The sequence below is a fragment of the Sander lucioperca genome, chromosome 24, assembly GCF_008315115.2.
Source record: "Sander lucioperca isolate FBNREF2018 chromosome 24, SLUC_FBN_1.2, whole genome shotgun sequence".
Classification (NCBI taxonomy): Eukaryota; Metazoa; Chordata; class Actinopteri; order Perciformes; family Percidae; genus Sander; species Sander lucioperca.
Window position 1 is genome coordinate 368330 of NC_050196.1, and position 72089 is coordinate 440418.

The 72089-nt window shown below is 38.0% G+C and overlaps 3 protein-coding genes and 1 long non-coding RNA gene across 16 annotated transcripts; 3 read left to right on the plus strand and 1 right to left on the minus strand.

The window, feature by feature from the left end:
* Nucleotides 1-1422: 1422 nt before the first annotated feature.
* On the plus strand, nt 1423-3279 carry LOC116053684 (oleosin-B3-like). Of its 6 annotated transcripts, none has more exons than XM_031304773.2 (4): nt 1423-1577; nt 1736-1967; nt 2025-2191; nt 3162-3279. In XM_031304773.2, exons 2-4 carry the CDS (start codon nt 1838-1840, stop codon nt 3252-3254), a joined length of 390 nt encoding a protein of 129 aa, XP_031160633.1. In that variant the 5' UTR covers nt 1423-1577; nt 1736-1837; the 3' UTR covers nt 3255-3279. The 6 variants fall into 6 exon arrangements, with proteins under 6 accessions (XP_031160633.1, XP_031160632.1, XP_031160634.1 ...); XM_031304772.2 differs by having other exon boundaries at nt 1447-1577; nt 2025-2201; XM_031304774.2 differs by having other exon boundaries at nt 1449-1577; nt 1736-1828; nt 1913-2201.
* Nucleotides 3280-4253: 974 nt separating this feature from the next.
* On the plus strand, nt 4254-14335 carry LOC116053702 (growth/differentiation factor 8-like). The gene is made up of 4 exons (XM_031304808.2): nt 4254-4541; nt 6915-7105; nt 10647-11017; nt 12659-14335. Exons 1-4 carry the CDS (start codon nt 4405-4407, stop codon nt 13037-13039), a joined length of 1080 nt encoding a protein of 359 aa, XP_031160668.1. The 5' UTR covers nt 4254-4404; the 3' UTR covers nt 13040-14335.
* Nucleotides 14336-14886: 551 nt separating this feature from the next.
* LOC116053703 lies at nt 14887-15317 on the minus strand. The gene is made up of 2 exons (XR_004105910.2): nt 15278-15317; nt 14887-15231 (listed from the first exon to the last, which is right to left on the minus strand). It is a non-coding gene; the product is annotated as an uncharacterized LOC116053703 (long non-coding RNA).
* A 6654-nt stretch (nt 15318-21971) lies between these two features.
* stat1a (signal transducer and activator of transcription 1a) lies at nt 21972-55072 on the plus strand. 8 transcript variants are annotated; one of them, XM_031304787.2, is made up of 25 exons: nt 21972-22100; nt 24413-24543; nt 25708-25852; nt 27091-27186; nt 28420-28503; nt 30038-30116; nt 30273-30364; nt 33815-33966; nt 35774-35932; nt 37274-37366; nt 38160-38219; nt 38303-38323; nt 40807-40897; nt 41257-41298; nt 42740-42829; nt 44086-44184; nt 46369-46504; nt 47348-47403; nt 48809-48906; nt 49727-49866; nt 50048-50236; nt 51062-51140; nt 52358-52454; nt 52949-52990; nt 54429-55072. In XM_031304787.2, exons 2-25 carry the CDS (start codon nt 24416-24418, stop codon nt 54456-54458), a joined length of 2298 nt encoding a protein of 765 aa, XP_031160647.1. In that variant the 5' UTR covers nt 21972-22100; nt 24413-24415; the 3' UTR covers nt 54459-55072. The 8 variants fall into 8 exon arrangements, with proteins under 8 accessions (XP_031160647.1, XP_031160641.1, XP_031160642.1 ...); XM_031304781.1 differs by having other exon boundaries at nt 28417-28503; nt 54429-54458; XM_031304782.1 differs by having other exon boundaries at nt 24416-24543; nt 28417-28503; nt 54429-54458.
* Nucleotides 55073-72089: the final 17017 nt, after the last annotated feature.

Below are 72089 nucleotides of genomic sequence, written 5' to 3' on the forward strand. Positions count from 1 at the left end.
AGAAAGTCCCAGTTAGCCATAGGTTTGTCGTAGTACCAATTAGTTTTGTGTGAAACCGCTCAGTGAACTACATCTCTCGTCTCACACAATTTACGTCACCTAGCTTGATGCTCAACTTGCTCGCTAGCTAGCTTAGCTCTGTTCCACAACACATGTAATGTGAACTTACCTGATGTGTTTTATCCAGTGAAGTCTTTTCAGCAGATAAGCAAAAGAACAAGCAGGATCCTCTGCTCATTTGAGTAACGTTACATCCCCGGTACGATACACAGAAACATCGTAGCTTCAGCGAGAAGTCATCTATGAGACTTTGAAGTATGTAGTCTTTCTAATTACATATTTTTACAGTCTTATACTTCAACAGTTTAACAACAAACCAAGACTTTCTTCGGTTGAAAAATTATCTTCTAAATTGACGGACATCATATTTGTATTCCATGGCTCAATTCAGACGGGATAAAAAAAACAATAATTATCTCTCCATTGACTCTCATTCATATTTTTTCGAAAGATAGGTCCCATTGGCCGGAAGTAGAAGGGCGTGACTTCGGCTCTCTATAGAAAAAACTGTCGAAACTGGAGCATTCAGAACAATTGGAAATCTGAACATTTTAGCTCACAGGATTTTGTCTAAAATACGTTTACCTCATTATTTGAAAATCCTACATCATAACATTGTATATATGACAGAAAATACGGAAAAGCACAGTATGTCCAAACTATATAAAAATAGCGTTCTTTTCACTGTTGGCTTCGTTTGCTGTTAAAGGTCATTTATGATCATCAGATTTAAATCAAAATTAAACTGTTTCAGAAACATTTATAAGTGGACTCCCGTTAACTCATTGATCATCCTGCCTGTAAATGTAAATAAATACATTTGGAATTTTAGCAAAATCAGCTCTTGACCTCCAAAGAAAGACAAAACATTTATAAATATGACAGAGGTAGGTGTGATTTCAGCCTAACCCAAACGCCTCGCTCCACCTCTTACAAGTAACGTGATGGGACAGGAATGCAGCTGTGAGAGACAGCTGCATCGTCATCTGTCACCTCACAAAAAGCATTTAAATGCAGGTTTTGCATTGGGAATGAGGCATTCATCTAAAACTTTTTGAGTAAGTATTTTGCAGAACTTGAGAGCTAATTAATAAAAAAGAGGTTTAAGTTTCCTGTCAAGGCACTGGCAGTTGTTGATAATGTGAAAATAAATTTGAAATACTGTCCACTGAATTTTAGTTGCTGCTTAGGAAGTGATCCGCTGAACACAATAGAAAACGCTACTTCCTCTCAAAGTCTGAACCTGGAACAAAGTTTTGTATTTTAGCGTAAACTCAGGCAAAGAAGCCAACCAGTATTGCTTAAAGTTAGCTGAAAACCAGTTTTCACCTGACTAAACTGTTTGTTTTTCTTAACGCAGTGTCGTTTGCCAGGCCTGTAATTTTACCAGTCAAACTGGTTTAACTTAAACGTGAACGGACACCTCCCTGTTTTCTTTTATTTAGTACTGTGCCATCAGGAAATCGTCTGCCACAAAGACGAACACCGTTGACAGAACATGTTCGGTGGAAATCAAGGTAAGATACACGGTACATCTCTTCTTGTGTTCATCCTTTGTTGTAAAGACTCGAGCACAAGTTGCTCGTTTAGTCTTGTGTCATGTTTTATAGAAATAGCTAGCTTTTATTCTTGAAAACAAAATCTCTTTATTTGATTCTGATCGTTGCTCCAACAGACAAACACCCCTCGGAGGCCTACGGCCTAAAGCCCAACACAGGGGACAAGGACTGCCGCGGCGGAAACGATCCACAAAAAGACAGAAAGGATCGTGACAAAGATGCCCCTCAGGGTGGAGACCGCCGAGGAGGGGACCGCGACAGAGACGCTCCTCAGGGTGGCGACCGCCGAGGAGGGGACCGCGACAAAGACGCTCCTCAGGGTGGAGACCGCCATGGAAGGGATCGCCAGGGAGGGGATCCCGAGGGCAGCCAGAAGAGACGCAGCCCCGATCGCAAAGAGGGCCGTGGACGTGAGCATAGCCCTCGTCGTCATGGAAGTGGTGGTCGTGACCACAGTGGCGACAGCGGCAGCGACAGTGAACATCACAAACACGGTCACGGTCACGGTCATGGTCATGGACGTGGGGGTGGGGGTGGGCGTGGGCGCGGACGAGGAGGACACTGTTAGAAAGGTGAATACAGGTGAGATACAAAGTTAATAAAAGCTCGCTGCACTCTAAAATCAAACGCTATTGGACATGTTTTATTCTATTTTTTTTTTGGGATTCGATTTGAAAGACACTTTATGTGGACAATGTTGGTTCAAATCAAACGCACAACTAGGCGTTTAGAGCTTTGAACAGCTTTTTCCATGTCTTGTAAAAGCTTATTCGGTAACACTTTACTTGAAGGTATCGACATAATGGTGACATGACACTGTCATAACTATGACATGACACTGTCATAAACGTGTCATGACACTGTCATAAACGTGTCATAAACGTTATAAACCAGTCATAAACGTTTATGACTTCTGTCATTAAGTGTCATTCGGTTTTTGTCATGACAACTTGACATTGTTTGGGTTGTCTCGATTATGACAACTTGACATTAATCAAAGTGACATTACCAGAAGTTGTCTTGGTCATGACAACTTGACATTAACCAGGATGACATTACCAGAAGATGTATTTGTCATGACAACTTGACATAAAATTTCTTTGGAGTGTCCTTATTAAGACAACTTGACATTAAACAGGATGACATTATGTCAAGTTGTCATGACAAATACATCTTCTGGTAATGTCATCCTGGTTAATGTCAAGTTGTCATTACAAAGACATCCCAAACAAATTTAATGTCAACTTGTCATGACCAAGATAACTTCTGGTAATGTCACTTTGATTAATGTCAAGTTGTCATAATCAAGACAACCCAAACAATGTCAACTTGTCATGACAAAAACCGAATGACACTTAATGACAGAAGTCATAAACGTTTATGACTGGTTTATAACGTTTATGACACGTTTATGACAGTGTCATGTCATAGTTATGACAGTGTCATGTCACCATTATGTCGATACCTTCAAGTAAAGTGTTACCGCTTATTCTCTCGCTGCTGAACTGTATAATAAAAACTTGGTCTGGTTTTGTCTTTCAGGCAATAGACACACTGACCCCCATGCGTCCTGTGAAACTCTACCTGCCACTGTGCGATGAAAATGGAAAATGCTACATTTCTGCATTGATATGAAATAAAAACACTTTGAAGACAAACTGAAAAATAGTCTGCGTGTATTTTCAAGCAGCTATGCGGGAGGTTTGAAGCGTGACAGACGACAACTTCCCTGTTTTTGTAACCAAAGCACAATTGGCTGCAAGTTTCTGCTCCAGGTGGCATTTTTAATGCATAATAATGGAGAATAAAGGGCACTTAAAATAATGTTATTATCTTGGGCTTTGGGAAACACCACCAATAACGCCATATTTCATAATTTTTTTTGACATTTTACAGACCGCAACAATGGAAGGGAAAGCCCTGCTGAGTAACTAAAGCGCCCCAAGTAGTACAAAGAGTCCTGTTGGCTTTTTCCTTTCAGACCACACTTGGCACACAATGATAGCATGCAGTCTGGAGATGCAGCCAACACCTCTGGGTGGAATGGCGCTGTCAGTTAAGGTGACAGGTATAACAGGTGTAGCTCTGCCTCATGCGCTCCAGGCAACAGGGTGGACAAAAGTAAGTGTGTGAGTCACTTGAGCTATTGTCAGATACTGGTGATGATAACAGAAGCAAAACATAGGAAACATTTTCAATGTTTTTTTTTTTTTTTCATGACTTCAGATTAAAAATAAAGATGCCGGAGAACATTTTTATCAGGGAGGTCATACATAGTTCAACATTCAAAAGACACATGTTCAAACATTAGATCAGATGTGCCAAGTGCCAATTTCCAGTACTGTACCTACTGTATTTGTATATGAGTACATCATTTATATTGTCTGTTTGACAATAAAACATAAGATTCCACTTGGATGTTCTGTTTTTAATATGTGAAGAGTTTAAAGTTATAGCCTCAATCAAGGCCATCTTATTTATATCACAAATCTTAAAAGTACAGGTAAAAAACAACAACATTTAAGACAACATTTTTAATTTTAAAAGTCAAAGTACTCCATGGAGAAAAATCCTCACATTTTAGAAAAAAAAGCACCAAATAAAATAAATTTCATTTTTCAATTTTGACCTGGAAGGACAACAAGTTCATGGTCGTCGGAGGGGGGGGAAGACAACCCAAGGGTTAAAAGAAGACCCCTCCTATCAGCCAATCATAAAGCCATGAGGCCCGAGGACAGGCTCACACCGGACAGCGCCGCAGCACTGGCCTCTCCATCTCTCCAGGATGCTCCTCTTCCTCAGCCTGGCCGCCCTCTTCTCCGCGAGCGTCCCCACGGAGACGAACCAGACCTCCAGGCCGCCGGCCGAGAGCGGAGAGCAGTGCATGGCCTGCGACTTCCGGGAGCACAGCAAGCAGATGAGGCTTGTAGAAGACAATTACTTATAGCAGATTTTGTATCTCATTTCATCCTGATATCCTCTTTTCTGTTCACTGATTAACCCTTGTGTTGTCCTCCCGGGTCAAAATTAACACTCTTTTAGACACTGTCTTTACGTTTATTTCAACGTTTTTGGCACTTTTTTTCCATTAACACCAGTATATTCACCACTGGACCTATTTATTCGCACTAGTTTTACACTTATGTTTTGGAATTCATGGTCAATAAACCTCATTTATATGAAATTTTCTAATTCTAAAATCTGATTTTTAGAAAAAAGCAGAAATTATGGATGATTTTGACTAATGTGTTAAGATCAGAGGAATGAAGGTAATGGATCATCACAGATCTGGCAAAGTTTAGTCAGGATAATGCTATAAAATTGAATACAACACCCCAAAATTCTATGAAAATAAGAGATCTGATCCTTAATTTCCTTTGTGAAGAGCGTCTTATGGAATCTCCCGTGTTATTTTGGGGCAATTTGGTTAAAAGAAACCCAAATTTATGATATAGAAACTTTGAAAACGGGTCAAATTTGACCCGAGGACGAGGGATAAGTTCCTATTTTTGTTTTTCTGATCAACAAACTTTTAGTGTCTCCTGTGTTAATTAAGACCTAATAAAGACCTTTTTTGTTTAGAGCCTAAGCCGGCTCCAGGGGTGTTCACAACCTCGTTTTAAACAAAGGACCGGGTTTTTTTTCAATAGTTTGAGGAGACAGTATCGGCCTCATGTCTTTTTTTTGTGAATGTCTTCTCAGCTTTTGTTATTCTGTTGCTTCCTGTAACACTGGCCAGATAACCCGTTCTGGTCAGAGAGAATCCTACAGCTTCTTGTTAGCTTCTGTCTCCACTGCACAGTGAATAACCCTAACCCTTAAAGCTTGATTTATACTTCTGCGTCAAATCTACGCCGTTGCTACGTACGTAGGTACGTGGAGACACGAACCTACGCCGGACCCTACGCCGTAGCCTGACGTGCCCCTTTCGAAAAATGTAACTTAAAGGACAATTCCGGCGCAAAACGAACCTAGGGGTTGTTAACAGATGTGTACCCACTCTGTCGTTCTCTGGGACATGTTTTCATGCTAATCGAATGTGTTTGTAGCTTGAAACAAGCTAGCGCGGACCGCTGATTAGCTTATAACACTAGTATTTGGGGCACAGGGAAAGTAAAAACAAATAGATAGATTAAGAAGACAGTCGCGTTCTCGTATACAGGCGGCCGCCGTCTTGCGAGCTACTGTCTTTCTAAACTTTTTAATAAACTGTCTGTACACTTACAATGTTCTCAATGCTTCGGTTAACATTTAGGGATCCTCATTACGCTACTGTTGAAGTATGGTGATATTTTGAGCCTTTTTAGTGGTATAAATAGCGATTTGTTTTTACTTTCCCTGTGCCCCGAATACTAGCATTGTAAGCTAATCAGCGGTCCACGCTAGCTTGTTTCAAGCTACAAACACATTAGATTAGCATGAAAACATGTCCCAGAGAGCGGTCGAGTGGGTACACATCTGTTATTAACCCCTAGGTTCGTTTTGCGCCGGAATTGTCCTTTAAGGCTGTTTTGTGCTTCTGCGTCAACTCCACGCCGTAGCTACACCATAGCTACACCGTAGCTACACCGTCACTCCTACGGCATCGTGACCCTTTCGGAGTTCTGCGTCGGGGTTGTTTTGCATCGCGGTGCATTTCACCGCCATAACGCTAGGGGGTGATAAGTCTGAGGTTATTTGCGAAGTGTCTGCCAGCCAACTTTAGCACAACTGTCCACAAAGTACTGCTTGCTGGCGAAGTGCTAATTTAAAAACGGTACTGACATATAGACACTTTACTAACGGACAACCCCGTCATTGTAACCAAAATATGTCTGAGTTTATTTGCAAAGCTTATGTCAGTGAACTAGCATGTTGCTACTCCCCACAGTAGGCTGCTTGGAACACCGACCATCAACACACAGGACGAGTTGACCGATCACAGTCCTTGCGGTCTGCGTCGCCTCGACGCAAAGTTACACATTTTTGGAGACGCGCGTCGAGCCACGGCGGAGGGCTCGGAGAGAGGTTTGCGGCAACGCAGAGGGTTGTGCGGGGGTACGTCGTCGATTCCACGCAGAAGCATAAAACAGCCTTAAGAGTCGCTACTCGCTCCGGAGCGAATCGCCATCACTCTCTCACTTTCTCCCTCGCTCTCACCCACTCCCCACACACACACACACACACACATGCCGGCTCGACACACACACCGACGCACAAGTATTAAACATCAGGCCACTCAGGTAGGCTTCGGCAAAAGCTCTGCGTGGAGCCTCTCCGCAGGACCATGAATCACGCTTAACCCTTCTTCCACAGGCTCCACAGCATCAAGTCACAGATCCTCAGCATCCTGCGGCTCCAGCAGGCTCCCAACATCAGCCGGGACATGATCCGCCAGCTGCTCCCCAAAGCGCCTCCTCTGACGCAGCTCCTGGACCAGTACGACCCGCGGGTGGAGGACGAGGACCACGCCACGACAGAGACCATCATCACCATGGCCACCAAGCGTAACTAAAACCAAACCCCAAAAGTCTTTCTTTGCAATTTCTTTTTTCCTTTTGTGTGTGTGTTGCTATAGCCATGTTTCCATCCACACGTTTTTTTGCGAATTAAGTAATATCGAATGAAAAAATGCCTCATGGAAACAATAAAATACGACTGAATTCCATGAATGTCAACACAAAGTTTGTACGTTCCGTCTCATCAGATTTTCTCTTAATCGATAAACGGCTTGTACGATAAACACTGACGGAAACGTCGTCTTGCAGAATAAATAATGAATTGCGATTGCTTTTATGTCAGCAGGAAAACGAAGACGTAATTCCGCTTTCTTTGCAGACCCGGCGGAGGTCAACAAAGACAGATATAAGTGGACGAACGAGGAGACGAGAGACTTTTAAAATGTAATTTACGAGCGAAATACAACGGCTATTTTAGATCACAAAATATCATTGTTGTCCAGCATTTACGTGTGTCTGCATAATCATAGCGATGTTTTGATAGCACCGTCGTTATGCTAAATGGAAACACCTTAAAATGTTTCAAATCGTTTTGATACACCAATTTGATCAGAACATAGCGTATGTTTCCATTCATTTTCACACTGAATCGCACAACATTCAAGCTAACATTTGCAAACAAAGTTTGCTCGCCAAAATGGATCGCGCCGTCTACCTAAAAATGATTAAAGATGCAGTAGGTAAGACTTATAAAACTAACTTTCTGTCATATTTGCTGAAACTGACCCTATGTTTGTGTAGAACTACATGAAGCAGGTCATTTAAAAAAAGAATCCGGCTCCTCTGGCACCACCTACAGCCTGTAGTGCGATGAAATCCATTGCAAAAATCCACAGCTCCCTGTTCAGATGCACCAATCAGGGTCAGGGGGGGGTCTAACTGCATGTCAATCACTGCTCATGCACACGCATTCATTCTCCCTTGTGGGGGGAGGGGCTTAGGAGACCGTTTTAGGCTTTAGCAGAAAGGGGGGAGGGACTGAGAAGTTGTCGATGTTCGAATTTTTTGGCTAAGTCCTGGATCTTCACAATCCTACCTATGGCACCTTTAATGTTGCACACATTGTAATAGTGCTTTTGTGCCAGCTGATGGCGACATATCAAGCTATAATAACAATGATTTTTGACGCTGTCAAAACATTGATATGGTGATACAGATAAATTATGGCAGTTCTTATATTTTTTTCTATCTAAAATAGCTGTTATATTTCGCTCGTAAATTAAGTCCAAAAAGTCTCTCGTCTCCTCGTTCGTGCACTTTTATCTGTCTTTGTTGACACCTTATGTCTGCGAAAAAAGCTGAAATGACCTAAACCTTCTTAGCCTGGTCTCACAGAATTCCGTGAAATGAACATGAACTGTTAACAGCGCATTACGTTGTGGTGGCACGGAATGTGTGAAAATTCCGTGTGGCCACCACGGAAAACAATGCCAAAGTAAAGTCAATGAGAAGATGACGTAGCATCGCTATTATTATGCAGATGCACATAAACACTGGACAACAATGATTTTTTTTTGCAATCTAAAATAGCCGTTGTATTTCGCTCGTAAATTAAATTTTAAAAGTCTCTCGTCTCCTCGTTCGTCCACTTATATCTGTCTTTGTTGACCCCCGCTGGGCCTGCAAAGAAAGCGGAATTACGTCTTTGTTTTAGTAAGGTAGTGAGTAGGAATTCTGTGAGATCAGGTTGACCTTCTTCATTTTAAAATGTGTTGCAACCATGAAATGACCTAAAACGTAACTGCAATTAATTATTTATTCGGCAAATAACGTTTCCATCAGCGTTTATCGCATAAGCCGATGAGATCGAACGTACAAACTTTGTGTCGATATTCATGGAATTCAATTGAATTTTACTTTTTCCATAAGGCATTTTTTTTTTTTCCACATTACTTAATTTGCATAAAAACGTGTGGATGGAAACATGGCTTTGTGTGTGTTCTGTACCTCTCCTGAACATCGTGCGTAAAAAGAGATGCGTGTGTAAATTGTACGCATAAAGTTTGTTTACCATGTAGCCGTGCAGGAAACAGGAGACGGTTTAGGCGGAAATGAACATGTGTTATTTATATTCCGCTGAACAACAAATATAATCGCTTTTCAAAGTGTAATGTTGGGCTTTAATCCGAAATACGGACAGCATTTGGATTTTGGAGGGATGTTAAAATCCAAGTAGTGTTTGGAAAAACAAATCTTTCTGCAAATTCAATAAATGAGTAAGTAGTAAAACCATTTCACTTGGTACAGAAGAGGATTAGTGCCACATGTTTAAAGTCAGCATTCCATAGAAATAAAATGGATTATGAAAGAAAGGATGAAAGGCAGCATTCTGACTTTAAATTCTGAGAACGATTCGATTGGAGGTTTGGCTTGATTGACAGGTCTCTCAGCTTATCCCTTTCCCTTTTTGCGCTTGGTCGTCAACTCGCTATGTATTTATTATATTAAGACAGAGCAGCCATCTCAGAGTGAGAACATTGCTGACTTTCTGTGACACTCTCGAGAACAAATCACAGCAAGGAGTTTGCAAACAAGCTTTTGGGGACGGGGCGACCTGTCAGCTCGGAGGCATTTAGGGTTCATGTTTTTCAAAATAAAGGCCCACATGGAAGACGCCCTGCAGGGTTTGTTCTGGTCAAGGCTCAAATCAGGACACGTTTTCATAAGGCGGGAGGACAGAAAGCGGCAGGAGTTAGTTGATCCTTCAGAAAAACACATCTCTCGTTTTTTATAATGGTTGGTCTGATATTTGTAAAAAAGCATAAAGTACGAAACTTAAAACAACTTCAGGAGTCCTGTCCTTGCATCTCTTTCATAGACGCGATGTAGCTGGGTCTAAGTTTAGATTAGTGACAAAATAGAGAATCGTTTGCATCACTTTTGCTGAAAACAATCCTTTGTCCTGCAGATGCCGGGGTCCACCAAAATCTAATGTGCAGATTGCCAGAAAATTTACAGAGCATTTTATACAATCCATGAGTTTTTATTTTGCACCAACCTCAGGATAAAAATGTCAACTTTTCACACAAGATAACTGGGTTTTGTGGTTATGTGGTCGGTGCAAAATAAAAACTAACAAATTGTGCAAAATGCATTGTAAATTGTCCAGCAATCTGCACATTGGATTGTGATTTTTCTTGTGCACACGTGAATTTCGATATTCACTTTATTGTAATTTCACTGAGTACTCGCATACACAGAAGAAACGAAAGAGTTTGCAATTAATAAAAACAGAAATATACAAATACAAGTTCAAAATGATCATATCTGAAGTAGAGCTAGAGCAAACATTCAGACAGAACAATCAATCCATAACATTGGGACAATTACAATTTCATTTTGTGGCCCGATGGCGGTGCTAGAGTAAAGAAAGGTTAGGGATTCAATCATGAATATTTACAACCAATTTTATGGAATCAGTTCAGTAGATTTGAAATATCTTGCCCTTGACTAAAGTGTTGGACAAACGGTCTCAGTCTGTTTGTATGAAACAAAAGATTATTTTTACATTTTTTATGGTTTCTTCCAGTTGATCCGACCGCCCAGGAAGAGTTGTCCTCCTGTTGTGTTTTCAGCCTCAGTCCGAAGATCCAACCCAAAAACATCCTGCGCGCTCAGCTTTGGGTGCACCTGCGGCCAGCCGACGTGGTCACCACCGTCTTCTTGCAGATCTCTCGCCTCAGACCCGGGAAGGAGGGAAACGGCACCCGAGTCCGAGTACGCTCCCTGAAGATTGACGCCGATGCCGGCGCTGGGTCCTGGCAGAGCATTGACATCAAGTCTCTGCTGCAGGCTTGGCTGCGTCAACCGGAGGCCAACTACGGGATCGAGATCAACGCCTACGACTCCAATGGAGGAGATCTGGCTGTCACCTCGGCAGAGCCTGGAGAGGAAGGACTGGTGAGTGTGCCACAAAAACACAACGCATTCTCATGATATCGTATGAAAACGTATGCACGCCAAAACGTAAAATATGGTACGAAACTAGGAGACCGCAGGCTGGTCACGTGACGCTCTCTGTATGTTTCCGTTGTCAAACTCTGTTCGTTAGGGAAACAACTAACTTCGAGCTAGCAAGCTACACGCTGAAAATGGTGAGTTTTGAAGAAAATTTGGAAGGTGCAACAGGGCAGGGCTAAGAGTATGTTTAGGGCGTTTCCTCTCTAACTGGGACGTTTTGGGACCGATTGGTGGGATTGCTGTGGACGAAGTCCACACCAAGATACACTGGTAAGAGCCAATGAGTTTTAACCATGGATCAGCTAATTTAAATAGCTCACGTTACTGTATTGTGTCAACAGTAAACTTCATTTACTATCGTATGTGGCGTTTTCTTTTGCGGGGTGCAAATGTTCCACCAAAACAAGTTCCTTCCCGAGATTTTGCAGACCCACCGTCGCTGCGTCCAGAACTTAGCACCGCCCAAGACAATTGGGATTGGTTTAAAGAAATGCAAACAACCCAGAGCTTTTTTTCCCTCCTATTAGGGCTGAATGATTAATTGCATTTGCGATAATATCGCGATATGTTAAAACGCAATTTCCTAATCGCAAAGGCTGCAATTTGGTCACGTGACTCGCGAGAGCAAATCAGTCTGCACTCCGCAGAGAAAGCATCAACTAGCACGCTAACGCTACGCCGTACCTTGAGCTGATTTCTGTCATTCAAACAACTCTGAGTTGTAGTTTAAAACTTTTACAGCCATTTTAATAAAATTAAGGGTTTTATTCGGGCTTGAGTCTATACATGCAGTTAATGGATACAGGCACACAGAACTCAAGGCTCGGTTGGCAACGATTAGCTCTGATTAGCGGTTAGCTCCGGTTAGCGGCTAGCTCCGTTATAAAGATATGGAGTGGAGGAGCTGCCACTGAGAGGGGTAACAACCAGACTCTGATAAATGACGTTCGGGGAGCTTTCACAGCAGCGTGGCCGCGGGGTTTCAACAGTTTTATTAGTACAGTTAATCCCACGGCAAGAACACCAGCAACTAGCTAACGTAACGATAGCCTCTCTGAACAAGTGCACACACGGCAGCACGCAACTTCACGAGGGGGAGGGGCTGGAGGCAGCTCCTCTCTGTGCACTGTAAAAAATGACACTGTTGTGTGTGTGTGTGTGTGTGTGTGTGTGTGTGTGTGTGTGTGTGTATATAGATATATACTATATACTATATTTTTACTTATTTAACTGTCTAGTGTGTAATTGTGTGTTCATACTATACATTATTATATTATTCTTTGTTGAATAATACAGAAGACAAAGAGCTTAAAAAAATAATCGAATCGCAATATTTGGGAAAAAAATCGCAATTAGATTATTTTCAAAAATCGTTCAGCCCTACCTCCTATCCCAGAATGCATCTGTGGTGTAACGTCTGGCTACACCAAAGAGCTGTGGAGATAGGTCTGGCAACGCCAGACTAAAAGAAAACCAACCTGAAGCTAACCTCAGTACAGTCGAAACCAGACAGAACTGCAACAGGTTGTTTGCATACAGTCTGTCTTTTGCATTGTGAGTACATTGTCATTTCCTTTCCAGCAACCGTTCATCGAAGTGAAGATCCTCGACACGCCCAAGAGATTCCGCCGCGACTCGGGCCTCAACTGCGACGAGGAGTCCGCAGAGACCCGCTGCTGCCGCTACCCGCTCACCGTTGACTTCGAGGAGTTCGGCTGGGACTGGATCATCGCGCCCAAACGCTACCGGGCCAACTACTGCTCGGGGGAGTGCGAGTACTTGCACCTGCAGCAGTACCCACACGCGCACCTGGTGAACAAGGCCAACCCGCGGGGCACAGCAGGGCCCTGCTGCACTCCTACCAAGATGTCGCCCATCAACATGCTCTACTTCAACCGCAAGGAGCAGATCATCTACGGGAAGATCCCGTCCATGGTGGTGGACCACTGCGGCTGCTCCTGAGGAAACCCAGGCGTCTGCAGGACAAAGGCTCGATCATAGAAGCTTTGTTTTTCAGCAAAAGTGATGCAAACGATTCTCTATTTTGTTACTAAACTTAGACCCAGCAACATCCCGTCTATCAAAGAAATGCAAGGACAGGACTCCTGAAGTTGTTTTAAGTTTCGTACTTTATGCTTTTTTTTGCCAATTTCAGACCAAACGCTCTGAAACGAGTGATGTTCTTTTCTGAAGGATCGACTAACTCCTGCCGCTTTCTGTCCTCCCGCCTTATGAAAACGTGTCCCGATTTGAGCCTTGACCAGAACAAACCCTGCAGGGCGTCTTCCATGTGTGCCTTCGTTTTGAAAAACACGAAACCCTAAATGCCTCCGAGCTGACAGGTCGCCCCGTCCCCAAAAGCTTGTTTGCAAACTCCTCGCTGTGATTTGTTCTCGAGAGCGTCGCAGAAAGTCAGCAATGTTCTTACTGACTGAGATGGCTGCCCCGTATTAATATAATAAATACATGGCGAGTTGACGACCAGCACAAAGGGAAAGGGATAGGCTGAGAGACCTGTCAATCAAGCTAAACTTCTAATCGAATGTTAATGGTACCCCTGTGAGTATAGAATGCCGTTTCTTTTTCCAATATTAATTAAATAAATGAATATGCCAATAAAATAAACTTTTAGTTTTATTTATTCCCGGGGACTTTTATTTGGATGTATTTCATAGGCATGTTTATTATTTATGTGTTTTATTCATTTATTTAATTTTGAATAAAATGGCATTCCATATGTAAGGTTTTTAATCAAACACAAGTTCACTGTGTCATGTCCTAGGGGTCTAAAGGTTACAGCATCAGAAGACTTTTTCCTCAAACAATTTTTACAGATTCATTTTTGAAACAAATACACAACTTATAGTGTCTGCATAATGTAGAAAAGATACCAGAGAAAATGTCAGCCCATTCCCTTATCCCTGCCCCTAACCCTCCTCCGGGTACTTCAAATCACTTTAATTTGACAAATTAGTCTAGGAATTAAAAAAAATAAATAAAAAAAAGTGCTTGAAGTCAGGTTAAAGAAAAATGTAATAAACAACAGAATGTACATGTAAATACCTAGATGAATAATGCTGCGTTCCAGGCAACCCGTAACTCGTGTTTTCACAACCTTCTACCAGTGAAAGTGCCCTGGAACGGCAGTCAAACCCATAACCTACTACTTGTGAACTGGTACCAGATCATTGTACTCCCAGTTACAGTTTTTGACGTCACACACACACAAACAACAATGTCAACCCCTGTTGATGCTGTACAGATGCCGGATTAACAGTGAGAAATAGAAATAAATAGACATAAATAGGCGACGTAAAGTAATTCCGCACATTGTAATCAAAACAATACACATACGATTGTGTACTACTACAGGTTATGTTTATTAAATGAAGCCCAAAATATGTCGCCGTCTAGAAATCGCTAGTAAGAGCTAGCGTTAGCTAACGTCAACGTTAGGTAGCAGCTAGCTAACAATAGCTAGAAGGGTTTGTCGTGACTTTGCCTGGAACGCTACCAAGTCGCGAGTCGTGACTTTAAGTCGTAACTTACAGGCTAAACATTGTGTCTGGAACGCAGCATTAGTAACTGAAAACAGGGAGAGAAGCAGAGTGCCAGCAGCGCCTCTAATAGTCTGCATCAACGGAAGCACATTTCCAGGATAAAGCCTGGCATCCAGGAGCGTGATGTCAGGCTTCGCCCCACACCTTCCGCTCTCTGTGTGTTCTTTTTCAAAATCCCTTTGCTACGGGGAAACAACAACAACACACCGTGAGCTAGCGAGCTACGCGCTGAAAATGTCACGTTTTTTCAAGAAAATTTGGATTGTGCAACAAGGCCGGCCTGCTTGGTTCTTACGGTGAATGACTGTAAAGATTTACAACGTTAACCTTATGAATGTATCTTGAAAACAAAAAGAAACGGAGAGATGAGTGTTTTTCAAGGTTTACTTGATAACTTGTGCGTCTCGCCAAACAGTGTGTGTCCGTGTGACACTATAGTCAGACTGTAGTTCCCTTTACACAACATGTTCCCTCTTAGTAAGAATCTCCTGACATCTGTCAACAGCCCTCAGAGGCAATACTATAATACTATTGGCATATTCTTAGTCTCACTGGCGGTTCTACATTGAATTACGCCCTGGGCAAGACCCCCTTCTTATATAGCCTTAACCTCTAATCGATTAGTAGTTTTTTTAAAGACAGAAAGTACAGATTACTTTGTTGCTGCATTATGACATCACAATCACTATATTTGACTACAATATCCCTAAAAGCACGTTTCGGGTGTATTTATATCAATATGGGGGATAATACTCAGGCGTCCACTTGTATATAAATGATGTGAAAATGTACCCCAGAACATACAGTAATGCTATGCGATGCCAACGTCTCAAACTGGACACATCTGAGAGTAACTTTTTTCATGTAAAATGTGAATATTTCAATGCATGTTCCAAATATATTTAAGACTTAGCCTATAATTAACTATGTGTGGGGCTAATTCTCTGCTTTGGTAGGACAGGCGCTCGATGGTGTTTTAAGCCCCCAAGGTTGACTTCAAGGCAGCGCTGCGACCGTCGACTTCAAGGCACCTAACCCTAACCCTAACCCTAACCTTTGCCTAAGCCTAGTGCGACGTTGGGGGCTCAAAACACCAAACAAAGGCTAGTCCACAAAACATTCCTGGGTAGGAGAATAAACGGTCAGGGAGTAGAAGAAGGATTCAGATCCTTTACTTAAGTAAAAATACTAATACCAATACACTGTTACAAGTGAAAGTCCTGCATTGAAAATGTTACTTAAGTAAAAGTATGTAAGTAGCGCCAGGAAAAATGTACTTAAAGTATTAAAAGTAAAATTACTCGATGCAGAAAAATCCTCCTATTTTAAAAAAAAAAACTGGAAACGATCCAAACAGTTGTGTGTTTAATGGTCTAATCATTTCACCTGGACTTGTAGGCTGTTATATTGTTGGCTAGTTTACTTTAGAATAAAACATCAACACGTATTTTACAAACTACATGTGTTTTGTGTGCAGAAGTAGAAAGTGGCACGAAAAGAAAAGACTCCAGTAAAGTACAAGTACTGCAAACAACCCATAGCGGGGTTCCCCACCCCCCCCCCCCCCCCCCCCCCCCTCCCCCCCCCTCCACCCACCCTCCTATCCCAGAATGTATCTCTGGTGTAGCCAGACTACAAACAAGATGAGGACCTCGTATTGATCGTTGGTTTTCCCTTGGTGATAGTGAGAGCGGAGCAGCATCTGGTGGACATTAGAAGCACTGCAACACTTCCTTTAGCATTCAGCTGTGCTTGTGTGCTGTTTGTTGGTCACACTGTTTATAAATAAATATTATTTCTGTGCCGTTGGGAAGCCATATGATTTGCGGGGCTCCACAACAAAACCAGACCTCTGAACACTTTAACTTTAACCCTAAACTTTGGCAAGCCATATCCACAATGTCATTCTTCCTATCCGGAATGGACATTCTGGATACCTGCAATAGAATTCTGACCAGTCCAAATTTTATTTTCAGATATCCAAAATGGACAATTTTATTTTAGTAATAGTATCAAATCATTACAAGAGTTATCTCAGGACACTTTACAGAGTATTATTTATTATTATTATTATTTTCGGGGGCATTTTAGGCCTTTATTTTTATAGGACAGCTGAAGGCGTGAAGGGGGAGAGACGGGGGAGTGACATTACAGTGTGGTGTTAGTACTTTTACTTAAGCAAAGGATCTGAAATAGTTCTTCCAGCGCTGCCATCAGCCAATTGCAATGTGAGGACAGGAAGTGTGATCTCAGAGGGAGGGGTTTGATCCCCGTTTGAAGCCGAGTGCAGATGTCCCGACTTGTTGTTGTGCTTCCCCGGGTGGTTTCTGACCCAAGAGGCTTTTACTCTGCTGTTGGAACAGAACGTCCATGAGTGACACAGTTTCACATGTGGGATTCTGCAAGCTTTCAAATCAGATTTAGACCACTTCCATATATGGTCCTGAATCAGACCCAGGTCGGATTTTTTTTCCAATGCGGCCGCAGTGTGAACAACCAAAGCCGATTTGAATGCGACTTTTACGTCAGTCTACATCGACATTTGTCACAATTATGCGCCGGCGGGAGTTAGCCCTTAGACATCCACACAGACCTCTGTAGTGAATATGCGGCCATAACCCAGCAAAAGGCCAAAATAGCCAATTTAACTCTCTATCACTTAATTATGCTTGCTAAATGCTTGCTCTTGGGGGAATTACTGGAATTGTTGGGCCTTTGTAAATTATAGAGTGTGGTCTAGATCTGTAAAGTGTCTTGAGATAACTCTTGTTATGATTTGATACTATAAATGCAATTGAATTGAATTGAATTGAATTGAAATTCTTCTCCTCCTCAGCACCTGCTCATTAATGTTACGGCTGCCACCACACAAACATTTTGAATATAAAAGTGAAAATGCTGTCTTGCTCCATAACCGTCCATAACTTTAGTGCAACAGCGCGCTGGGTCTGATGTCATTGTTATTGTTCTTTTGTGCATGCGGGTCAGTTCGAAACCGCAAACGGTTCACACTGGAATCTGATATAGGCCACATTTATAAAGGTAACGTGAACAGCCAAACAAAAAATCGGATCTGAGCAAAAAATAAATTCAAAGTAAATGTGTACGTAGCCAAAATGTCCATCCAAGTTATTTAAATGCTCTTTGGTTTGCAATTCCTGCAACAACAAAACAAGGGGTCAGGTCATTGAGCACTTTTGTTCGTATTTGGTGAATTGTTTGATTATGCTCATCTCCACATAAGTGATAGTTTTTGTGAGGTAAGGCAAACGAATCAATAGAAGAAACGGAAAAAAAAACAAAGATTTGCTTTGGAAAAAAATACAGAATAATTCCATTTAATGAGATTTTGACAGAAGTGACATGTTAAGGTGAATATCTTCGATCTAAAAGTTACGTTAAAGTCAACTAAAAGATTTTTGAAAGTGGATTCGGATGGATATTTGTTTGTCGCATTTTATGACCGCTGAGAGTGAGGCGTAAACTTGTGGTGTTTTTCATCTTCTAGATCACGTGTCAAACTCGAGGCCCGCGGGCCGAAATCCGGCCCCTTGCAGATTTTGATCCGGCTCACCTATCAACTTAGGTTCCCAATCAATGTTGGCACACATAGCTTTTGTCGCTTTTCTGAAGTTTTTGTCAATTTTTTCCGACACTTTTTTCAGCGTTTTGCCACTTTTTCAGAGTTTTTTTTAATGCTTTTTCCAACATTTTTTCCCGCCGATGTTTTAGTCACTTTTTCCGAAATTTTTTTGCCACTTTTTCAGAGTTTTTTAAATCCTTTTTCCGATGTTTTTTTTGCAACGTTTTTGGCATTTTTTGACGTTTTTTCTTGATGTTTTAGTCACTTTTTCCAACATTTTTTGCCACTTTTTTCTGAGTTTTTTAATGCTTTTTCCAACGCTTTTTTCCCCAATGTTTTAGTCACTTTTTCCAAAATTCTTTTGCCACTTTTTCAGAGTTTTTTTAATCCTTTTTTTCAATGTTTTTTTTTTTTACGTTTCTTTGCTGCCTTTTCCCGCATTTTTTCAATGTTTTTGCCACTTTTTTTGACGTTTTTTGGTGCTTTTTCCGACACTTTTTTTTCCAGATGTTTTTGATGCTTTTGCAACTTTTTTGTTTTGTTTTTTTCTATGACGGCTAAGGAACTTTTTTTCCTACTTTTTTAGGACTTTATGTCGACCAAACTGTAAGTGAGAAGACTTTATAAGACATACGATAATACGGTCAAAGATATTTGTCTTTTCTCTTCAATAAAACCTTTGCAATAAACTCTACATGTCTCTACCTGCCCTGGATGTGATTCTCATTTACCCGTGTGGCCCTCACTGAAGTTAAGTTTGACACCGCTGTTCTAGATAATCCAGAATACTTTTTGGAAAATGTTCACTGTAAGTGTGCACGCGGGTGTGCCGCACACACGCAACACGAGTACGCCAAGACGTACTCTGCCAAACTCTGCTTTGAACGTCGCACAATTACAGCTTAAACAGTTGTTCAGTTTTTGGTTTGGTGCACAACTGGGCGGCCAAAATGTATCGTGAACCTAAATTGATATGCGGGCCGGATCAAAGTTGAAAAAAATACAAAGAAGTCTTCCAATCCAACATATTATTAGCAAATATAAATCAGCCTATTTGTGGAGAAAAAAAAACTGTGCCACATGTATGTTTAATAATAAAACATTAATACTAAAATGTAGGCTTCTTCCACCACTGCTCAGAAGTTGTAATGATGTCCTGTTGCTGGTTCAAGTCCCCGTACGGACCAAAGTATGGTGGTGGACTGGTTGCTGGACTGGTGCCAGTTCACCTCCTGGGCACTGCCAAGGTGCTCTTGAGCAAGGCACCGAACCCCCCAACTGCTCGGGGCGCCTTTCCATGGGTAGCCCCCTCACTTTGACATCTCTCCATTTAGTGCATGTAGAGGTACTGAGCATGTGTGTGTGTAATTCAGGCCTGTGAGTAATGTGTGTAATAACAACAGAGTGAAAACATTGTAATTTCCCCTTGTGGGATTAATAAAGTATGCATTATCATTATACAAAGTTCTTTATTTCTGCCACTAGGTGGAGCCACATGCACTTTAGAACAGTAAGAACATAACCTTCATTCCACCTGTGGCCTTTAGATATTTGCATCTGCCCAAAGAAATGTTCTCCTGGTGGTTTGTGCACTCTGTATATGGAGTAATAATTATTCTGCTGACAAGCTTTGAGCAGCTGTGGGCTGACTCTCTGTCCTCATCCATTTCATCCAAATTTAGACAATTATAATAGGCTATCCATATACAGAGTGCACAAACCACCAGGAGAACATTTCTTTGGGCAGATGCAAATATCTAAAGGCCACAGGTGGCATGAAGGTCATGTTCTTACTGTTCTTCTGTTCACAGCTGCTCAAGGCTTGTCAGCAGAATAATTATTACTCATACAGTGTATATATATATATATATATATATATATATATATATATATATATATATATATATATATATATATATGCATGAAAAACAGTACTGCCACATATTTAATCATGTTTGGTGAGCAAACTATAAAAGGCTGTTTGGTTGTTATTCCATATTGTTGACTCAACATTCATGTTATTTTCTCGCGATACTGAACAAAATATTCTCTATTTACTCAGCGTGAGGCGCACTTACAGGCTTTCATAGTTAAATAATACGCACACTCAGTGGGGTAGTCTATGTATGTATTGTAGTGGGTATACTGTACTGTATATACTGTATATATCATAGAGGGGGGGGGTCTGGGTGTCCTCCCCCACTTCATTTCCTGCATGTTGACACACTTTTATGCACCAATTTGCGGTGGAAATACCTTTATTTAGCCTATGTGAAGATGAAAAAACACAGATGACATTTCAAAATATATCAAAATGGAATTAATGGATTAATGGAAATTATGTTGTTACGTCTCGTTGGGCATTTTTAAGTGGGTATATGGAAATCCTGGAGCTTTCTTAGTGGGTGTACTGCGTATACCTGCGAATCACATAGACTAGCACGCTGGAGCAATTCATAAAACCTTCAAATAAACTATGATGGCACCATCTTAGAATAGACTGGAAATGCTTGCATATTTAAAATATATTGTTACATACTTAAACACCCAAAACACCAAAGTACGAAGACATAGCGGAGCAGACGCAAGCTTTTATTTTGAAAAGTAGAAGCCCGACGGCACCAGACGGGAGGCTCCAGGCTGCAGCCGTACAGTCCTGCATATTTTTTTGTCAAACTAGTGTGAAATGCCAGTGTTGCCGCATTTTTTTAAACTTTTTTCCAGGGGCCCAAATCGGCCCAAGAGTTCATCATCGGCCTTTCTGGCATTCGGCAGAACTGCCAGATTGCCAGTCCGCCTATGACAACAAGAACAGCTCGAATCCCCAAATTGTTGTTTCCAACCTTTTTGGCTTTGCGACCCTTCAAAATAAATCCTGTGAGCCAACATCGCAAGTGTGAGAGGCCTATGAGTTGCAGGTTTCCACTTTAGTAAAAGTATGTAGGCCTAAGTATCATCAGGAAAATGGATTTAAGGTATTCAAAGTAAAAGTAGAACACCTTTAATTTACAATAGAACATGAGATTTTATAAACTAAATGTGCTTCGTGTGCAAAAAATCTTAATTTGTAAAGTAACTAAAGCTGTCCGATGAATGTAGTGGAGTAAAAAGTACAATATGTCTCTCTGAAATGTAGTGGAGTAGAAGTAGAAAGTGGCATGAAAAGAATTAAGACTCAAGTAAAGTACAAGTACCTCAACATTTGTACTTAAGTACAGCCTTGACACTTTGGGCCCCTGTTTCTTTGTTTTTTTTATTGTCAAACATTTCTTGTTGATAAATAAAGTTTTATTTTCCAGTCATTTATGTTTGAATAAATACTTGTCTCATCTTATTCTGGACAAAGTAGTGATGTGCAAACCATTTATTACCATAAATTAGGTTTCAGTTTCAGAGTTGGTGGCAGTTACTTTCTCTTTCTCTGAAAACACGTGGTCACTGTAAGCTCTTCCGATTAGTGGCTTTCCTCCCCCGGAAACTACCTTATTTTTGGCTTTTATTTACATAAATAGTATTTTAACATATAGCTTGACACCTTTAGAGTGGATGGAAAATACATATTTACACGTGTTGATTCTCTATCTTGTCCTCATTCCACTAAATCTCCGTGAAAAACATGCTGTGTGTAATTGTTATCGCGGGTGAGCTTGCTAACTAACGGAACAGCCGTTTTCGATCGTTCTGATTGGCTTTCGCGGGCAAAGGGGCGGGCACATCTCACGAAGCGTATGCTGTCATAGGCCGACGCTGTTTCCGTACGCTACACACTAGCAGAAACAGACCGCAGCCTGTCACGTTCGGTGCACACACTAAAACAAACCTTTTCAGGAATAAAGTTACATTTCTGTCACATATTGGACACGTTTCTTCAAAGCAAAAGGTAAGTTTAATCACTTACTTCCTCGCGCAATGACAACATGTTGCCAAAAATACGCTGTGTTCTCATATTGAGATACTGTTGAGCCAAACTGAACTTCAAAATAGATTAACGTTAAGTTAGTTGAACAGATGTTGTAATTTAATGTCATGTGTTACACCGAATTTACAAGTGAATAATACACATTTAGACTAAGTGTTATGGTTTAAGCTACGACGCTGTTATTTATGAAAATGTAGACGAAATCCTTAAAAAAAGTTACATTTCTGGACGGACTTTGGTTAAGGAAAACTAGCAAGGTTTGGTGGGTCAGGGAAGATTTCTGCTGTGGGATATTTATAGACTGAGGCTGGATGAAGGGCGATAGCAGTCTGGGAAAACGAAACCTATGGACTTCTCATGCACTCACCTTTGCCAGGTTGATATGGAAACCGTAACGTTGAGTTAGAATACAAAAGTATTGGCATCAAAATATAGCCTACTAAAATTACAAACATTAAAAGGACTCTGTGCAGAATTTACCATTCCAGAATAGTATGTGTTATATTATTGGGTTATAATCGTTGCTGCATTAATGTGTTCTCAGTGGGCTTCACTTAATAAACATAACCTGTAGTAGTACACAGTCGTATGTGTATTGTTGCCTATTTATGTCTATTTATTTCTATTTCTCACTGTTAATCACCGGCCTCTGTACAGCATCAACAGCATAAACATTGTTGTTTATGTGTGTGTGACGTCAAAAACTGTAACTGGGAGTACAACGATCTGGTACAAGTTCGTGAGTAGTAAGTTACGGGTTTGACTGCCGTTCCAGGGCACTTTCACAGGTAGAGGGTTGTGAAAACACGAGTTACGGGTTGCCTGGAACGCAGCATTACTACCCGTGAACTCGTACCAGATCGTTGTACTCCCAGTTACAGTTTTTGACGTCACACACACATGAACAACAATGGCGACCCCTGTTGATGCTGTACAGACGCCGGTGGTTAACGGAGTTTGTGGTGACTTTGCCTGGAACGCCACCAAGTCGTGAGTCGTGACTTGAAGTCGTAACTTACGGGCTAAAAATTGTATCTGGAACGCAGCATTATCCTATCCTATCCTAGGGCCGGGGCGATATGAAGAAAATCAAATATCACGATATTTTTGACCAAATACCTCGATATTGATACCGCGACGATATTGTAGCGTTGACCATTGGCACTTTCACAAAATATTTACACAATGAGATTTTTCAGCGTTGTGGATATAATGACTAAGTAGATAGTAATAGAATAGTTACAACAGTCTGGTAAGTTCAGAAAATTACATCACTTTACTGTAATGCAGCCTTTAAAAGCAGGCTTATGTATATTACGATATTACGATATCCAAAATCTAAGACGATATCTAGTCTCATATCACGATGTCGATATCATCTCGATATATTGCCCAGCTCTATCCTATCCCACCAAAAGCCAAAGAAGTGACATTTCAAATAGGAAATGATATCTATGCTTCTAATCACTTCTTTCATGTAAAATTCAACTGGGATAACAACTCTTGTGTATTCTGTGAAAGCGATATTGAGACTGTTGGGGAAAAAAAAATGTTAAGGATAAAAATGTAGAGTTCTTGATAAATAATTTGATCGAACATTGTAAACATTTTATTTTCATAGGTATAAGTAGCTGCTGTTCTCTTAAAGAGATTGACGCACACACAAACGCCCAAGTATAAACTTCAGGCAACTTCCGCAGCCTTTTAGGATTTTTTTTTTAGCGGTGGGGGCAGGTCTGTCCAAACAACATTGCATTAATAATAATAATAATAATAATGGGGTGCATTATGTCGGCAGGTTCATTTAAAAGGCGACTACATTGCACGTCTGCCCTATTTCTGATACCGTGGCGGCAGAAATTTTGCCGTGGCGGGCCGCCACTACAAAATCAACAAAGAGGAACCACTGTTCCGTAGACTACGGCGAAAGCTCTGTGTGGAGCCTCTGCAGGACCATAAATCAGACTTACGGCCTCATTCACACAGCCGGTGTCACCCGTTGGACAGTGTGGCAAAAACGCAGGTCTTCCCATTCATTTTGAATGGGGGAAGCGCGTTTAGGCTGCACCAGCGCACAGGCTGTGTGGCCGGACAGATTGGATAACATGGACGCCGAAAATGAAAATAGCTGCGCTCCGCGGCTATACGCGCTGCTTACGCGCTGCTTACGCGCCCGGTGTGTTTTTCACTGTTAGGCTCTAGTTTTTCTTTTGCATGAACAAACCTAAAAGACCGGAGCTCTGAATCCTCACGCAGCTGCTCTTGTTCACCAGAAGATGGCGCAATGGTGCCAGCTCCAGATGCTGGACTGCAAGTACCTGGAGCAGGTGGACCAGCTGTACGACGACTCGTTCCCCATGGACATCCGCCAGTACCTGAGCAAGTGGATCGAGAGCATTGACTGGTAAGAAGGCGCACGCCGAGTGACAGGCCCATCTGAGCTTTCGTTTTCTCAAAGGCAGAGCAGGATACCCAGGGCTCTGGGGGACCATAGGCAGGCTGGGGGAACTCATATTAATGTTAAAAAAACCTCATAAAGTGAATTTTTTATGCCATGGGACCTTTAAGAACTGGATAACACCCCCAAACATTTGGAAGGCTCACATGAGTTTTTGCGGCTCCAGACAGATTTGTTTTTGTTTATTTTTGACTGTAAAGGTTGCTCACCCTATATAGTCAGTGGTGGAATGTAACTACGTACATTTCCTCCAGTACTGTGCTTAAGTACAAATGTTGAGGTACTTGTACTTTACTTGAGTCTTTTCTTTTCATGCCACTTTCTACATTTCAGAGAGAAATATTGTACTTTTTACTCCACTACATTCATCTGTTACAGCTTTAGTTACTAGTTACTTTACACGTTAAGATTCCTGCACACAGAACACATGTAGTTTATAAAATCTGATGTTGTATTCTAAATGAAACTAGCCGACAATATAACGGCCTACGAGTCCAGCTGAGATGATTAGACCACTTTGACTTTTTAAAACAAGAAACAGCTCTGAGGTCGCTAGCGCCAAACCCACCAGACTCCATTGAAATAAGCAACACTTTCAGCGTGTATAGAGCCAACATATTTACACACGTAAATCGATAAACTATGTGTTAATTTCAACCACAACTAGAGCTGTGATGGCTGGAAAAGTAGAAAGACGACCCAAAGCGGCTTTTTGTCGTTTTGTTTTGTTTCTGTCGACTTTGAATCAAGTGTATTTTACGATGCTAAAATGGCTGTTTATTTACATGGAGTCTGGTGGGTTTAGCGGGTGTCTTTATGTTTTAAAAAAAAAAAAAAGGCTCTTACTCTTTAACAGAAAGGTAGACCTCCTTAGAAATCCTTTCCATAATGTGGTCAGACACTTAGATATTAATCTGAGCCTGTCGGTGGCTAAAACGAGCACAATTTTGTAAATTAAAGGTGCGCAATTGGTTTGTTCTCGCCTAATCCTGGACCAATCTCAAAGATTGTTGTTCCCAATCAGACATATGAAAATAGGGTCCTGGTTGAAAAACAAAAACGTAGTTACCTTTTTAAATAGTAGTCCTGTGTTTTTCTCTGCCTCCCCAGGGACACGGTGGCGATTCAGGACTCTCTTGCCACCATTCGCTTCCACGACCTCCTGGCTCAGCTGGACGACCAACACAGCCGCTTCGCCCTGGAGAACAACTTCCTGCTGCAGCACAACATCCGCAAGATCAAGAGGAACCTGCAGGCAAGGGCGTAACATTGGGCGGGTGGGGGTTGGGGAAATCTACAACTATCTAGGGAGGTCTGCTTGTATTGAAAAAACGAAAAAAACTGTCGAAAGAAACCCCCTCAAAAAAAGCAACCAAAACCTCAAAACAATTGTCCAATAAAAACCTCGAAAAAAGCAACAAAAACTCAGTAGAAGCAACGAAAACTTAAAAAAAAAAAAGACGTCAAAATAAATTGTCAAAAAAAAAACAAATTAGCACCAAAAACGCTTTTAAAAAAGCGGCAAAAATCGACGGAATAAGCGTCAGAAACGTCCAAAAAAAGGAACAAAAACGTAGGAAAAAAGACCGGTTTTGATTATTGGGGGGTGTTGTAACCCCCCCAATCCCCTACGCAAATTACACCTATGCCTGCAGGTCCGAACCCAGCTGCAACCAGAGACTTTAACCTTTGTGCAGTGGTAGTAGTTATTAGTTAGTTGTTATTTTAGTAGTTAGTTGTAGTTTTCTGTATAATCGTGGAAATGTGCTCCTTCTTTCTCTCTTTCTTTCTTTATTTTGAATTCGAACCAAAAAAAACAATACACATAAAATATAAAAACACAATAAGTGCATAGCAACACACAAAAAAAGGGAAAACTATATCTATAAAGCAGGGTCCGAATTTTTCTGAGCAGACACTCCGGGGGCCGGACTTTCAAATAAAGAAAACGTCAACGTGTTGAACGTCAAAAAGTAACGTTACTTGAAAACAGCGTGTAGTTTCTCTTTAGCATCTCACATCACACTTTCAGTCACTATGACCACTACTACGGTCAGAAACATTGTCCCAAAATATGAACAATAACGTCGCTGTCAACGGGCTTATCTGCTAATGTTAGCTACCGACCGTTAGCTTGAAACCATCCAGCAAATAGACGGTAGCGTAGGGTACCTGAAACCAGTGATTTAACCGTCACCGCTCATTTTACACACAGTTTAACAACAAAACAAAACGCTGAGTGAACATTACTGGCTACGTTTTTCATGTTGGTTTTGAGCGGTATGCACGAAAACTGTTTTAAAACTGTAACGTTAATACAGCGTGCTCTGCAGAGTCGTGTAGTTACCACTTTATGACTTTTCATAAACAGCTGAAGGAGCGGCGGTGCGCTGATACCGTTGGCGGCAGAAATTCTGCCATGGCGGGCCGCCACTACAAAATCAACATAGAGGAAACACTGAGTTGTCCGTTCCACTCTAAATGTGTCCGCAGGATCGCTTCCAGGAAGATCCAGTCCACATGGCCATGATCATCTCCAGGAACCTGAAGGAGGAGCAGAAGATCCTGGAATGTGCGAAGAGCACCGAGGTAAAACATCTTTTTACAGAACTCGTGTCTTCTTAAGCCCAGTTTAGACCAAAGATTTGGGGTGGAAAAGTTGCAGCTGTCGGAAACCTGCTCCGTCTCGGCTGGACTCGAGACAGCTAATGGTGTCGCTGCGACTCAGCCGGTCGAGTGGCCAGAGGCTGGTTTTGGAACGTAAAGCATGATTGGCGCCAAAACCGCTTTGCGCTGGCCGTTCCATTGATTTCCTATGGGAAATGATTACATAATGGTCTTGTTGCAATCTTTTTTTCTACCTAATCGCCAATTCTTTGTTTAACCCCAATTGATTATCTGGGTCACATATATAGTAAGGGAGGGAATCACCAGAGGCCCCACAATACGGTATTATCACAATACGTTGACGATATGATACTATTGCGATTTTAAACATATTGCAATATTGCAATTTATTATGTTTTTTTCCAATTGTATTGCTCCAAAATGGGAGTGAACTGAAAAAGCAATGCATTTTCATATTCTAATAGCAAAGTTCTCACAATAACTCATATATTAAAAGATTGATACTTGGTGCCAGTGTATCGATATAGTATTGCCACGGAAAATATCGCGATACTGTGCTGTATTGATTTTTTTAATCCCACCCCTACTATATAGTTATATAGCCAAAAGATGTATTCTGGGATTCATACATCACAACGGTCGTTTGTTTGAGAAAGTAAGAAATAAATAAAAAAAGTTAAAATCGTACTGAAAGAGACAATTATATTGTGAATCGCAATTATATCTGAGGCGATAAATTGTACGGAAAACAATTGGAATTGACGGAACTGTAGTGAGCATCTCACTACCACTAATGTTATCCACATTCATATTTGCAGTAGACACAACAAGTGATATCCAGCCACAACAAATGCCTCAAACTCGGAAGTTAGACCGGAAGTACAAAGAGTCGTTGCTCGTCTTGTCGCGTTGGTGTGAACGGGCAGGTTTCAGAACGCTGCAGACTGGTCTTGTCGCCAATCTTTGGTCTGAACTGGGCTTTATTTTATAATATCGAGTGAAATAATCACAGCCACTTGTAATCGGCGCACGGCAGGTCAGCAGAACACACAACAATGTCAAATCCCTCCACGGACAAGAATGCAACGCAACGTGTATGAAGAATAAATAATGGAGCAGCTCTTTCAGGGAAATTCTCTAACTGTAAACACCACTAAGTTGAAAAATAACGTTTTACCCTCGTGTCTGCAGCAGGAGGGTGAGGGGATGGTGTCGGCCATGGTGGTGGAGAAACAGAAGCTGGACAACAAAGTGAAGGAGATAAAAGACAGAGTCCAGGTGAAACAACATGGAATAGTAAATGATGCAACATGAAGTGTAAAGACTAAATGAGGAGTCTGTTCATTCTTTTCATGTGCTAACAGGGTAACTTGGTTTGTTTTGTTTTTTCCCTACCTGGACCCTATTTTGTCCACGTTTTTGTGTCTTAAGTGACTGATGGGAACAAGAGTCTTTGACATTGGTCCAGTTCTAGGCGAGACAGCGGCGAAACAGGCTGCAATGTTACATTAATGGGCAGTTGCACACCTTCAATTTCTGTCCACCAAAAGTGTCTGACGACATTATGGAAAGGATCCCTACAGGGAAAGACCTTTTTGTCAATGAATTAAGTCCCTAAATCACTCTCGCCAAACAAACCAGACTCCATGTAAATAAACATAAATTTTATCCTCGTAGAATACACTTTAAACAAAATAAAACTATCAAACGCCGTTTTTTTTTTAAATGGAGTCTGGTGTGTTTGGCGATGGCGATTTTGGGGCTGTTTCGTGTTAAATAAATAGGATTTTAATCTTTAACAAAAAGGTCTATCTCTGTAGGGATCCTTTCCATAATGTTGTCAGACACTTAGAATAATAATCTGAGCCTGTCAGCGGCAAAACAAGCACTTTTAGTGGACGTAAATTGACAGTGCGCATTTGCCGTGTATAATTACATTGCAGCCCGGTTCGCGGCTGCCGGTTACAGCGTTCTCGCTCCATACTGGACCGATTTCAAAGATTGTTGTTCATATCGATCACTTAGGGCGGTTTCACACCTTCCTTGTTTAGTTCGGTTGAACCGAACTAGAGTTTGTTTGCCCCGCTGGTGCGGTTCGTCTGGGCAGGTGAGAACGCGGCAGTCAAACTCTGGTGCGCACCAAAAGCGGACCAAACAAGCGTACCGAGACCTGCTTGAAGAGGTGGTCTTGGTACGCTTTCAGTCAAACTCTGGAGCGGTTCGTTTGTGGTGAGAACGCGATCCGTACTTGAACCGCACCAACTATAGTACATACTCCGCGAGTCTGAGCTGATGTCTCCTGTAGTCAGGTGTGTTTGGCAATCTGCGATGCAGCAGCTTGCAGTGTTTCTATCACAGAAACGGACTGCGGTCAAGCTCGCCGTCCGTCACCCGCATCTCCGTGGTCAAACCAGCTGCCGCTAAAATTTGAGACGGACGGCGGCAGAGCAGAACGAGGTCTCGGTGACCAGAACAGACGTAGTAACGTCTCTCGCCAAACAATGTCTGATTGTTTTAATGAAATAAGCTGGCTTGACCATGGAGATGCAAGAAATATGCACTAGTCACAGAACGCAGGACCTTCTTCCTGTATTTACTTTCTTGCTCCCGCCCCCAGACACATCTGACCAATAAGAGGAGTGGGCGTTCGTGCGTGATTTGTAATGACGCATTTTGGTACGCTTGGATTTTTCCAGGTGTGAAACCAAACCAAACCAGGTTAAAAAAAACCCAACCAAAATTACCCTTTAACAAGGCTTTTCTTATTCTTCATCAACTGCTAAAATTTCAAATCTTTTTCGTCTTTTTTTAGGTGGCGGATCAGAACATTAAGAACCTAGAAGATCTGCAGGACGAGTACGACTTTAAAGTCAACACACTGAAGAACAGAGGTGAGAAAAATCTCGTCGTTAGATCGACGAGAAGTCACAAATTGGGGGAAGAATCATATCAGGTGTGTACATAGGGAAATGCCATTCGTTCGTATTATTCCGTGTCTGTTTTAGTTTGTGCAGCCAAACTCTGATTTTTGATTCATGTTTCTGTAGAGAATGAAATGAACAGCATGACGCCAAAGGAGCTGGAGAAAGAGAAGATGACGGTTGGGAGGATGTGCTTCGAACTGAAAGCCAAACGACAGGTGAGCAGACAGACACGTGTCGAGCCATGAAAATAGAATCCAGGACTTTGTGACAAAACCTTGAAAAATGACGACAGAAATGATGAAAATAGTGACTAAAATGTCGAAAAGATATAAAACGTCTAAAAAGTGACACAAAAAAATTATGAAAAAAGCACAAAAGCGTCCAAAAAAAAAGACAAAAACTTTGAAAAAACAACAAAAACGGATGAAATATTGCCTAGGGCTCCAAATTGGTTAGGGCTGGCTCTGGTTGTTGTCCCCCCCCCCCCTCCTAAAAATATCAAATAAACTATGCTGTGTATTGTTAATAATATGCACTTCATATAATTGTGCAAGTAGTAAAACAATTCAAACGCAAACAGGGCCAAAAAGGCGTTTTGAAGTTTGGAAACATTTTGAGATCCCTCCTCCTTTGCCTCACATTGGTTCGGTCCACTGCCTCGTTTCGCGTCAGTAAGTAGTCCGGCAAGGCTGTTTTGTTCACTTTAAACATCAGATAAAGTGATTATTTCCGCTAATATAGATGATGCAGAGTCATTACTAAATTCGTCATGAGAGAAAAATGATGTATTTTTCCATGAGTCCGCTATGTTAGCAGTTATGACGTTACTTAGCTTGTTTGTTAGCTTTTCGGATAGTTAGTTAGCTAGCTTGCTAATTCCACGCACCATGCTTTCATGTCACACACTGGTTACAGAAAATGAGCCGAAGAAAGTTGCCAGTAGTCTGGCGAGGTCGCTGTGCTTTTCTAAGCCGTGACAAGAGTGCGTGAATGAAACGTTACATTGTTACATTTTACTAATCGAATGGCTGGCTGGCTGGCTAGTTAGTTAGTTAGTTAGTTAGCTTGCTAGCTAGGAGGCTCAGTTCTCAGTTCAGCATCATCTGTTCCAGAGAAAAGAGTCACTTCATCCGCTGTTTAAAGTGAATAAAATAGCTTTGCCAGCCTTCTTTACTGGAGTTCCACAACTACACATATCCAAATAAAATGTTTGCTTCTTATTTGTGTCCACTTCAATAATTACTCTTAAGAAATGTTAGATGAAATTTACACCCACGTCTGAATGTACACTAACGGAACTGTGTCCACACTCGGGACAATTTTTGGCTAACGTTCTATCAAAATATCTACTCAATTCCAAATAAAATCATCTTATAATGTTTACAGTTAATTTATTGGTATCAAACTAAAGTATAGCTTCTTACCCTTCTAATGGTATATCGTTAGAAAGGTGAGAAGCGAACACTGGTGAATTAGCCGTGCGCTACCCTTGCCCATATTCGGACCCGCCTATCGCTGCTGGTTTTTTTCTTTTGTTCTTACAGCTTTCTCTCATCAAAGTCACTTTCGTACATTAATTAGACACGTAAAGATCCATGTACATATATGAAAATTCACACGTAGATTCTTCTATGTTTATACATTTATTCTATTTGCACTTTGGGGGCGATCGCTCGGGAAAAGCACTGCGGAAAAGACCGGAAACGGCATCAGACCAGATGTGTCCGGATATGGCCAATAGCTGCGAATTGTGTGTCCGAACATTGACGCAGTTACGTTAAACTAAAATATAAACGTAGCCCTCTTTACTATGCACACAAAAGGCAATAAAAGGCCACTCTAAAATTGGCAGTTTTATCTCTCTTTTATCTTTAATTTAATAGATTGCAATCCTTAAGATTTCAGTCCTGGGTGATTTGGCAACACCGCGTGACAAATGCGGTTACAGGTCCCAGAATACTCGGGGCAACAAAACAAACTAATATGGTTTTAATGAACAAGTCAGGCAGTAATTGGCCTTTTCCATCATACTGTGTGCTACCGTGTTCTGATTTCATGAGTCTGCAAACAGCGACAGTGGAAGTAGTTGGTTAACTTGGCTGTGGCAGACAATCAGTTCGTAATACTGAAAATACTGTATATAAATTTTGCACATAGGCTCAATCCCCCATTGCGTAACCTCTTTTGGCGATAAGTAGTGACTTAGCAGACTTTTATTTAAATATAAATCTTTGCACTTTCAACTCGTGAAAAACGGGAGCGAAAACAAAAGTATTTTTATTTTTTTCACTGTTAATATTAAATTAGATTCAACTTTATTGTCTTTGTGCGGAGTATAAGTACAAAGACAATGAAATGCAGTTTGCGTCCAACCAGAAAAGTGCAATGTGATATTCAAGTGTAGACAGGCAGGACAAGAAATATATTGGAGTGTTATAAGAGCAGAATAAATATGGCTATGTAATATGAACAGTGTATGAACAACATGTACAGATATGTGCAATGTAGTAGCAGTGACATTATAAAAGTAGTAAGAATAATATAGATATATGCAGTGTATTAGCATAATATAATCATCATATCAGTGTTATTCCACAGGGCGCCTTTAACTTTAACAGAAGACAGTACGATACTTTTTGAGTTCTCAGGATGATTGATGGGATGGAAAACAAACATTGGATTATATAAATTATCTATTTGGTCTATTTACTCAGATAGTTTTCTAAAAAAAAATGTCCTCTCCTCCTGGCCTCCTGATATAGAAACGAAAAAAAATATAATTTTATATTTAATAAGTTAATAATAAAACATTTTATTTATACATTTATGTGCTTTCCACGGGCATTGTGTATATTTTGGATTTTGGATACCTGTTTTGGGATATTTGAAACATGATGATTCAAGTGTTAACTTGTCACGTGTAAAGAGGAGCAGTTGTTGGCAGTGAAACTCTTTGCTCTCAGGCATCCTCCAACGATGCTGCTACAGAATATATTAAAAGAAAAAACACGGGGTGGCCTCTAGCTCACCCAGTAAGAGCGTTCGCCCCATGTTGGCTGAGTCCTGCAGCGGCGCAGGTTCGAATCCGACCCGCTGCCCTTTGCTGCGTGTCATCCCCCATCTCTCTCCTCCTTTCCAGTCTATCCACTATCAATAAAGGGAAAATGCCCCAAAAAAAAACCAAAAAAAACACATCATTAAAAATGAGAATCGAAAAAAGTGAAACGACCAGTATCTGCCGGACCGAATAGCAACGCAGATTTCAGTGCCACTGAAATACCTGCACTGCTCTCTGATGATCCCAAAGGGACGAGACAACAGAAATATCGCTGCGTGTGATGCTAGTTAACATAACTTTACACTTGACGGACAGGTAACGTTAACCTACCGGTAGCTAGTAACGCTGGCTGTCAGCATTTTAACCGTGTATGCTGACAGCTAAACGTTGTAAAGTGTGACTGTATTTCACTGTAGAGGATACCAACACCGGGACGTAGAACAGTCTGCAGCTAAAGACACAAACTAGCTGCACTATACGGCCACTGCCTGCCGTCGGAAAAACAACACAGATGGGACAATGGTGTGTTAACTTGAAGTTAAGCCTTATGGTGCATTCAAGGTATTTTTTTGTTTTTAGCCAAAATGTTTTCTCTCCCGTTTCTCAGGACGTGGTGACCCAGCTGTCTGACCTCCTGAACGTCGCTCAGGCTTTACTGTCAGACCTGATTTCCGAAGAGCTGCCGGAGTGGAAGCAGCGGCAGCAGATCGCCTGTATCGGAGGCCCGCCCAACGCCTGCGTGGACCAGCTGCAGAACTGGTGAGGCTTCCTGTGGTCCAACAGCCTTAAGTGTTTTAAAGAGCCCCTATTATACTTCTTTTCAGCATCATTTTTGTACTGTTGGGGTCTCTTTCTTCTATCTTTTAGATAACACGCACCTATCATTTCTGTAGCCTACTCCGAAACAACATCTACCAGAACTCCTTTCCCCTGACTCACGTTACACTCCACACACTGCTGTCTTCAGACAAGAAGTCACCTCGGGAGATCGATAATGTTGTCAGACACTTTTATGCTCCTTTTTTCAGCGTCGTATTTGTACTCTTGGGGTCTTCTAGAATAGGTTTACATGCTTTGATGTTCAAAAAACATATTATGTTTCTCATACTGCCCATTGTTGCAGCTCCTCTGCCTGAAACACTCTGTCTGAGCTCTTGGCTCCGCCTTCCTGAAAAGCCCAGTTTGCCCTGATTTGTCAGCTGGCCCGCTCTGTTGCGGTTGGTCAGCCAGATTCAAACCGGCCCCTGAGTGGGCTGTGCTTGCTCAGGCAGCGCCCATGGGCAGCACAAAAAAAAAAACTTGGCTTGCTTTCTCAATCTGTGACATCACTAATTGAGGAATTTCAAGCAGGAATGTGGGCGAGCCGTTTTTAAGCAGTTGAGAAAATGTGCTGTCTGTGGGAGAGAAAGCTCCATTTGGAGTGAAATGTATTTTTTTTTGTACTTTGTACGTCTGTCGTTTCGCCGCAGGCTGCTGCTTTTTCCCCCGGCACCAAATGTTTCTGTACAGTTAATAATTTCGGAAATAATTGCGATTAACGATATAATTGTCTCTTTCAGTCACATTTTAAAAGATTTTTTATTTATTTATTTTTTTTTATTTAAGTTTTGAATGAATCCCAGGATGTACATCTTTTGGTTATATATCACTGTTATGTGACCCAGATAATGTAAAAACACAAGTACAAAGCTATGAAGTGAACCGCGCATCTTTATTATCATAAAACATTGTGTTAAAATTGACAATAGAACATTCATCCTCATCAGTAAAACACAAATCGTTAATCATTAACAAAAACAAACCTGATTGAATAATTGCGGTTAAACAAAGAAACCGCAACTTCTGCAGATCAAAGCGTCATTTTGAAGTTCATTTCAATTCAATTTAAGTTATAGTATCAAATCATAACAAGAGTTATCTCAAGACACTTTACAGATAGAGTAGGTCTAGACCACACTCTATAATTGTCCAAGACCCAACAATTCCCCACAGGCAAGCATTTAGTGACGAGGAAAAACTTCCTTTTAGGCAGATACCTCGGACAGACCCAGGCTTTTGGTGGGCGGCATCTGTCACTGATACAGATATACATAGAAAAATATGATTCATAATTATAGCAGTTGGAACGATGAACCGTGGAAGTTATAGTAACAATAAAGATAGTGGAACTATGACTAGAAATAATAGTTGTAGCAGTTCAGGCGTTGCAGGGCGTAGTATTGCATAGCAGGGCGTAGTAGGGCACAGCAGGGCGTCAAGCAGTACCACGGCAGCAGCAGCAACCAGGATTTAGGTGCCAACTCAAGGCGAGTAAACGTAAGGAGCTCCCTGTTGAAAAAAGTTAAGCTTTTCTAAAAATAGAAAATGCCCCACATCAAGCTTTTTTGAGAGCCAAAACGCTGCCAGCTTCTTTTTTTTTTTATTACAAATGCAACTTTTTCTTGTCAAAAAAGATAGCAAGTGTGATCATTGCCTTAAAGGCCTCCTTCCCTCACCCATCTCCTTTCTCATCCTTCTTGCATTCGTCCCTTTTTCTTCTCCTTCATTCCTCGTCGTCCTCCTGCAGGTTCACGGCCGTAGCAGAGAGTCTCCAGCAGGTCCGTCAGCACCACAAGAAGCTGCAGGAGCTGGAGCAGAAGTTCACCTACGACAACGACCCCATCACGAAGCAAAAAGATTACCTGGAGTCCCGAGCCCTGGACCTCCTCAAGAACCTCCTCTCCAAGTGAGGACCCTCATAAAACACAAGTCACAACTGAGCTTTTATATTACTTTTCATAACATTTGATGCATTTTCACATTAACAAACAAAGAACCAGACAGCTCAGAGTGATAATGTACATTGTACATGTTACATCAACACACATTAGGATCATATCATATATGTTTTTTTTGCATTAGAGTAATGTCAAAGGAAAAAGTTAAACAATCTAGGACTTATTTGTGAAGGCAAGGTGCGGAAGCCCTTTCTGCAATAGATCAACAAGATCACTAGGAAGGTAATTGAGAAGGGGTTGCCATATATGATTTTAAAAATTCATTCTTGTTACCCTTTGAAATAGCGCTGAGATGTTCCATAGGAAAAACTTTCTCGGTACCATTGTGTAACTGAGGGAGGCTTCTCCTGAATCCACTGGGACAGAATACATCGCCTCGCTAAAAGAAGAAGTTTTTACAATAAAGTCAACTGCCCAGTAGATAAAGAAAAACCTTTATGAAGACGAAAGTGGATACAGACGTGAGGAATCAGCAGGAAGAATGGGAAGACGCTAAGCTAACGTTATGCCTGACGTCACGTTTGCAGCAAAGCATTATGTTTCCAACTCAAATATCCAAATGACTATATGTCTGTAAGTTAAGCTAAAGCATGTTGTTACCAAGTCAAATATCCAAATGTCAGTTTTAGGCTAACTATGTGTCTGTAAGTTAAGCTAAAGCATTTTGTTGCCAAGTCAAATATCCAAATGTTAGTTTTAGGCTAACTATATGTCTGTAAGATAAGCTAAAGCATGTTGTTACCAAGTCAAATATCTAAATGTTAGTTTTAGGCTAACTATATGTCTGTAAGTTAAGCTAAAGCATTTTGTTACCAAGTCAAATATCCAAATGTTAGTTTTAGGCTAACTATATGTCTGTAAGTTAAGCTAAAACATTTTGTTACCAAGTCAAAATATCCAAATACCAGTTTTAGGCTAACTATATGTCTGTAAGTTAAGCTAAAACATTTTGTTACCAAGTCAAATATCCAAATGTTAGTTTTAGGCTAACTACGTGTCGGTAAGTTAAGCTAACACACGTAACGTCGGACATATCGTTAGCTTAGTGTCTCCCTATTCTCTCGGCTGATTCCTCACGTCTGTAACCACTTCGGTCTTCATAAAAGCTCAGTTTTTCGGGTTGGCAGCTTTTAAAGATGTAGGTTCTATCACCACACAGCAGCTTTTAGGCATTTTTCTGTTTGCTAGCAGACAGAATTGACGAGGAGAAAACGCTATACAAGTCTATTGTAGAATTGTATCTCATATCTCATCTTACTGTGTGTGTGTGTGTGTGTCTGTGTGTGTAGCTCTCTGGTTGTAGAGAGGCAGCCCTGCATGCCCACCCACCCACAGAGACCCCTGGTGCTGAAAACAGGCGTCCAGTTCACAGTCAAGCTTCGGTAAGAAACGAAAAAACTTCTATCTTATTTGACTGCTGCTGACAATGGACTATAATTTATTCATATTATAAATTACCAGCGGTGGAAGAAGTACTCCGATCCTTTACTTAAGTAAAAGTATTTATACCACTCTCTAAAAATACCCTGTTACAAGTAAAAGTCCTTCATTGAAAATGTTACTTCAGTAAAAGTATGTAAGTATCATCAGGAAAAAGTATTAAAAGTAAAAGTACTCGATGCAGAACTTCCGTCCCATTTTAGAAAGAGTAAAGGATCCAACCAGTTGTGTTTAATGGTCTGATCATTTCAGCTGGACTTGTAGGCCGTTATATTGTTGGCTAGTTTACTTTAGAATCAAACATCAGATTTTATAAACTACATGTGTTCTGTGTGCAGGAATCTTAACGTGTAAAGTAACTAGTAACTAAAGCTGTCAGATGAATGTAGTCGAGGAAAAAGGACATTATTTCTCTCTGAAATGTAGCAGAGTAGAAGTAGAAAGTGGCATGAAAAGAAAAAGACTCAAGTAAAGTACAAGTACCTCAACATTTGGACTTAAGCACAGTACTGGAGTAAATGTACTTAGTTACATTCCACTATAGTTAGTTATTAATTACGCCTGTGGTTTGTTAGTCATTTTGTCGGTCTATTATGCAAAATAACTGAAAGAACTTAAGTGCAACGACAAAATCAATGCAAATCCTCTTCCTCCTCCCCCTCCCTCTTCCTCTCTCCTCCCCTCCGTCTTCGACCAAGCGTCCCGTTTCAGTTGAATATCTCGCTTTTGTTTCAGGTTCCTGGTGAAGCTGCAGGAGTTCAACTACCAGCTCAGGGTCAAGGCCGTGTTTGATAAGTAAGCTGCGTTCAAAGACTTCATGTAGCCTGCTGAAAGCTGTTTGAAACATGTTGATTAATAATTCTCCATCTGTCCCACAGAGATGTGACGGACAAGAAAGGGTACGTCTCAAAACCATTTTATACACATTACACACACACAACATTTTTTTTTAATCTATTTTTATTGTATAAAGTAACACAACCCACAACATCTAATGCTTATTATTAAAGGTGACCCATTATAGTTTTCCGTATTTTCTGTCATATCTATAATGATACAATGTCGGATTTTCAAATAATGAGGTAAACGTATTTCAGAGAAATCCTAGTGAGCAAAAAAAACCTCAGATTTCCCACTGTTCTGAACGCTCCCGTTTTTTTCTTCTCTCTGTGACACGGAGCTGGCCTTCTATGATTGGTCAACTGCTCCAGGCAGGCTACCGCAGTGCTTTTTGCTTGTTTTTTTTTTTTTTTAGGGCTAACGTTACTGCAGGCTTTACATTGTCGCAAGTAGCTACATGCTAACGCCAGAAAAAGCTACACTCTTGGCTGCCAATGTTGTTCATTTCTCCCCAATTTCGGCTCACATTACTCCTGAAACATGTCCTGTTGTGTAGTACATGGTTTAAAAGCCTTTATCTGAATATAGAAACATTCTATAGGTAGAAAGTGCTGCTTTATTCCATTAAGTTAATTCAATTTTTATTTATAGTATCATTCATAACAAGAGTTATCTCACTTTACAGATAGAGTAGGTCTAGACTAGCCTAGAAATCTAGACGCACCCTAGCGGCAGCAAATGTAATTTGCAGCCAGGGTCGTCTAGCAACTCTCCGTTGGCTTGCGAGCTGGAAAAACCAAACTCTAGTCAGGCCAATCACATCGTGTATAGAGTTGGTGGGCGGGCTTAACATAATGACGGCAGAGTCGCGACGCTTCCGCGTCAATTCCATGCTACATGAAAACAAAGAAGATGGCTGCTGCTGCTGGCGACCAGCAGTCTTTGGAATCGGCTTTGGCGGCGACTCTGGAAGACTTGGAGTTAAGCTTTTCTTTGAGAAAAGAACAAAGAATGGCACTGAAGTCATTCTTAAAAAAGGAAGATGTGTTCGGAGTTTTGCCGACCGGATACGGCAAAAGTTTAATCCATCAACTAGCGTTGCTCTGGTTGGTTGTAGCGCTATCCTATTGCTTGCAGAGGGAATTTGATAAACAACCGTTTATCCCGCCCCTCGGAATGAGCCCTGCCAATGGTGAGTTCCAGACCCAACATCTTGATGTGGGTCTGGCTTGTCAGGCTAGGTCTAGACCACACTCTATAATTTACGAAGACCCAACAATTCCACTAATTCCCCCAAGAGCAAGCATTTAGTGCAACAGTGGCGAGGAAAAACTCCACGCCATTTGATGGTAGAAAGTACAGCTCTATTCGATTACGTTAAGGCGCTGACACACTAACTCGATTATCGGCCGTCGGGAAAATCTGGCGAGGTCGGGGACTCGAGTCTGTTCCGTGCCATCCTCAGTCGGAGGAGCCGTCGGCCTTGATTTTGGCCGATTTGACTTGTTGAATCGGCCAGTGGGCAGTCGGACTCAATGACCAATCTGATTGGTGGAGTGCTAGCCCTCGACTAGCGAATCAGTGTACGAGAAAACCGGAGCTGACAACGCCAGTATCTTCTTATTACTAGCCATCGTATTTTCTTCCGTTCCGCGAGTAATGACAACAATGATCCTTATTGACAGCTATCAACCCGCTCTGATGAAACCAATGACTGACGACAGCGTGCTCTGTGTTTACGAGGTCTAGAGAGATGTTCCGTCACTTCCGGTGTTAATTTTTTGGGCGACAATACAGATTAGCACCGCTTGCTGTTATGGAGACGTACTACGTCTCGCGCACGCGCAGAACGTACGCTCAAGTCGGCGTCGCTTCGGTGTGTTCCGAGGCACTTTTTTGACCTCAGGGAGCCGACTGATCAGTCCGACTGCCTTTTCTGCCGACGGTCGGCCGTCTGGTTGGTGTGTCAGAGCCTTTACAATCCATTGCTAACTACAAGTAGCTAACGCCAGAGAAAGCTGTACTCTTGACTGAAATGTTGTTCATTTCTCCCCAATTTCGGGTCACGTTGCTACTGAAACATGTCCAGTTGTGTAGTAGTTTGGTTTAAAGGCCTTTGATGTTTTTTTCACGGTACAAAGTCCTTCTATTTACTCCGTTGCAGTCAGTCTCCGTCTGCAACGGAGATTCCAAGAGACTCGCAGAGATGAGGAATCGCTGACCAATCGGAGCAGAATGGGTTTTTTTGGGGGGGGAGGGGCGCTCAAAGACAGAGGGTGAATACAGGTGCAGCAGCCATATAGGGTTTTTTGAACATTAAAGCATGTAAACATGTTCTAGTAGAATCACAAAATACAAGTATAAATCTGCAAACAGTATATAATAGGTCACCTTTAAGTAAAGAGAAGTTTGGACAATTTCAGAGGGAACAAAAAAAACATTATTTGGGCTCTAAAGAATACTTGAATGCAAATACATGTTTACTCTTCAACTCTTAACTATTCCTAATTAATTGACTTCTTGATATCGTACCTCTTGTCAGATTTCGGAAGTTTAATATTTTGGGAACAAATACCAAAGTTATGAACATGGAGGAGTCGAACGGCAGCCTGGCAGCAGAGTTCAGACATTTGGTGAGACATATGTTTTTTTTATTGGCGGTTTGCTCTTTTTGCTCCTCAATAAAACAAGGTAGTCAATTGTGGTGTTTTGTTTTTTTAGCTGGTTTAAATCATTTCACGGTAGGAAGATGTAACTTTTCCCGCTTCGGTCCCCCTACAGGTCCATTACATTACATTGTGCAAGTTTGCCAGATCGGGTAGCGGATCTGTAGTTCGAATGAACCGGACACTGTAATGTAATGGACAATTCCGCTTCCGACCTGTAGGGGGGGACCGAAGCGGGAAAAGTTTCGTAGTGTTGCTTTCAAAATAAAAACTGCACACCGCAAAGACTGTGTTTTTCTCTAACTTGTTCTACGTTCTTCACGCAGCAACTGAAAGAGCAGAAGGTTGCCGGCAACCGAACAAATGAGGTAAGTGCCTCAGTGATCCTGCTGGCATTGCTAAGACTTTATAAGAAAATTGACTCGATTAAGGGGGCGCAATTAAATTATTGCAGACATGGTAACTGAGCAAACAGCTTTAAATTAGGTTAAAAGTAGCGGCAGAAGTTCCTGTACTTAAAGCTACATTGTGTAAGAATTTCTCCCATCTAGCGCTGAAATTGTATATGACAACCAACTGAATACTACTTTCTAGCCCTTCCTCCTACGGTGGCCGAACCCGAAATTAGCTTTCTTCATCGTTTACACGCAGCTGTTCTAGCCACTCCAATATTAACTTTGGTCTTGTTGCGTTGTCTTTTTAATTCTGTTTTTCGCTTCCCTGGCGAGTAATCACCCACTGGCATTCGTCACGGTGCCAATAGGTGTAAGAGGGCGAAATGCGGAGGTATGTCCCTCTTTGGCTAATGTATTTTGAAGATGGAGACACAACATGGCTGCCGCCATTCGAGCGAGTCGCTCGTACGTATTCTGAATGATTCTGAATGTCAGATTCTACGCTTACGAGAATACTTTGATTAGTTGGTGGAAGTAATTACACGTGAATGAGTACATATTTGTCAAAGAACAAAGGGGTTTTTGCTAAGAATCAACTCAAAAAATGACACAATGTAGGTTTAAGTAGAAGTACTAATACTACTAAGGAGGAGGATTAGGGCCACATGTGAAAACAATTATGAGTTCTTTGTTATTCTCAGAATGCTGAGATTACAGTCGGAAGTCAGAACTCAAATAAATAGTTTCACATGTGGCCCCAATCAGCTTCCGTATGCACTCTTTACGTATACGCCATTAGAACTAAAAGTAATGCCTTCAAAATTCTACTTAAGTAGAATTACAGAAGTATTATTAGCAAAATGATTTTTCCCACGTGTCTCTGCGACGTGTGACGTAAGACAGCCAATCGCAGACATTATTAGATCTTGGTAGAAGCATGCTGCGTGCTGTTTGGCTCACTGACGCTGATGAGATTTACTCCTTAGGGATTGAAATTGGGCATTGAATGACGAGGCATTTTCCGATACTTGATACTTCGAGAGGCAAATCGGTCGGTGCCTAAAAAAGTATCGATTTCGGTACCCAGCCCTAGACATGTATTTTGTGTGCAAAAAATCTTAATGTGTAAAGTAACTAGTAACTACAACTGTCAGATGAATGTAGTGGAGTAAAAAGTACAATATTTCTCTCTGAAATGTAGCGGAATAGAAGTAGAAAGTGGCATGAAAAGACTCAAGTAAAGTAACAAGTACCTCAACATTTGTGCATATGTACAGTACTGGAGTTAATGTACATAGTTACATTCCACCGCTGTGTGTAACAAAGGGGACGTTCTGTAATCATCATTTTTTGGTTACTTCCGTGTGGAGGTTTTGTGAAGTTTCATCGTGTGTGTGTGTGTGTGTGTTTTCAGGGTCCTCTGATCGTCACAGAGGAGCTTCACTCGCTGAGCTTCGAGTCGGAGCTGCAGGTCAACCAGTCGGGACTCAACATCAAACTGGAGGTGAGAGACCAGACGACGGGGGGAATCGATGCCAATCGTTTTTTTTTTTTTTCCCCTAGAATCGATTTATTTTTTACCAATGACTCACCTCAGTATTTTCCGTTTATACGTTACCACAGATGGTGTCTACAGTGCTCAGCATAAGTGAATACACCCATGCTGAAGTTGACTTAAAAGAGGAATAAAAAAAAAAAATCATCTTTTGGAAATTGATCATAATGCCTTAATTCAAAAAATGAGGAAAAATCCAACCTTTAAGGACACCAATTCTCTTTGTGAATGAATAATGTATCGCAAATAAATAAATGCCTTTAAATGTAAAAATCTGCCTGCCTCTATGGGAATTTGACATAGGGGTGTACTTACTTATACCCCCTGTATTTTAAGGAAGAACATTTATTTATTAACGATACATTATTCATTCACAAAAAAAATTGGTGTCCTTAAAGGTTGGATTTTTCCTCATTTTTTTAATTGAAGCATTAAGATCAATTTCCAAAATTCCATTTTTTATTCCTCTTTTTAGTCAACTTTAGCATGGGTGTATTCACTTATGCTGAGCACTGTACATCATTTACGTTTCCAGCATAACAGAGCGAAAGCAGAACACCTAGAAAATCCATGTTATGTACTAAACAAGTGAAATAAACAGCAGACTGACTGACCGGCTGACATATGATGTGCATTATTTTTAGAAAACAATTAGGTTTTTACAAATGTCTCACGATATATTAAGGATGTGTCTGAAATTCCATACTGACAAGCTATTTAGTAGCTAAAACGGCATGTGTAATTTTTTTGAATACGTCCGAAATCATTGCATGCTATTTCCGGTGAAATATTACAGTATGCAAACACTGGACACTGCCAGCGTCGGCATAAGTATCCCACAATGCAATGCGGTAGTAACGACAACATTCGAAAACGGGCGGCAACCAAGGCAGCTCTGAAACGTCAAAAAACACTTTAATTTACATTTCTGCTTTTAAAAATCGGTGATTTTGTCACCTGCGACTGCTGGTCTAGTCACTTACCTTTTTTCAGTCATTTAAGCATTAACGGGCGATGCCGCTGAAGCTGAGGTCCGCAGAAGTTAGTAGAAAAACGTTAAATGAAAATCGCAGCAGAAATCGAATCGCCACACATGTATCGTGAAAGAATCGAATGGACAAAAGCTTATTGTCCCATCCTTGATATTAACGCTGGATTTATGTAGGTGTGTGTTTGGGATTTATTTCCTGTTGTTGTTGTTGTAGGCCACGTCTCTGCCTGTTGTGGTCATCTCTAACGTCTGTCAGCTGCCCAGCGGCTGGGCCTCCATCCTCTGGTACAACATGCTTAGCACCGAGCCCAAGGTGAGTGCGCGCACACACACACACACACACACACACACACACACACACACACACAGAAGATGAGGTAAGCTTTGGTTATACTCTACGTTATGCGCTACGAGCACGCACGGAGACGTTTATGCTCAACGCATTGTTCGTTGCAGTATTCTCCGAAACACCAGAGGGCGTACAAACAAAATAATCTGTGAATGAGCAACAAGTAGTAAAGAAAAATTAGGGATGCACCGAATCCAGATTTTTGGGGTTTGGCCGAATACCGAATCCACTGGTTAAGATTCTTCCGAATCCGAAACCGAATACTGAATCCTCCTCCCATCCCAGTCCATTAACACAGTGTTTAATGAAGTAAACAGTGACTGTCCTTCCTTTGCCGTACCTGAAGTTGCTGCATTTTGGCTGCTGTCTGTAGATTCCTTCATGCACAACTCGTATTCTTTCGGATGTTTCATACGCAAATGTTGTAACAGCGGCGATGTTGTGTATAGTTTAGGGTCCTCGCCACCACGAGACAAATCGGCATTGCAAATTGAACATGTAGCTGGACTTGAATGGCCTTCTTTTGACTGAAAGTACTGCCAAACAACAACTTTTTCTGCTCCCGAGTTCCATTTTCACTTTCTCACATTGCATTGACCGGTCCACCTACATAAACACCTTCCCATAATCAACGGCGCCGTCATTACGTCGACCAGCGTAGCGCGCGCAGTGCAAGCGTAGGGTTCAGTTCGGTGGGAAAAAATTCTACTTCAACCCAACCCCGTCAAAAACCCCAATATTCGGCCAAATCCGAATCCTGGATTCGGTGCGTCCCTAAGAAAAATAGAGCTAAAGTTGGCAGGCTGCTTGGCAACAGAAGTAAACTTATCCATGATAAACGCTGACGTACCGCCAAAAATTACATTTATCTACTGTAATCATTAACCGTAGTTAGTCGTTTATCTCCAAATCGAAATGCCTGTCTGCCTGTAACACTGTTAAAAGCCGTTTTTTTTTTTTTTTTTTTTTAGCTATGACAAAAAGATCTCATGTTTTTCCACACTCTCTAGCAAAATGTTTTTTTCTTTTCCCACTGTGGTGTCACTCTCTGTCCACATATTTAACGCTGTTTGAAAGCCAGCAATCTACGGAGACCCTAAAAAAACAAAAAAACATCTAAAGTTTAGTTTCACGTACTCACACGAAACTTTCATGTGCAAACTTAGGGACATGAATTTCAAAATGCTGTCGTCTGTCATGGAAACCCGAAAATAGAGATAAAAAAATCATTATAATCATGAACTCAAGCGTCATTATGAAACACATAAAACAAACACAAAGTGTTGGTCTGTACAGTTGTGCTGTTAAGCCTAATTTCCACTGGATGCGTAACGGCTGCGGATCCGCTCTGGAACGTCGGCGGAGTCATTAGGTTTCCATTAAAGTCAATGTGTGTATTTCCACTGACTGCGGAACGGCTGCGTTCCGACTGCGTCCCAGCTCCGGCGGTCCGTAGCTCTCCGGAGCAGATACGCAGAGCTTCTATTTTTGCCGGACGCCGGAGAGCTCCGCAGCAATTCAGCACACGGCAGACAGTGCGGGACAGGAAGTCCAGCACAGAAACAAAATAAAAATTCGGTTAATTTTCAAAATAAAATACACCATGCTCACGGTGGATCATATTTCCCTGCACTACACCTTGAAAACACAGCACAGAGTTGTTTCCCCTCTACTCCTCTGGATGGAAACAAACTGTTGTTGGTTTTGTGGTTCTATTCTACGTGAATTCGCGAGATACTGTGGGTGACTAAAGCTGTCAGTCATGGCCGCAGCCGTTCCGCAACAAATCTGGACCTAGTGGGTATTGACGGACGGCGGAGCACGCAGCCGTTCCGTGAGCACACGAAACTAAACTTTAGATTTTTTTCATGTCCCTGTAGGGTCTCCGTAGCAATCCCATTTAGCATCAGCTTAAAAAAAACTTTTTTTATATTATCACATTCCACATCTTTCAAACTTTCTGTACGTGAAGAATCCTACAGATGTTTGTAGAGGCGAAGCTGCTTTGCCTGTCTTCCTAGCTGACCGCGCGCCGCGACAACTTGCCAATTTCATGGCTCGCGCCGGGAAACACCGCGGCTACCATGAACCTAGCTTCAACTCCCTCTTCTCCTTTCCTCCTTGCCTCTTCTCTCCCCTCATCCTCAGAACCTGAAGTTCTTCCTCACCCCTCCGGCGGCCAAGTGGTCCCAGCTGTCCGAGGTCCTCAGCTGGCAGTTCTCCTCCGTCACCAAGCGAGGCCTGAGCCAGGAGCAGCTCAACATGCTGGCGGACAAGCTGCTCGGTAGGAACCAGCTCATGAAGACAAACGCCCCCGTGATACCTTTTTTGTTTTTTTATTTTTTTACACAGTCCCGTAGACCTCCAACGGAGGAGCGTCAAGTGTAAGGCTGCATTTACATTGCTACATTTTAGTTTAAAAACAAAAACGTTTCCCCCCTCTCATTCCCCCTGCTCTGGCATTTCCCCCCTCTCGTTCCCCCGTGCTCTGGCGTTTCCCCCCTCTCGTTCCCCCGTGCTCTGGCGTTTCTCCCCTCTCGTTCCCCGTGCTCTGGCGTTTCCCCCCTCTCGTTCCCCCTGCTCTGGCGTTTCCCCCCTCTCGTTCCCCCTGCTCTGGCGTTTCCCCCCTCTCGTTCCCCCGTGCTCTGGCGTTTCCCCCCTCTCGTTCCCCCGTGCTCTGGCGTTTCCCCCCTCTCGTTCCCCCGTGCTCTGGCGTTTCCCCCCTCTCGTTCCCCGTGCTCTGGCGTTTCCCCCCTCTCGTTCCCCGTGCTCTGGTGTTTCCCCCTCTCATTCCCATCGGGGTTGTGTTGCAGTCTCAACGGCCGCAAACGGAGACCTTTGGCAACACTGACGCCAGCGTTTTTTTCGCCTGATCGGGTCTCATCGGTTACAGTACGTCTCGTTCTCTGAGACAAAGCCACTAACGTTACCATGGCAACTACCAGCGACGGGCGGAGTTTACATGCTGCCTCCTGTTTACCCCGGCGAGAGTTAGTTCTTCTACTAGAGCTAAAAACACTCATGTTCACAGCGATCGCTTTTGGCTCGAAACTCTGCTTAAAAAAAACCCCAAAACGTAGCGATGTTAGATGTAGCCTAAATTTAACGCCTCAATGTTTCTCTGCAGGAGCCAAAGCCCAGAGGAATCCTGAGGGACAAATCCCCTGGGTCAAGTTCTGCAAGGTAAGCCACAGTCATTCTGAGACTAGATATTGTCTCAGATCTTGTGTTGTCTTTACCTGGTTTTCAAGGCTACATTACAGTAAGGTGACGTCATTTCCTGAACCGTTCTAGCTCTTCTATTGTTTCCCCCTTACCCACTTCGTTATTCTATCCACATTACTGATGATTATTTATCTCAAATCTCATTGTAAAAAAACTTTTTTGTTAAAGCACTAGATGGGAATTGTTAGGGTTACAGATTCAATTATTGGCTTATTAGCAAAGATGTTTTATCAACATTAATAAAGTTTTGAAAATGTGTATTTATAAGCGAGCTGTGAAACAGTCTCATTAGATGGTGTTCCCTTTAAATTACAGATCTGAATTAATTTGATTCATTTATCTGGTATCTTTTGAAAGGAACAAAAGAAGGAAGGAATTTGAGCACATACCTGTTTCACCAGCAGTTATTACAACAAATACACAAATAATCACAAACAACTGCTATTTAAAGTAGAATCAAATGTATTTACTCAATTGTCAATCAATAGCTCTTCAATCAATAAACCTACAGTATATAACCTTTTCAAACTGCAACAAAAGCAAAGCAAACAGACATGTAGCAGAAACTTTGTAGTCCGGGACAGAACATCAAAAATGGCTGCTTGCGTGGCAATCCCTTTGCTTGTGGCTACATGTCTCTCAGAGGTCCGTTTAATCCCCTTTCTGAAGGGCACCGTCAGCCCTACAATACCGTCGAGGATGATCAAGAATATTGCGATATTTGATTTTCTCCACATCGCCGGGCCATATTTCAAGCTTGTGACAGCAAGTGACAGTAAACTGAGTATCTTTGACTAGTGGTCGGACAAAATAAGACACGTGTGCTCTGTGAATGGGCGCTGAAACATGTATTTCTTAAATGAGTATACAATTGACAATAGAACATGGATCCTCCTCAATGAAATACAAAGCATGGATTATTAACAAAAACCTGTCATTTTTGTTGCTATGAACGTGTATATATGGACAAGTGCTAACAGCTAACAAAAAGCATAGCTTTAGCTCAACAGTCCGACCAATAATTACTTATATAATTCTAATTTGGCATATCCAAACAACATCAACAATTACCATCAACAGTCACACACGCCTTAGGACCTTAGCCAATGTTAGCAATTAATTGCGGAAAAAAAACTAAGAAAAATCGCTATTACAAAATTATGTAATAATTGTTACAGGTGTGTGTGTGTGTGTGTGTGTGTGTGTGTGGCGGAGTAGAAGTAGACAGTGGCATGAAAAGAAAAGACAACATTTGCACATATGTACAGTGCTGGAGTTAATGTGCATAGTTACATTCCACCACTGTGAGTAACAAAGGGCAGGATCTTCGCTAAACGGAACACCTTTTTCTTTTTTTGTCCAGCAGCAGAGCGCCAATGAGAAATCCTTTCCCTTCTGGTTGTGGATCGAAGGAATCCTGGATCTGATTAAAAGACACCTGCTCTCCCTCTGGAATGACGGGTGAGTGCTGTTGGGGATTTCAGAGTGAGGGCCCTGTCTTGCACCCGGCGCAGCGCAAAGCCCGACGCAAGTGTCTTGGCTAGTTTAAGACCGACGGCAGTTGTCAGTTTCCCGTCCAGCGCCCGCGTTTAAACAGCAAATGCACCTGTGCCCATCTGTGCGCCCCATGGGCGTGCTGGTCTTACGGGGAGGTGTGTTCAGGTGCATTCTGGGCGTGTTGCTATCTTGAGGCAGCGGGAAGTGATCGCACCATTGACCAACAAAAACCTGGTCTAAAGTCAATAGCGCAGCATTTCATTGTTATTTTAACAGCAAATTAGTAAAATGTGCCTAGGCTTATGCACAGCACGCGCACACTATGCTTGTTACACACACACACACATGCAAAAGATTACAAATAAAAATATTACGGTGCAAATCCTCCATCATAATAGCAATGCGCCAAGGTCCAAACACACCTGGCTTTTAAAGGGAATGGGAGATGATCTCTGATTGGTTGATTGCATGTTACGCCCAAAACACACCTCTGATTAATGAAGACAACTAAGTACAACCCTTTAGAACCATGCACCTGGCGCACGGACCCTTTGTTCCGCCGTCAAACTAGCAAAAGTGGATTTGGACACTCCCTAAACGCACCTGCGCCAAGCGCTTCACACCGTGCGCTCACATCATTAAAATAGGGCCCTAAATGAGTGTCAGTGGTGGAGGAAGTTGTTTTTTTTCCACCCCAGAGTACATACATACATAGTAGACCGCAGACTGCGGGAGTTCCGTTTTCTAAGGGTTACAATTCCACCGTTTTTCTGTCTGTCTGCAGCTCCATCATGGGCTTCATCAGTAAGGAGAGGGAGAAGGGTTTGCTGAGCGACAAGTGTCCCGGTACCTTCCTGCTCCGGTTCAGTGAGAGCAGCAGGGAGGGAGCGATCACCTTCACCTGGATCGAACACGACGTCCACGGTGAGCAAAAACGGCCTCCTCGACGCTGCAATGTATACAAATACAGATCTCTGCAGGGTAAATGTCTGCCGGAATGTTGCGTGGACGAGCCAGACCCTCCTCCGCGGCGCTGTGGAGGAAGGTCTGGCTATGCGAGACTTGACGCATGTGTAACCGGTATGAACTCTCTCTGTGAACGCAGACAAGCCGCTTTTCCACTCCGTGGAGCCGTACACAAAGAAGGAACTGTCCGCCGTCTCTCTGCCCGACATCATCCGCACCTACAAGGTGATGGCCGCCGAGAACATCCCGGAGAACCCGCTCCGCTTCCTCTACCCTAACATCCCAAAAGACAAGGCCTTCGGGAAGTACTACCCCAAACCCTCAGAGAGTAAGTCACCTCCCTAAGTAACTCCCATTTACTCAAGTGCTGTACTGTACATTTATACTCTTGTCACTTCTATGGACAATATATTTGACACCTGAAATTACCAGTTGAGTTTTACAATTATACCACGGTCTGGGTGAATCTTGATTCTGATTGGCTGCAGGGTGTCCTTAAAAAAAGTGTTATAGGACACGTACTAAAGGAGTTCCGGTGAAACTGGCTGTTTACCATTCTAAATGAATGCGCTACATTAAAAGAAAAAGAAAAGGTGGACATGTTATTTCCAACACTGTGTGGTGCTTCGGTGCCTCTGAACACCACAGGACGGCGCTAACGCACAAGCTGCAAGAAGCAAGCTACACCGCCCCTCTGAACTGACTTTGTTTCACAGCGAATAACGTTATCTCACATCCCGTTCCCTGTTCAGGTCGCCACTTCAGGCTGCGACCGATTGTTCGTGAAAATCTTTATATTGGTCTGGGGACAATGACATGGCTGGGATAGCTAGCTTGTCTTGTTGTTAAAAAAATACTGTCAAATTACATTTACCGATTGCCAACTGTACACAATGTTATTGGCTGCTATTGCTAGCATAGCGTTAGCTTTCTGGCTCGTAGCTGTCCGAACCATTGACTGTATAATATTAATGGACAAAGCATCCAGTTCGGCGAAGTGCTGCAAATGCGGAAGTACCTTAAAGCTGCATTCTTTCACGGCAAACGCGCATGTTTGGAAAGCGGTCGCACAACAGCTGAAATGGCATACTCCTTCATAGTATCCTTCAACAAAGGAGGAATGAATGTGAATCTGTGTTTAACTGACTTCCAGCTGTAGAGCCCATGGACGTGGAGAATGGTCCAGAGAAGACCGGCTACATGAAGACGGAGCTCATATCTGTCTCAGAAGTGTGAGTATTACTATTCCTTTAAAGATTATTTTTGGGTTTTTTTCCCCTTTTATTAGTAGTAGAGACAGTGGATAGACATGAAAGGGGGAGAGAGATGGGGGATGGGCAGTTCGGATTCGAACCCGCGCCGCTGAAGCACTCAGTAATACTCGGGGCGGCCTCTAGCTCACCCAGTAAGAGCGTTCGGCCCATGTTGGCTGTTTCTGATAGTTAATGTGGTTTAAATTTTATAAGTGAGAAAGTAAGTGAGTGAAATGTATTTATATAGTGCTTTTCACAGATAAAAAAAAATCATAAAGTACATTCAAAGTTATTGTAAAATACCCTTTTCCAATCTGGTGCTTGTTTTTGTCGTTCACCAGCAATTTACTGGTGAAATAAGTAATTGTTATAAGTTATTGTTATTACATAATAATGTAATCAAACGTTTAATTTTGACCATATGGCCATATTTTATATTATATACATATTATATACATCCGGTATCGGAAAAAACCCAAACAATACCCAACCATAGACGTATTGGACCTTAGTCGAGCCCGGCCGATAAGATCCAAACTATCGGTATTGGCCTTTACAATGGCCGATAAATTATTATTTTTTTTCTTTAAACATTCATTCATCAGAATCATTCATAATGACAAATAAGAGTCTGATGAATGAATATTTAAAAAATAAAATAAAAACGGACGAAACACCCTTCAACCGTGTTATGAGTGTTGGCGTTGCATAGTTTGTCCACCAGTGGGCGCTCTACAACGTCCTGTTTGGCAACACTCTGATTTTTTTCGTTGTTATTGTGTTTTTTTTTTTGTTCAAAGGACTTTAAGTTTCATATTTTAAGTTTGTATTTGTATACATTTTATTTATCAGAACTTTAATATATATTTTGATGTTCCTCTGTTCTGTTGTGACAATAAACCAATCATCATCATCATAATAATATATTTTAGTGAGGACTCAGGAATAACTACAAATGACTAATGTTAGGGAAATCTGTTTATGTTTTGTTACGCGTTTCTGGATTTTTTTTTTTTTTTTTAAATATATATATCGGCCGATATATCGGAATATCGGATTTTTTAATCACCAAATATCTGTATCGATATCGGCCTTAAAAATCGGTCGGGCTCTAGACCTTAGGGGGGCGTGTTGATGAATACAGTTGCAGTATGTCACAGATCTAAAGGAGTCAGTGTCGATGTTCTTCTGTCCAGGCATCCGTCCAGATTGCAGGACAACATGATGCCGATGTCTCCCGACGACTACAAGGTTCTGTCCCAGTACGTCAGTCCCAGAGACATCGACGCTGTGGTGAGTCCTCCTTCGTTAACGCATTGCTGACTCAATGTAGGATCTTAACATAAGGGCTTGGACAAAATCATATGCAATTTACACATGACACAAAATATAAAACATTGTATGATACAATATAAATAATGCATGAATGAAAAAAAATGTATTACATTACAAGATCTTAGAATAAATGCCTTGGCAAAAAAAGTCATAGCAGTAGTAGGTAGACGTTTTTGGTGCCTTTTTGAGGATTTTGGCCCTTTTTCACAACATTTTTGGCGCCTTTTTTGATGCTTTTGGTTCTTTTCACAATGTTTTTTTCCCCCAAAGTTTTTGACTTTTTTTTCATATGACACAAAACATTTTGTGTGGTTCTTCCATGAGATCAGAGCTGCTGCTAATGTGCTGCTTTCACTGCAATACAATTTAAATTGTAAGATAGGGTTATGTATGTCTGTCTTTTCCCGCTGTACATCTTGCTGTAAGTGTTTGCCTTCTTTCTCTGCTTTCAGACCAACAATCTGATTTCTGGATTTGGAGAGTTTGACGTTCAGGTAGATGCAGCTTTAATCTGTTGCTCTACACCTAAAGGACAACTTCTGTATTTTTCAACTCGCCACTCTGGGAACAGCATTTTTCTTTTAGGAAAATGTGCTTTTGGTTAAGGATTTCTTAACCTCTTTGGCTGGCAGTAATCAGCTCCAGTCCAAATGGTCCGTGCAAGGGGCAGTGTATGGACTGCAGTGTTAGGATCCATTTGTACAGAAACTGTAGCACTTGTCTGGACCAACGACGGTTCATTTAAGGTATAGTTCCGACGGATGTCCCTCACTTTCCGCTTTCTTTGCGTTTACATTAAACTGTGGTCGCATCGAGGAAACAGTAAAGGGTAACTACCGTTCTTTTCATGACTGATGGGAACAACAATCACTGAAATTGGTCCAGTATTACACAAGATCGCCGCTGCCAACTGCCGCGAAACAAGCTACAATGCAAGTTAATAGGACAATTGTCCAGCTTGTATTTACCCTCACCAAAGTGCTCATTTTGCCGCTGACAGGCTCAGAATATTATTCTAAGTGTCTGACAACATTAAGGATAGGCTTTCTAAGGATGTCGACCTTTCTGTTAAAAAGTAAGATCCTTTTTTTAAACATAAAAACACTCGCGAAATTGCATGTGCTAAACCCACCAGACTTCATGTAAATAAACAGGAATTTTAGCATCATAAAATACACTAAAATACAGTCGGAAACAAAATTCCAATGGTTTCCAACCATCACAACTTTAGTTTTGGTTGAAATAAACACATAGTTTACATGTTTTACAGAGTTGGCTCTATACACGCTAAAAATATTGCTTTTATAAAATGGAGTCTGGTGGGTTTAGCGCTAGCGACTTCAGAGTTGTTTCTGGTTAAACCTAAAGGTCTCAAAGAGGTTTAAAGGTCTATCTCTGTATGGATCCTTTCCATAATGTTGTCAGACACTTAGAATAATAATCTGAGCCTGTCAGCGGCAAAACAAGCACTTTTGTGAAGGTAAATACAAGCTATGAACTTACATTGTAGCTTGTTTGGCTGACTGCCGACTGCAGCGATCTCGCTTAATACGGGACCAATACTGGAAAATAGGGCCTAGGTTGACATTAACCCTGTAACCGGAACCTCTGATCAACGTTACACACTGAAAACGTCAACTTTTGAAGAAAGCTTGGATTGTGCGGTTCCGGCTACAGCGTTCTTGCTCAATACGGGACGAATTTCAAAGACTTTTGTTCCCATTAGACACCAACGCATGCGTGCACTGGGTCCAGGCTGAGAAAAACAATATCGAAACAACCCTTTTTAATACGCCGTTGCCGACAGTACTTTGCTTGCTTCACTTTGTGCCTCTGTGCCTTTGTATTATTAGGTATTATTAAGAAAAAAAGAAATGGACACATTTATTGAACGAATCAAATAAGCTGTTCTTCTCTTCTTTTTCTCCCTAGATGAGTGCAGAGTTCCCGGACCAAAACTGAACCAAAAACCAAAAAACTGAAGGCTTTCTTACCTTCATAACGTCCTTTCTTCTTTCTTTCATGCGATACGCTCTTTAGTGGCGATGGAAAGACCTTGACACTGTCAAGATTATTAAGACCAGGATAGAGGTCAGTGAAGTAACCAATCCCATAGAGACGAAAGCCCCACCTGGACGACATCAACATTAGATTAGTGAGGATAAAATATTCACAGATCTTCAACTTGCCTGTTTTGAAAGTTTTTCATCATCAAAGTAATCCAGTAAATCCCTGTTAATGTTAAAATTGCCCCTCCTCCCCTAGAGATTTTTTTTTTTTTTTAGACATAATCCGTGTACATATAGATTCCCTTTTTTTTCGCCATTAAATGTGAACCTTAAACTTCCGAGCAGCCATAACTGTAAAACAGTGGAATTAAAGAACGCTTCTGTATGCCTATATAATTTCGTAGCAAATACTGTGAGCTTAAAGCATGATTATTACAGCAATCTGAAATGTGTTCTATTACACAAAATGTAGGAGCTTTCCTGTGGCATTTTATTTGAGAAACTATCATTTGCTTTTGTTTTCACGAGTAATGGAAGCTAGCGCAAATAAACCACAAGGATGAAGTACGTGGAGTCATTTTCTTATGTATTTTTTTTAGGGAGATCGGCAACACTTTACTTGAAGGTGTCGACATAATCGTGACATGACACTGTCATAACTATGACATGACATTGTCATGAACGTGTCATAAACGTTATAAACAAGTCAAACGTTTATGACTTCTGTCATTAAGTGTCATTCGGTTTTTGTCATGACAAGTTGACATTGTTTGGGTTGTCTTGATTATGACAACTTGACATGAATCAAAGTGACATTAACAGAAGTTGTCTTGGTCACGACAAGTTGACATTAAATTTCTTTGGCGTGTCCTTATTAAGACAACTTGACATTAAACAGGATGACATTATGTCAAGTTGTCATGACAAAGACATCCCACACAAATGTAATGTCAACTTGTCATAATCAAGACAACCCAAACAATGTTAACTTGTCATGACAAAAACCGAATGACACGTAATCACACAAGTCATAAACGTTTATGACTCGTTCATAACGTTTATGACATGTTCATGACAGCGTCATGTTGTTCTTCAGCGCTTTAATGAGAAAATGGTCAAGCTGTTTTGCTACATAGAGATCAAGACTGCTGCTATGGAAGATACAAAATTGTTCAAGTATCCAATAAATAAACAAATATGGAAATGAAAATAAATGATTAAATAGATTCAGAGATTCAGGAGTTGAAATAAATTTGGAAAAAGTAAATAAATGTATAAATTAATCAAATTTGAAAATGAAAACAGGAAAAGTACTTTAAGTTTATTTAAAAACATTTTGTATGATTACATCTATTTATTGAATAAATACAGGAATAAACAGCTAAACATGAACATGCATGAATAAAAAAAAATAAATGTTGAAATAAATATGGAATCTAGGAAATAGTTGTGAATGCTGAAAGATTAAGTTATTAAATTGCAAGGCAGGTGAAGAAGTGAGAACATTTTTTTAAAAAGTCAGAATGGTTGTAATTTTTCTGAATTTTATTGAAATGTATCAAACAAAAGTGGACCATTTCTCTACCCCGAATTGCTTGGATGATCGGATCACAAGTAGAGCTGTCTACTTATAAATGTATTATTGTTATTATAAATACACAAACACACATGATATACTGTATAAATAATGAATGTAAATCAGTTATGTGTTATTGTTTATATTACTGCCTGTAATTGTAATTTTTCGGTCTGAGAAAAAGTGCGCTCCTTCCAGCTGGCTTTGATGTTTATTATCACACCTTTTTGTTTATAAATTGTTAAAAGAAAAGTCATAGCATAGTATGTCAAAAAAACATAAGAAAGTCAGAGTATAGTATAAAAGAAAAAGTTCTCGCAAGTCCAATTCAGATGAGTTTTATTCACTGCGCGTCGTAAACAAGTCATAATATAGTCTGTCGAAAGTCATAGTATAGTATGTCGAAAAGAAATAATAATATAGTATGTCGGAAAAAGTCATAGTATAGTATGTTGAAAAAAGTAATGACATAGTATGTCGAAAACAATAATAGTATTTCAAAACAAGTGATTAAAAAGTCATAGTATGTCAAAAAAAGTCATAGTATAGTATGTCGATAAAAGTTATAGTATGTTGAAAAAAGTGATAATATAGTATGTCGGAAAAAGTCATAGTATACTATGTCGAAATAAGTCATAAAAAAAGTCACAGTATAACGAAAAAAGTCATAGTATAGTATGTCGAATAAATTCATGAAAAAGTCATAGTATAGTATGTCGAAAAAATTCATAGTATATTCTATCGGAAAGTCATAGTACAGTATGTAAAAAAGCAGAAAAAAGTCATAGTATAGTATGTCAAAATTCATAAAAAAGTCATAGTATAGTATCTATAAAAAAATCATAGTATGTCGAAAAAATCATGTCGAAAAAATTCATAAAAATGTCATAGTATGTCGAGAAAAGTCATAAAAAAGTCATAGTATTACTACACTATGACTTTTTTTTATGAAACAATTCATAGTATATTCTGTCGGAAAGTCATAGTATAGTATGTCGAAAAAAAGTCACATTATAGTATGTCGGAAAGGCAGAAAAAAGTCATAGTATAAAATGTCGAAATATGTCATAAAAAAGTCAAAGTATAGTCTGTTGAAAGTCACAGTATAGTATGTGGAAAAAAGTAATACTATAGTATGTCTGGAAAAGTGATAGAAAATGAAAGTATAGTATGTCGAAGAAATTTATAAAAAAAAGTCATAATATAGTACAGTATGTCGAAATTCATAAAAAAGTCATAGTATAGTATGTCGAAAAAAGTCATAATAAAGTAGTATCATAGTAGCATAGTATATCGAAAAAAATTCATAGTATATTCTATCGGAAAGTCATAGTGTAATATGTCAAAAAAAGTAATAGTATAGTATGTCGGAAAAAGTCATAGTATACTATGTTGAAAAAATTCATAAAAAAGTCATAGTATAGTACCATTCCACCATACCAGAAACTGAGTCATTTACATTCAACATTCAACTGATGTCACTTACACTGATACACCTACACAAATCCCTTTACCAAGAAGGGTAAGGAACTGTTCATCATGTGCAGAAGTGGCAATGGCATGCCACCAACGCAGGGTCAAAAAGACCCCAGAAGAAGATGACACCATACAACAACAGAGCATGTGGTCAGCAAGAGACAATAAAAATGAATAAACAACTTTGGGTTTTTTATGTAGGTGAAGGTGTAAAGTAGTCATAATAATAGTTGGCTAAATAACCAACTTGGTGGTCCTTGGTAAGATATGATCAATCATGCATTTTATTGCGTTTTGTTTATTTTTCTTCTCATAGTATGTCTAAAAAGTCATGGCAGAGTATGTAAAAGAAGTCATATATAGTATGTGGAAAAAAGTCAGTGTATAGTATGTCTAAAAAGGTCACAGTATAGTATTACAGAAAAAGTCATAGTATACTATGTCGAAATAAGTCATAAAAAAGTAAAAGTATAGTCTGTCGAAAGTCACAGTATAGTATGTGGAAAAAAGTAATACTATAGTATGTCTGGAAAAATAATAGAAAAATGAAAGTATAGTATGTCGAAGAAATTTATAAAAAAAAGTCATAATATAGTACAGTATGTCAAAAAGGCAGAACAAAGTCATAGTATAGTATGTCGAAATTCATAAAAAAGTCATAGGATAGTATGTCGAAAAAAGTCATAATAAAGTAGTATCATAGTAGCATAGTATATCGAAAAAAATTCATAGTATATTCTATCGGAAAGTCATAGTGTAATATGTCAAAAAAAGTAATAGTATAGTATGTCGGAAAAAGTCATAGTATACTATGTTGAAAAAATTCATAAAAAAGTCATAGTATAGTACCATTCCACCATACCAGAAACTGAGTCATTTACATTCAACATTCAACTGATGTCACTTACACTGATACACCTACACAAATCCCTTTACCAAGAAGGGTAAGGAACTGTTCATCATGTGCAGAAGTGGCAATGGCATGCCACCAACGCAGGGTCAAAAAGACCCCAGAAGAAGATGACACCATACAACAACAGAGCATGTGGTCAGCAAGAGACAATAAAAATGAATAAACAACTTTGGGTTTTTTATGTAGGTGAAGGTGTAAAGTAGTCATAATAATAGTTGGCTAAATAACCAACTTGGTGGTCCTTGGTAAGATATGATCAATCATGCATTTTATTGCGTTTTGTTTATTTTTCTTCTCATAGTATGTCTAAAAAGTCATGGCAGAGTATGTAAAAGAAGTCATATATAGTATGTGGAAAAAAGTCAGTGTATAGTATGTCTAAAAAGGTCACAGTATAGTATTACAGAAAAAGTCATAGTATACTATGTCGAAATAAGTCATAAAAAAGTAAAAGTATAGTCTGTCGAAAGTCACAGTATAGTATGTGGAAAAAAGTAATACTATAGTATGTCTGGAAAAATAATAGAAAAATGAAAGTATAGTATGTCGAAGAAATTTATAAAAAAAAGTCATAATATAGTACAGTATGTCAAAAAGGCAGAAAAAAGTCATAGTATAGTATGTCGAAATTCATAAAAAAGTCATAGGATAGTATGTCGAAAAAAGTCATAGTATAGTATATTGAAAAAAGTCATAGTATACTATGTCGAAATAATTCATAAAAAAGTCATAGTATAGAATGTCAAATAAATTCATAAAAAAGTCATAGTATAGTATGTCGAAAAATGTCATAGCATAGTATATTGAAAAAAGTCATAGTATACTATGTCGAAATAATTCATAAAAAAGTCATAGTATAGAATGTCAAATAAATTCATAAAAAAGTCATAGTATAGTATGTCGAAAAATGTCATAGCATAGTATATTGAAAAAAGTCATAGTATACTATGTCGAAATAATTCATAAAAAAGTCATAGTATAGAATGTCAAATAAATTCATAAAAAAGTCATAGTATAGTATGTCGAAAAATGTCATAGCATAGTATATTGAAAAAGTCATAGTATACTATGTCGAAATAATTCATAAAAAAGTCATAGTATAGAATGTCAAATAAATTCATAAAAAAGTCATAGTATAGTATGTCGAAAAATGTCATAGCATAGTATATTGAAAAAAGTCATAGTATACTATGTCGAAATAATTCATAAAAAAGTCATAGTATAGAATGTCAAATAAATTCATAAAAATGTCATAGTATAGTATGTCGAAAAATGTCATAGCATAGTATATTGAAAAAAGTCATAGTATACTATGTCGAAATAATTCATAAAAAAGTCATAGTATACTATGTCGAAAAAAGTGATAAAAAAGTCATAGTATAGTATGTCCAAAAAAGTCATAGTATACTATGTCGAAATAATTCATAAAAAAGTCATAGTATAGTATGTCGAAATTCATAAAAAAGTCAGTATAGTATGTCGAAAAAAATTCATAAAAAAGTCATAGTATAGTATGTCGAAAAGGCAGAAAAAAGTCATAGTATAGTATGTCGAAATTCATAAAATAGTCATTGTATATATAGTATGTCAAAAAAAGTCATAAAAAAGTCATAGTATAGTACAGTATGTAAAAAAGTTAGAAAAAAGTCATAGTATAGTATGTCGAAATTCATAAAAAAGTCATAGTATAGTATGTCGAAAAAAAGTCATAAAAAAGTCATAGTGTAATATGTCAAAAAAAGTCATAGTATAGTATGTCGAAAAAAAGTCATAGTGTAATATGTCAAAAAAAGTCATAAAAAAGTCATAGTATAGTACAGTGTGTAAAAAAGTTAGAAAAAAGTCATAGTATAGTATTTCGAAATTCATAAAAAAGTCATAGTATAGTATGTCGAAAAATGTCATAGCATAGTATATTGAAAAAAGTCATAGTATACTATGTCGAAAAATGTCATAGCATAGTATATTGAAAAAAGTCATAGTATACTATGTCGAAATAATTCATAAAAAAAGTCATAGTATACTATGTCGAAATAAGTCATAAAAAAAGTCACAGTATAACGAAAAAAGTCATAGTATAGTATGTCGAAATAATTCATAAAAAGTCATAGTATACTATGTCGAAAAATGTCATAGCATAGTATATTGAAAAAAGTCATAGTATACTATGTCGAAATCATTCATAAAAAAGTCATAGTATAGTATGTCGAAAAATGTCATAGCATAGTATATTGAAAAAAGTCATAGTATACTATGTCGAAAAATGTCATAGCATAGTATATTGAAAAAAGTCATAGTATACTATGTCGAAATAATTCATAAAAAAAGTCATAGTATACTATGTCGAAAAAAGTGATAAAAAAGTCATAGTATAGTCTGTCCAAAAAAGTCATAGTATACTATGTCGAAATAATTCATAAAAAAGTCATAGTATAGTATGTCGAAAAAAAGTCATAGTGTAATATGTCAAAAAAAGTCATAAAAAAGTCATAGTATAGTACAGTATGTAAAAAAGTTAGAAAAAAGTCATAGTATAGTATTTCGAAATTCATAAAAAAGTCATAGTATAGTATGTCGAAAAATGTCATAGCATAGTATATTGAAAAAAGTCATAGTATACTATGTCGAAATAATTCATAAAAAAGTCATAGTATAGAATGTCAAATAAATTCATAAAAAAGTCATAGTATAGTATGTCGAAAAATGTCATAGCATAGTATATTGAAAAAAAGTCATAGTATACTATGTCGAAATAATTCATAAAAAAGTCATAGTATACTATGTCGAAAAAAGTGATAAAAAAGTCATAGTATAGTATGTCCAAAAAAGTCATAGTATACTATGTCGAAATAATTCATAAAAAAGTCATAGTATAGTATGTCGAAATTCATAAAAAAGTCAGTATAGTATGTCGAAAAAATTCATAAAAAAGTCATAGTATAGTATGTCGAAATTCATAAAATAGTCATTGTATATATAGTATGTCAAAAAAAGTCATAAAAAAGTCATAGTATAGTACAGTATGTAAAAAAGTTAGAAAAAAGTCATAGTATAGTATGTCGAAATTCATAAAAAAGTCATAGTATAGTATGTCGAAAAAAAGTCATAAAAAAGTCATAGTGTAATATGTCAAAAAAAGTCATAGTATAGTACAGTATGTAAAAAAGTTAGAAAAAAGTCATAGTATAGTATTTCGAAATTCATAAAAAAGTCATAGTATAGTATGTCGAAAAATGTCATAGCATAGTATATTGAAAGAAGTCATAGTATACTATGTCGAAATAATTCATAAAAAAGTCATAGTATAGAATGTCAAATAAATTCATAAAAAAGTCATAGTATAGTATGTCGAAAAATGTCATAGCATAGTATATTGAAAAAAGTCATAGTATACTATGTCGAAATAATTCATAAAAAGTCATAGTATACTATGTCGAAAAAAGTGATAAAAAAGTCATAGTATAGTATGTCCAAAAAAGTCATAGTATACTATGTCGAAATAATTCATAAAAAAGTCATAGTATAGTATGTCGAAATTCATAAAAAAGTCAGTATAGTATGTCGAAAAAATTCATAAAAAAGTCATAGTATAGTATGTCGAAAAGGCAGAAAAAAGTCATAGTATAGTATGTCGAAATTCATAAAATAGTCATTGTATATATAGTATGTCAAAAAAAGTCATAAAAAAGTCATAGTATAGTACAGTATGTAAAAAAGTTAGAAAAAAGTCATAGTATAGTATTTCGAAATTCATAAAAAAGTCATAGTATAGTATGTCGAAAAATGTCATAGCATAGTATATTGAAAAAAGTCATAGTATACTATGTCGAAATAATTCATAAAAAGTCATAGTATACTATGTCGAAAAAAGTGATAAAAAAGTCATAGTATAGTATGTCCAAAAAAGTCATAGTATACTATGTCGAAATAATTCATAAAAAAGTCATAGTATAGTATGTCGAAATTCATAAAAAAGTCAGTATAGTATGTCGAAAAAATTCATAAAAAAGTCATAGTATAGTATGTCGAAAAGGCAGAAAAAAGTCATAGTATAGTATGTCGAAATTCATAAAATAGTCATTGTATATATAGTATGTCAAAAAAAGTCATAAAAAAGTCATAGTATAGTACAGTATGTAAAAAAGTTAGAAAAAAGTCATAGTATAGTATGTCGAAATTCATAAAAAAGTCATAGTATAGTATGTCGAAAAAAAGTCATAGTGTAATATGTCAAAAAAAGTCATAAAAAAGTCATAGTATAGTACAGTGTGTAAAAAAGTTAGAAAAAAGTCATAGTATAGTATTTCGAAATTCATAAAAAAGTCATAGTATAGTATGTCGAAAAATGTCATAGCATAGTATATTGAAAAAAGTCATAGTATACTATGTCGAAAAATGTCATAGCATAGTATATTGAAAAAAGTCATAGTATACTGTCGAAATAATTCATAAAAAAGTCATAGTATAGTATGTCGAAAAATGTCATAGCATAGTATATTGAAAAAAGTCATAGTATAGTATGTCGAAAAATGTCATAGCATAGTATATTGAAAAAAGTCATAGTATACTATGTCGAAATAATTCATAAAAAAGTCATAGTATAGTATGTCGAAATTCATAAAAAAGTCAGTATAGTATGTCGAAAAAATTCATAAAAAAGTCATAGTATAGTATGTCGAAAAGGCAGAAAAAAGTCATAGTATAGTATGTCGAAATTCATAAAATAGTCATTGTATATATAGTATGTCAAAAAAAGTCATAAAAAAGTCATAGTATAGTACAGTATGTAAAAAAGTTAGAAAAAAGTCATAGTATAGTATGTCGAAATTCATAAAAAAGTCATAGTATGTCGAAAAAAAGTCATAGTGTAATATGTCAAAAAAAGTCATAAAAAAGTCATAGTATAGTACAGTGTGTAAAAAAGTTAGAAAAAAGTCATAGTATAGTATTTCGAAATTCATAAAAAAGTCATAGTATAGTATGTCGAAAAATGTCATAGCATAGTATATTGAAAAAAGTCATAGTATACTATGTCGAAAAATGTCATAGCATAGTATATTGAAAAAAGTCATAGTATACTATGTCGAAATAATTCATAAAAAAAGTCATAGTATACTATGTCGAAAAAAGTGATAAAAAAGTCATAGTATAGTATGTCCAAAAAAGTCATAGTATATTATGTCGAAATAATTCATAAAAAAGTCATAGTATAGTATGTCGAAAAAAAGTCATAAAAAAGTCATAGTGTAATATGTCAAAAAAAGTCATAAAAAAGTCATAGTATAGTACAGTATGTAAAAAAGTTAGAAAAAAGTCATAGTATAGTATTTCGAAATTCATAAAAAAGTCATAGTATAGTATGTCGAAAAATGTCATAGCATAGTATATTGAAAAAAGTCATAGTATACTATGTCGAAATAATTCATAAAAAAGTCATAGTATAGAATGTCAAATAAATTCATAAAAAAGTCATAGTATAGTATGTCGAAAAATGTCATAGCATAGTATATTGAAAAAAAGTCATAGTATACTATGTCGAAGTAATTCATAAAAAAGTCATAGTATACTATGTCGAAAAAAGTGATAAAAAAGTCATAGTATAGTATGTCCAAAAAAGTCATAGTATACTATGTCGAAATAATTCATAAAAAAGTCATAGTATAGTATGTCGAAATTCATAAAAAAGTCAGTATAGTATGTCGAAAAAATTCATAAAAAAGTCATAGTATAGTATGTCGAAAAGGCAGAAAAAAGTCATAGTATAGTATGTCGAAATTCATAAAATAGTCATTGTATATATAGTATGTCAAAAAAGTCATAGTATAGTACAGTATGTAAAAAAGTTAGAAAAAAGTCATAGTATAGTATGTCGAAATTCATAAAAAAGTCATAGTATAGTATGTCGAAAAAAAGTCATAAAAAAGTCATAGTGTAATATGTCGGAAAGTCATAGTATAGTATGTGGAAAAAAGTAATACTATAGTATGTCTGGAAAAATAATAGAAAAATGAAAGTATAGTATGTCGAAGAAATTTATAAAAAAAAGTCATAAAATAGTACAGTATGTCAAAAAGGCAGAAAAAAGTCATAGTATAGTATGTCGAAATTCATAAAAAAGTCATAGGATAGTATGTCGAAAAAAGTCATAGTATAGTATATTGAAAAAAGTCATAGCATAGAATGTCAAATAAATTCATAAAAAGTCATAGTATAGTATGTCGAAAAAAGTCATAGTATAGTATGTCGAAATTCATAAAATAGTCATTGTATATATAGTATGTCAAAAAAAGTCATAAAAAAGTCATAGTATAGTACAGTATGTAAAAAAGTTAGAAAAAAGTCATAGTATAGTATGTCGAAAAAATAAATCATAAAAAAGTCATAGTATAGTATGTCAAAATTTCATAGTATAGTATGTCCAACAAAGTAATGACAGACTATGTCGTAATAATTAAAAAAAAAGTCATAGTATAGTATGTCGAAAAAAGTCATAGTGTAGTATGTCGAAAAAAAAATCATAGTATAGTACCATACCAGAAACTGAGTCATTTACATTCAACATTCAACTGATGTCACTTTCACTGATACACCTACACAAATCCCTTTACCAAGAAGGGTAAGGAACTGTTCATCATGTGCAGAAGTGGCAATGGCATGCCACCAACGCAGGGTCAAAAAGACCCCAGAAGAAGATGACACCATACAACAACAGAGCATGTGGTCAGCAAGAGACAATAAAAATGAATAAACAACTTTTACTGCGTTTTCTTCTCATAGTATGTCTAAAAAGTCATGGCAGAGTATGTAAAAGAAGTCATATATAGTATGTGGAAAAAAGTCAGTGTATAGTATGTCAAAAAAAGTCATAAAAAAGTCATAGTATAGTACAGTATGTAAAAAAGTTAGAAAAAAGTCATAGTATAGTATGTCGAAATTCATAAAAAAGTCATAGTATGTCGAAAAAAAGTCATAGTGTAATATGTCAAAAAAAGTCATAAAAAAGTCATAGTATAGTACAGTGTGTAAAAAAGTTAGAAAAAAGTCATAGTATAGTATGTCGAAAAAAAGTCATAGTGTAATATGTCAAAAAAAGTCATAAAAAAGTCATAGTATAGTACAGTGTGTAAAAAAGTTAGAAAAAAGTCATAGTATAGTATTTCGAAATTCATAAAAAAGTCATAGTATAGTATGTCGAAAAATGTCATAGCATAGTATATTGAAAAAAGTCATAGTATACTATGTCGAAAAATGTCATAGCATAGTATATTGAAAAAAGTCATAGTATACTATGTCGAAATAATTCATAAAAAAAGTCATAGTATACTATGTCGAAAAAAGTGATAAAAAAGTCATAGTATAGTATGTCCAAAAAAGTCATAGTATATTATGTCGAAATAATTCATAAAAAAGTCATAGTATAGTATGTCGAAAAAAAGTCATAAAAAAGTCATAGTGTAATATGTCAAAAAAAGTCATAAAAAAGTCATAGTATAGTACAGTATGTAAAAAAGTTAGAAAAAAGTCATAGTATAGTATTTCGAAATTCATAAAAAAGTCATAGTATAGTATGTCGAAAAATGTCATAGCATAGTATATTGAAAAAAGTCATAGTATACTATGTCGAAATAATTCATAAAAAAGTCATAGTATAGAATGTCAAATAAATTCATAAAAAAGTCATAGTATAGTATGTCGAAAAATGTCATAGCATAGTATATTGAAAAAAAGTCATAGTATACTATGTCGAAGTAATTCATAAAAAAGTCATAGTATACTATGTCGAAAAAAGTGATAAAAAAGTCATAGTATAGTATGTCCAAAAAAGTCATAGTATACTATGTCGAAATAATTCATAAAAAAGTCATAGTATAGTATGTCGAAATTCATAAAAAAGTCAGTATAGTATGTCGAAAAAATTCATAAAAAAGTCATAGTATAGTATGTCGAAAAATGTCATAGCATAGTATATTGAAAAAAGTCATAGTATACTATGTCGAAATAATTCATAAAAAAGTCATAGTATAGTATGTCGAAATTCATAAAAAAGTCAGTATAGTATGTCGAAAAAATTCATAAAAAAGTCATAGTATAGTATGTCGAAAAGGCAGAAAAAAGTCATAGTATAGTATGTCGAAATTCATAAAATAGTCATTGTATATATAGTATGTCAAAAAAAGTCATAAAAAAGTCATAGTATAGTACAGTATGTAAAAAAGTTAGAAAAAAGTCATAGTATAGTATGTCGAAATTCATAAAAAAGTCATAGTATAGTATGTCGAAAAAAAGTCATAGTGTAATATGTCAAAAAAAGTCATAAAAAAGTCATAGTATAGTACAGTGTGTAAAAAAGTTAGAAAAAAGTCATAGTATAGTATTTCGAAATTCATAAAAAAGTCATAGTATAGTATGTCGAAAAATGTCATAGCATAGTATATTGAAAAAAGTCATAGTATACTATGTCGAAAAATGTCATAGCATAGTATATTGAAAAAAGTCATAGTATACTATGTCGAAATAATTCATAAAAAAAGTCATAGTATACTATGTCGAAAAAAGTGATAAAAAAGTCATAGTATAGTATGTCCAAAAAAGTCATAGTATATTATGTCGAAATAATTCATAAAAAAGTCATAGTATAGTATGTCGAAAAAAAGTCATAAAAAAGTCATAGTGTAATATGTCAAAAAAAGTCATAAAAAAGTCATAGTATAGTACAGTATGTAAAAAAGTTAGAAAAAAGTCATAGTATAGTATTTCGAAATTCATAAAAAAGTCATAGTATAGTATGTCGAAAAATGTCATAGCATAGTATATTGAAAAAAGTCATAGTATACTATGTCGAAATAATTCATAAAAAGTCATAGTATAGAATGTCAAATAAATTCATAAAAAAGTCATAGTATAGTATGTCGAAAAATGTCATAGCATAGTATATTAAAAAAAGTCATAGTATACTATGTCGAAGTAATTCATAAAAAAGTCATAGTATACTATGTCGAAAAAAGTGATAAAAAAGTCATAGTATAGTATGTCCAAAAAAGTCATAGTATACTATGTCGAAATAATTCATAAAAAAGTCATAGTATAGTATGTCGAAATTCATAAAAAAGTCAGTATAGTATGTCGAAAAAATTCATAAAAAAGTCATAGTATAGTATGTCGAAAAGGCAGAAAAAAGTCATAGTATAGTATGTCGAAATTCATAAAATAGTCATTGTATATATAGTATGTCAAAAAAGTCATAGTATAGTACAGTATGTAAAAAAGTTAGAAAAAAGTCATAGTATAGTATGTCGAAATTCATAAAAAAGTCATAGTATAGTATGTCGAAAAAAAGTCATAAAAAAGTCATAGTGTAATATGTCGGAAAGTCATAGTATAGTATGTGGAAAAAAGTAATACTATAGTATGTCTGGAAAAATAATAGAAAAATGAAAGTATAGTATGTCGAAGAAATTTATAAAAAAAAGTCATAAAATAGTACAGTATGTCAAAAAGGCAGAAAAAAGTCATAGTATAGTATGTCGAAATTCATAAAAAAGTCATAGGATAGTATGTCGAAAAAAGTCATAGTATAGTATATTGAAAAAAGTCATAGCATAGAATGTCAAATAAATTCATAAAAAGTCATAGTATAGTATGTCGAAAAAAGTCATAGTATAGTATGTCGAAATTCATAAAATAGTCATTGTATATATAGTATGTCAAAAAAAGTCATAAAAAAGTCATAGTATAGTACAGTATGTAAAAAAGTTAGAAAAAAGTCATAGTATAGTATGTCGAAAAAATAAATCATAAAAAAGTCATAGTATAGTATGTCAAAATTTCATAGTATAGTATGTCCAACAAAGTAATGACAGACTATGTCGTAATAATTAAAAAAAAAGTCATAGTATAGTATGTCGAAAAAAGTCATAGTGTAGTATGTCGAAAAAAAAATCATAGTATAGTACCATACCAGAAACTGAGTCATTTACATTCAACATTCAACTGATGTCACTTTCACTGATACACCTACACAAATCCCTTTACCAAGAAGGGTAAGGAACTGTTCATCATGTGCAGAAGTGGCAATGGCATGCCACCAACGCAGGGTCAAAAAGACCCCAGAAGAAGATGACACCATACAACAACAGAGCATGTGGTCAGCAAGAGACAATAAAAATGAATAAACAACTTTTACTGCGTTTTCTTCTCATAGTATGTCTAAAAAGTCATGGCAGAGTATGTAAAAGAAGTCATATATAGTATGTGGAAAAAAGTCAGTGTATAGTATGTCTAAAAAGGTCACAGTATAGTATTACAGAAAAAGTCATAATATAGTATGTTCAAAAAAGTCATAGTATACTATGTCGAAATAAGTCATAAAAAAGTCATAGTATAGTATGTGGAAAAAGTCATGGTATACTATGTCGAAATAATTCATAAAAAGAAGTCATAGTATACTATGACGAAAAAATTCATCGGAAAGTCATAGTATAGTACAGTATGTAAAAAAGGCAGAAAAAAGTCATAGTATAGCATGTTGAAATTCATAAAAAAAGTCATAGTATAGTATGTCGGAAAAAAATCAGTGTAGTATGTCGAAAAAAGTCATAAAAAAGTCATAGTATAGTATCTATAAAAAATTCATATTATAGTATGTCGAAAAAATCATGTCGAAAAAATTCATAAAAATATCATAGTATAGTATGTCGAAAAATGTCATAGCATAGTATATTGAAAAAAGTCATAGTATACTATGTCGAAATAATTCATAAAAAAGTCATAGTATAGTATGTCGAAAAATGTCATAGCATAGTATATTGAAAAAAGTCATAGTATACTATGTCGAAATAATTCATAAAAAAGTCATAGTATACTATGTCGAAAAAAGTGATAAAAAAGTCATAGTATAGTATGTCCAAAAAAGTCATAGTATACTATGTCGAAATAATTCATAAAAAAGTCATAGTATAGTATGTCGAAAAATGTAATAGCATAGTATATTGAAAAAAGTCATAGTATACTATGTCGAAATAATTCATAAAAAAGTCATAGTATACTATGTCGAAAAAAGTGATAAAAAAGTCATAGTATAGTATGTCCAAAAAAGTCATAGTATACTATGTCGAAATAATTCATAAAAAAGTCATAGTATAGTATGTCGAAATTCATTAAAAAGTCAGTATAGTATGTCGAAAAAAGTCATAAAAAATTCATAGTATAGCACGTCAAAAAAATGATAGTATAGTATGTCGAAAAAATTCATAAAAAAGTCATAGTATAGGATGTCGAAAAAAGTCATAGTATAGTATGTCGAAAAAATTCATAAAAAAGTCATAGTATAGTAGGTCGAAAAGTTAGAAAAAAAGTCAGTATAGTATGTCGAAATTCATAAAAAAGGCATAGTATAGTATAGTATGTTGAAAAAAGTCATAAAATAGTCATAGTATAGAATGTTGAAAAAAGTCATAAAAAAGTCATAGTATAGTACAGTATGTAAAAAATTCATAAAAAAGTCATTGTATAGTATGTCGAAAAAATTCATAAAAAAGTCATATTATAGTATGGCGAAAAAAGTCATAAAAAAGTCATAGTATAGTACAGTATGTAAAAAGTTAGAAAAAAGTCATAGTATAGTATGTCGAAATTCATAAAATAGCCATAGTATAGTATGTCAAAAAAAATCATAAAAAAGTCATAGTATAGTACAGTATGTAAAAAAGTTAGAAAAAAGTCATAGTATAGTATGTCGAAAAAATAAATCATAAAAAAGTCATAGTATAGTATGTCAAAATTTCATAGTATAGTATGTCCAACAAAGTAATGACATACTATGTCGTAATAATTCAAAAAAAAGTCATAGTATAGTATGTCGAAATTCATAAAAACTCATAGGATAGTATGTCGAAAAAAGTCATAGTATAGTATGTCAAAAAAAGTCATAGTATAGTATATCGAAAAAATTCATAGTATATTCTATCGGAAAGTCATAATATAGTATGTCGAAATTCTTAAAAAGTCAGGATAGTATGTCGAAAAAAGTCGTAGTATGTCAAAAAAATTTATAAGTATAGTATGTCGAAAAGGCAGAAAAAAAGACATAGTATAGTATGTCGAAATTCATAAAATAGTCATAATATAGTATGTCAAAAAGAGTCATAGTATAGTACAGTATGTAAAAAAGTTAGAAAAAAGTCACAGTATAGTATGTCGAAATTCATAAAAAAGTCATAGTATAGTATGTCGAAAAGGCAGAAAAAAGTCATTGTATAGTATGTCGAAATTCATAAAATAGTCATAGTATAGTATGTCAAAAAAAGTCATAGTATAGTACAGTATGTAAAAAAGTTAGAAAAAAGTCATAGTATAGTATGTCGAAATTCTTAAAAAAAGTCATAGTATAGTATGTCAAAAAAAGTCATAAATAAGTCATAGTATAGTATGTCGAAAAAAATCATTAAAAAGTCAGTATAGTATGTCGAAAAAAGTCATAAAAAATTCATAGTATAGCACGTCAAAGAAATGATAGTATAGTATGTCGAAAAAAGTCATAAAAAAGTCATAGTATAGTAGGTCGAAAAGTTAGAAAAAAGTCAGTATAGTATGTCGAAATTCATAAAAAAGGCATAGTATAGTATAGTATGTTGAAAAAAGTCATAAAATAGTCATAGTATAGAATGTTGAAAAAAGTCATAAAAAAGTCATAGTATAGTACAGTATGTAAAAAATTCATAAAAAAGTCATTGTATAGTATGTCGAAAAAATTCATAAAAAAGTCATATTATATTCTATCGGAAAGTCATAGTGTAGTATGTTGAAAAGGCAGAAAAAAGTCATAGTATAGTATGTCGAAATTCATAAAATAGCCATAGTATAGTATGTCAAAAAAAGTCATAAAAAGTCATAGTATAGTACAGTATGTAAAAAAGTTAGAAAAAAGTCATAGTATAGTATGTCGAAATTCTTAAAAAAGTCATAGGATAGTATGTCGAAAAAAGTTGTAGTATAATATGTCAAAAAAATTTATAAAAAGTCATAGTATAGTATGTCAAAAAAAGTCATAAATAAGTCATAGTATAGTATGTCGAAAAAATTCATTAAAAAGTCAGTATAGTATGTCGAAAAAAGTCATAAAAAATTCATAGTATAGCACGTCAAAAAAATGATAGTATACTATGTCGAAATAATTCATAAAAAAGTCATAGTATAGAATGTCAAATAAATTCATAAAAAAGTCATAGTATAGTATGTCGAAAAATGTCATAGCATAGTATATTGAAAAAAGTCATAGTATACTATGTCGAAATAATTCATAAAAAAGTCATAGTATAGAATGTCAAATAAATTCATAAAAAAGTCATAGTATAGTATGTCGAAAAATGTCATAGCATAGTATATTGAAAAAAGTCATAGTATACTATGTCGAAATAATTCATAAAAAGTCATAGTATAGAATGTCAAATAAATTCATAAAAAAGTCATAGTATAGTATGTCGAAAAATGTCATAGCATAGTATATTGAAAAAAGTCATAGTATACTATGTCGAAATAATTCATAAAAAAGTCATAGTATAGAATGTCAAATAAATTCATAAAAAAGTCATAGTATAGTATGTCGAAAAATGTCATAGCAT

Excerpts from the sequence above, each read along its gene's own strand:
- LOC116053702 (XM_031304808.2), top strand. The coding sequence starts at position 4,405 with ATGCTCCTCTTCCTCAGCCTGGCCGCCCTCTTCTCCGCGAGCGTCCCC. Across the intron at positions 7,106-10,646 it reads CATCACCATGGCCACCAAGC|TTGATCCGACCGCCCAGGAA; the intron begins GTAACTAAAACC and ends GGTTTCTTCCAG. Across the intron at positions 11,018-12,658 it reads AGCCTGGAGAGGAAGGACTG|CAACCGTTCATCGAAGTGAA; the intron begins GTGAGTGTGCCA and ends TTTCCTTTCCAG.
- stat1a (XM_031304781.1), top strand. The coding sequence starts at position 24,416 with ATGGCGCAATGGTGCCAGCTCCAGATGCTGGACTGCAAGTACCTGGAG. Across the intron at positions 30,365-33,814 it reads AACTGAAAGCCAAACGACAG|GACGTGGTGACCCAGCTGTC; the intron begins GTGAGCAGACAG and ends CCCGTTTCTCAG. Across the intron at positions 47,404-48,808 it reads CCTGGGTCAAGTTCTGCAAG|CAGCAGAGCGCCAATGAGAA; the intron begins GTAAGCCACAGT and ends TTTTTTGTCCAG.